Source organism: Nannobrachium achirus (assembly GCF_963921795.1).
Source record: "Nannobrachium achirus genome assembly, chromosome: 3".
NCBI classification, from domain to species: domain Eukaryota; kingdom Metazoa; phylum Chordata; class Actinopteri; order Myctophiformes; family Myctophidae; genus Nannobrachium; species Nannobrachium achirus.
Window position 1 is genome coordinate 41,907,387 of NC_137812.1, and position 72,089 is coordinate 41,979,475.

At 40.5% G+C, this 72,089-nt stretch overlaps 5 protein-coding genes across 5 annotated transcripts in view; 3 read left to right on the forward strand and 2 right to left on the reverse strand.

Moving 5' to 3' along the window:
- Positions 1 to 4,893: 4,893 nt before the first annotated feature.
- Positions 4,894 to 6,676, reverse strand: helt (helt bHLH transcription factor; the record flags this gene model as incomplete). The annotated part of the gene is made up of 4 exons (XM_080721339.1): positions 4,894 to 5,378; positions 5,621 to 5,717; positions 5,826 to 5,930; positions 6,650 to 6,676. 4 exons carry the CDS (start codon positions 6,674 to 6,676, stop codon positions 4,894 to 4,896), a joined length of 714 nt encoding a protein of 237 aa, XP_080577465.1.
- Positions 6,677 to 11,267: 4,591 nt separating this feature from the next.
- On the forward strand, positions 11,268 to 43,021 carry acsl1a (acyl-CoA synthetase long chain family member 1a). The gene is made up of 21 exons (XM_080721083.1): positions 11,268 to 11,297; positions 20,356 to 20,562; positions 31,602 to 31,716; positions 32,918 to 32,982; positions 33,568 to 33,669; positions 34,367 to 34,466; positions 34,609 to 34,784; positions 34,933 to 34,965; positions 35,325 to 35,376; positions 35,673 to 35,746; positions 36,445 to 36,522; positions 37,830 to 37,964; positions 38,164 to 38,298; positions 38,623 to 38,718; positions 38,814 to 38,886; positions 39,065 to 39,153; positions 39,591 to 39,707; positions 39,820 to 39,963; positions 40,133 to 40,234; positions 40,332 to 40,403; positions 41,148 to 43,021. Exons 2-21 carry the CDS (start codon positions 20,368 to 20,370, stop codon positions 41,286 to 41,288), a joined length of 2,094 nt encoding a protein of 697 aa, XP_080577209.1. The 5' UTR covers positions 11,268 to 11,297; positions 20,356 to 20,367; the 3' UTR covers positions 41,289 to 43,021.
- Positions 43,022 to 43,333: 312 nt separating this feature from the next.
- primpol (primase and polymerase (DNA-directed)) lies at positions 43,334 to 49,167 on the reverse strand (the record flags this gene model as incomplete). Its single annotated transcript, XM_080722599.1, has 14 exons — positions 49,091 to 49,167; positions 47,619 to 47,854; positions 47,312 to 47,406; positions 47,082 to 47,220; positions 46,813 to 46,960; positions 46,051 to 46,153; positions 45,518 to 45,648; positions 45,248 to 45,410; positions 44,909 to 45,003; positions 44,727 to 44,813; positions 44,527 to 44,635; positions 44,362 to 44,438; positions 43,738 to 43,784; positions 43,334 to 43,573 (listed from the first exon to the last, which is right to left on the reverse strand). Exons 2-14 carry the CDS (start codon positions 47,805 to 47,807, stop codon positions 43,334 to 43,336), a joined length of 1,623 nt encoding a protein of 540 aa, XP_080578725.1. The 5' UTR covers positions 47,808 to 47,854; positions 49,091 to 49,167.
- Positions 49,168 to 53,229: 4,062 nt separating this feature from the next.
- LOC308281405 (ecto-ADP-ribosyltransferase 5) lies at positions 53,230 to 58,873 on the forward strand. The gene is made up of 4 exons (XM_080721574.1): positions 53,230 to 53,313; positions 54,247 to 54,336; positions 54,991 to 55,712; positions 55,968 to 58,873. Exons 2-4 carry the CDS (start codon positions 54,280 to 54,282, stop codon positions 56,086 to 56,088), a joined length of 900 nt encoding a protein of 299 aa, XP_080577700.1. The 5' UTR covers positions 53,230 to 53,313; positions 54,247 to 54,279; the 3' UTR covers positions 56,089 to 58,873.
- Positions 58,874 to 68,292: 9,419 nt separating this feature from the next.
- The window catches only part of LOC308281615 (N-acyl-aromatic-L-amino acid amidohydrolase (carboxylate-forming) B-like), a 4,414-nt gene continuing 617 nt past the window's right edge, over positions 68,293 to 72,089 (forward strand). Inside the window, exons 1-6 of the mRNA XM_080721844.1 lie at positions 68,293 to 68,426; positions 70,259 to 70,485; positions 70,677 to 70,869; positions 71,237 to 71,330; positions 71,647 to 71,754; positions 71,856 to 71,968. Coding sequence (XP_080577970.1) covers positions 70,259 to 70,485; positions 70,677 to 70,869; positions 71,237 to 71,330; positions 71,647 to 71,754; positions 71,856 to 71,968 — 735 coding nt within the window. The 5' untranslated portion in view covers positions 68,293 to 68,426. The remainder of the gene's footprint in view (positions 68,427 to 70,258; positions 70,486 to 70,676; positions 70,870 to 71,236; positions 71,331 to 71,646; positions 71,755 to 71,855; positions 71,969 to 72,089) is intronic.

Consider the following 72,089-nt stretch of genomic DNA (forward strand, 5'->3'; position numbering starts at 1 on the left):
CTCTTTTTTTTTGGGAAGTTCCCATGCTGTGGCCTGCTCCCTTTTGGCTCCATGTCTCTGCCAAAGGAGAGTGGCAGTGCCCAGTTAGGGTAGCAAGAATTGCATAACATATTGTAAATGGAGGGCATGGCTGAAATTCAGTGCCACAGTGGGACATTTATGTACAGTATTCATTATGTGTGCATTTATATCTGAGATGTGTTTGACCCTTCTCTATGTATTCTTTATAACAGTACCTCTTTTATCTCTCCATTCATTTTTGGCTCAAATATCTTGGTCGCTGCTCTAAATAGAGGTTAGTGTTGAATAGGACATCTCCATGAATTTGCATAATCTGGTGGCACTGGGGTTGGATTGCTGGTGAGCACATAGTGGGTTGTGCCAACTGCAAAAAGGTAAAGCCCTCATCCCTTGGCAGGGGGTGGGTGCTTTGAGAATCTTAGTCCAACAAGTTAGTAGGAAAACTTTAAAGCTGATTTGTTTTACATGAATGTATATTGTGTGCAATGTCACAAAACAATATATCAAATCAATATTGTATTTTTTGTATTTGTCGAAATAGAACATAATTATTCTTCTCTCTGCATTGGCAGCTCATGAGCAATTATTTGACATGTTTAAATCGAGTCTTATTTATAAATATATCTACTGCATTTACAGAACGTATTTGGGGTGTTATGTGTGATTATAGTAATGCGCTTTCACATTAAGAATTCTCATATAGTTTAAAGGCATTCATATGCATTGTTTTCCTTTAAGGTTTCTACAGACACTATTCATGTCTGCTATCTTCGTACAGTGCCCCTTATTCAGCTCTGGTGCCAAGGCACTGGGATGGCTGCTTCTCCCTGATGGGAAACTGTTGCTTTATGTGTTGGGTTGGTTGCCAAGTTTTGGCATTGTTATCTGTGAGGGGAGGGGGCTGCAGAAAGGGGGCCCTTTAAACCCTGTGAGATAGTGGTATCTGTTGTGGGAATGATCTCCATCCCTTTCGGCCCTTTCTCTCACTCTCTCCATCTTACTCACCCTCCTCTCCCATTCCTTCCCCCGCGTCTCCCTTTTCCCTCACCCTCTCTCTGTCTCTATCTTTTCATGCCCCAGATCAGACAGCCATCCTGAGGTGAGCCGGTGGAGATCTGATGCCATTGAGGCACTTTGATTACAGACCAGCGCTGACTGTTGGATTTCTCACAGCTTGTGAGCTACTTTGGCTTGGCTCCCAAATCCTGTGCGTTTCCCCAACGACTAAACACCACCACCCCCATCCCTACAGCCCCGACCCTGACCCCATCCCCAAACACCACACCCCATCCCATGAACAAGAAAACAAAATATTCTCTTGTATTCTCAGAAGCATAAAGTCTATTTTGTCATGCTACAACCAACCAACTTGCCGACATTTCTTTTCTGTTTTGTTTGCCTGTCTTTTCTGGTGGGGCACTGTTGAATTTAATATGATGTAAAATGTAAAGAAATAAAATAAAATACGTCTGACTTTTTTATTTGTTTGTTTGTTTTCCTTTTTCAAATTTTACATTTCTGAGTTACAGTATGAGTGGGAGATCCATGCGGGAAGATAAAAAACAGTACAGATACAGTATATCCCACAGCATTGTGTTTTTATTTAAATGTTTAAAATATTTTGAACCACTGGAATCAAGTTTTAACACAATATTGTGAAGACATGTGGCTTGAACATTGAACTAATGTTTTCATTCTGTCTTTTCCCCTTCAAATATAAAGATATTGCTGAAAATGTAAATGTTGGCACACTGCCAGTAAATGTCTTTGTTTATTGTATTTTATTTATTTGTACTTATTGACTAAGAAAATGACAATGATGTCTCTTATCTACAGTATAGAATATTATTTACATTCTCTAAGCACTGCAAAATATGTATATTCTGTTGGCTTTTCCTACTAAACTGAATCGAATTCAGTCAACAAGAACTTAGATTTCATGTCTACATATAACCTCACACATGATTATCTTTCTCTTCTATATTGTGACGAAGGGAGTGGATTGTGAATATTCAGTGTGTGATATTAATGTTGAAGATAAACATTTTCAAACTAAGGCTTTGCCATTGAGGCATTATGGTTTGCACTCAGTTTTCTTCTTGCTCAATGTATTATTATTCATGCGATGTGCTGTGGCAAATCTGTCTCATCTGGCCGAGCATGAGTCTCTTTCTCTGCTAAACTCTGTGTTTAGAGTCGGGATTTAAACCAATATTGGGGCTGTGTAGGGATCCAAGTGTTCCTTCAAAGCCCTTGCCTTTTATCATTGTCAGTTTTCCATCTGTATGGCACTTTCATTTCTTTCTTTTGCACAATTGTTGCTTGTCTTTTGGTCAGGGGCTGGTTAATGTGGGTTTATCCAACCACCCAGGCGATTAATGTGGATTTATCCATCCATCCATCCATCCATCCATCCATCCATCCATCCATATATGATACAGCCATACATACCAAATTATGGGCCCTGGGTACAAGGATTCACTGCGGGCCCCCCATGAATGTTAACTATTGAAAAATAGCAGATATACAAGCTCAAAGCGCGGCACCGAGTGCTGCGCTGCGAGCTTGTAGATCTGCTATTTTTGAAAAATCATGAAAATGTGTGCAAGAAACTTATGTTTCCATGTCAGTGGTGCTCAAACTTTTTCATGTCAAGGACCCCCAAGATGATATGTATTTGGCCACGGACCCCCATCTCAAAATATTTAGTTCCATTTTCACGACTTTTCAAAAATAGCAGATCTACAAGCTCGCAGCACGGCACTCGGTGCCGCGCTGTGAGCTTGTATATCTGCTATTTTTCAATAGCTAAAGTTACTCGGGCCCCTCCACCTTGGGCCCTAGTAACTCAGTCCCACTCCCCCCCCCCTTGTGACGCCCCTGCATACATAGCCTATACATCCATCCATCAATACATAAAGCACCTGCATGTCCCATGTGTCCCATATAGTTTTCAACCAACACCCATGGGACTGAAGATTATGCCAAGGTACATTTAACTAATTTGACGGACAAGTTCTGTTTCTACCATAAGCCTGCATGAGTGAAGCATTTCTTCAGCCTTCTCCTCAAAAAGAAAACTATGATTTCATGGTGCTGATTATGTTTCTTCGCAATCACTCAAGGATGAAGCCCCAAGGATCTTGATATTTTCTTCCTTTCAGATGCAGGACAATAGACTTTCCAAATAAATAAATAAAAAGGAGTTCCACCCTTCATGGCAACCCTTTCTTAATTTAACTCTCTCTGCTCTCTCTTTTTTTTTGGTGCTTGCATAATGCTTGGAACCCAAAATAATACAACTTACTCAAAGACGAGACAGGAGATTAGTTCAGTTACTGAGACGGGGCTGGTATATCACACATAACCCAGACTAAAAACAACTCTTTTTTGATTAATATGACTCTTGGCATACTTGAAATGCCCAGTCAAATCCTGATCCATTAGGGTCCATTTGGTTAAATCAGACTTAAATGTATAAATCAACACTGGCTTTTCCAGTGTGATTTCTATCAACATGGCACAGATGTTTTGAGAGAACATGAGATACAATTTCTTCCATAATTCCATTTAAGAAGCACAGATTTCAATGCACATCCACTTTTCTTTTGAATATCCCCATGGTTTGAGCTGTTTATATTCTCTGGGTGTAGCTATCTTTCAATGATAATAATAAAAAGGATTATTGATAATCCATAGCATGGTTGAGAATATACGGTATGCACATAAAGAATACAAACTCTAACCATATTCATATATTTTTTCCGCACTGACCTTTTTTCTATACCATTCATAATATTTCACATACTAAGACATCTTTGCATCCAAATTAATAAGAGAATCCTGTTTCCTTCAGTTAGGGTTGAATTGTGGATTGTTTAAGTGTGTTAAGTTGGTACAGTATGTGAAAAATGCTGCTTCGCTGAGTGCCCTTGGAACAAACTGTTTCCTTCATGCTTCTAGCGCTGTGGTTCTCAAACTTGGGGTCAGGAGACTCAGGACCCCAAGTGGGATCCCCAAATTATTTTGTGGGGTCCCCAGATGATTAGCTTAATCTAAAAATAAATTCTCACTCAACGGTAAACAAGCCTATACATAAGTGTATACAGGGTATCTGCACATTTATAAAGTGACAATTTAAGGACTTTCAAGACCGTTTTACCAAACTGGCCAAACTGTCAAATATGAAGTAAGCAAGAGGCCAACATTGTGAAAATAGCAATATTTATCTGTGGAACCGAGTCACATTAAATGTAATATCTACAATTATAAGTGCTTGGAGTGGGGGTCCGTTCATATATGTTTATTTTATGGGTCACAACCTAAAAAATGTTTGAGAACCCTTGCTCTAGGCTAATATGCTGCTCTCAGTGAACCAGACTATTAAAAAAGGGGAAAAAATGCAGTAATTTGAATATAGGTGCATGAGCACTATAGAATATAAAGGTAAGGACCTTTATATTTATACTTTTATGGAAGCTTGATCTTTCAATAAACATATCTCCTCAGTTTGACATAGGCCTATTCAGAATACATTTTACTGCAGAGACTGATTCTCAATAGGTCAATAGCTTAACTTTAAAACACAGACTATGGTATAATCAAGTATGAACTCCATTTGTGTTTTCAAGAGGTCACTTTTGGACTGATTGGAAGTTTAATACATTTGTGATGTTAGGATACTTGTTTAATATGCCCATTATATTCCAATTCAGTATAGGTTAAATCCTCATAAATCCTGTTCAATCAAGACAAACATAATGGTATTTAAAGAAATATTTATTCCATTCAGTATTCACAATCTATATCCATTTTTTAAAACCCCCACACACACAATATATAAATAAAGACAACATAAAACCGAGAAAATATTTACATGGCATGCTGTGCACTGTGCAGACTAAACGCGTTTGCGTGCGTATGGCCAATGAAATTGAAATAATGGTGATCGAGTCCCTGTACTGGCGACAGATATCCACCATGATGATGCTGTTGCGTGGGCGCGGAGAGTGGTACTGTTGGATAGGTGATGGTGGGACTGCGCGCCGAGCTGTGCCAGGAGAAATGTCCCGTAGGAGGACTCTGCTGGTACATGGAGTCGGAGGGACTGTGGCTTTGGTGCTCCGGGGAAGAGTGCAGGTGGCCGAGGTAGTCGCTGGGCTCTGGCAGCGCGCCAACGGAACCGAACACAGGTTCAGTGACAGCCCGGGACTTGGACTGTAAAAAGGCCAGGATCCGTGCGTACTTGATGTCTTTGGTTTCGGCCCGATCCTCGGTGGTGAGGTAGTGCACCAGGTTCTTCATACACTCGTGATACCCGTAGTGAAAGTAGTTGGCAAACTCAGCCAGCAGCTCACCTATAGAATGAATTAACACAAGTTAGCCTTTTTAGTATGACTTAAGTGCGCGGTTCCTATACGTCTTTGGTAAAGAGGATGATCTCTGTATTCGCTTTCTTCACCTATAGGCCCCTACGTGTGTTTAATTGTTGGCACAATGGCACATAGGCCTATACAACGTACTCAAGCTGATGTGGAAATTAATCAAAAATATTGGACTATAGGCTATCATACAGGCACGGTTACATATAGTTACATACCCTTTTCTCGACCCCGCGGGAAATCCGCTGAGTGCAGTGCCCGTAGGTATTGAACAGTCATCTCCAAGATTTCTGCCTTCTCGAGTTTTCCAGAATTCTGTAATTCAAAATATAAATGGGTTAAGAAATAGATCAGCCACACTGATATAGGCAATGTATGATGTTAAAGGCATTTGTTCAATCTGATAAAGTTAAAGTGTCTCACCTGTTTAGCAAGTGCCATGGGCACTGTTTTCCCTAGTTCGTTCAGGCAGCGATTAATACGATCCCGTCGTCTTTTCTCAATGACTTTGTGGGAGATGGGAGTTCTCTGTCAAAAAGAGCAGGAAATGTGAAAGTTAAATACAATTCACAATTTGTTTATTAGCCATGATAGTTTGATAAGCCTATACACATCGAATAAACTAGAACAATATAGGCTAGTAAGGCTACCCACGAGTAGTTAGGGATATAAAAATGTATATACATAATAACAATAATAATGATAATAATATGTAATAATAATAATAATAATATAGGCCTATAGCTACTCAACTCGAATACGACAGAATGATAGAACATGTCCATTAGGCTGTAGCGCGCATTGTGGATTTGCGCCTTTGCGCTCTGGTGCAGTGCACCAGTGCGCAACAGTGACGGTGTGTGCTCCACAGCTATTTTCTATCATTCTGCCCTATTTGTGAATGAGGATGACATTATATTTAGCTAATTGTGTAATTTAAGTGTTGCCTTTGAAGTTTATTATAGTATTTATGCCGATTATGTTAAGCAGCTCAAGCTCAAGGAAACCCATCCAAGGCTATCCTCAGGACCAGGACGCACGGCCCATGCGTGGAGTCTGATGAATATCTCCTTACCCATGTAGCATGGATTTCCTTTAGGATCCCAATAATTATTTATTTTAACTATTGATGTAATACTGAAGTAGGAAAAAAATCCAATATGAAACCCAAACGTGTCCATATTATATCAAAGGCCGTGTTGTAATTCCCTCAGTCCTTAAATGCGGAGCGCGCCAATAGTGCTTACCTTTCGATCCTTCATCTTAGATGCCATCGGCGAATTTGTGACAGTCGTCTTATCCAACAGCTCAGTTGTGAAAGTAAGATGTTCCTCTGGTAGAAGATGGGACAGACTGAAGTTTTAGGGAAACCCAGGGCCTTATAAAGGGACCATCCATGAGACTCTGGCATTCATGATGCAAATTATTCCATGGGATTAAGAGGCAAGCTTTTGGTAAATGTGTGCGTTTAGGATCAGTTAAAGAAATAGTAAAAATCTCAAGCCATGGGCTGGCAGGGGGGCAAACCTGCTTTGTTAATCCACGTGGCTGTTCAAAAGACACGTGATTATTTTCGGAATATTATTTGCATAGTAACAACTCAGGCGGGAAATGAGAAGTGAGCGTTGGGTTCGCCTCATGCGACCGGGCGCACAGCGCGCACTGAAAACAAAGCCTTGGATAAAAAGGGCCCTCTTTCTTCCACTCGCGTTTCTCACACGATCGCCTGTTTACAAATCTCAGCGAGCGATCTTAACTCTCATCCAAGCTCAGTCTGAGGTTTAAGGCCTGTCCAGTGTCATTAGAGTAATTAAGTAAGCCTTTAATAGGCTGTTCCGCCAAGTTCAGGGGAGATCTTTTGGAGACGGAGTCCCCCGTTTGTTCTCAGTCCTTTCTCACACGACTTGGTGACACGTCCATCTTTTATGAGAGATGGCAAGCTTTTTGTTTACATTCTTTATTTTGTTGGAGTCCTCGGCAGGTGTGTGATTAGCCCTGGCACACGAGCGTCGTCTGCGTCAAGGCCGGCGTCTCCACCAGTCTCTGGCACACGAGGGTTACCCACCACTGGAGACTCTTTGGAGAGGCTCAATTTGTATCCTATTATCCTATAAGAAAATGTCTATTCAGTCGAATGAATAGTTTCATTGGCCTAAATTTTAATAATGCTGTGAAAGAAAGCGAGAAATAAAGAAGAATGCAGCTGGTGTGAACGTGCATTATTCCCCGTCACCTGCAAGATGGGTAGCCTGGAGACCCCTATTCATTTGCCTAATTTCGGTCAACTTAACAAACTTTGGAAGAAATTATACTGCCATTGTTATGAAGGGTGAAGCTTTCTGATCGAATTAACAGCATGTTTTGATCCGGTAAATGTCATTAGAAAGAAAGAAACAATCGCGTTTAAAGGGGCCTGGGTAATGCGCCAAGTGGAGACGCCAAAGCGCAAACTTCACAAAGGGGGCTAGTAAATGCCACAGGGGACTTTTGTACCCTCACATTGCTCAAGTTTTTTCCCCAACAAAGGGTATTATTTTATACTTGAATACATTTCATACAACAATTGCCTGTTTTCTTCAAACATATTTTCACAGCAAGGTTAACAACAGCTTTATTGTGTGCGCTCATTCTCACCAATTCAACTCGTTTCATGCGCCAAAACATTTCGCTTGGATACTTTTTTTCCATTGAGAACGTTTTAATCTTTAAAGTTCCACTGGGTTTTGATACATTTGATCCTGTAAGCAATGTTGAAGAATAAAGAGCAATAGAAATTGTTTAAATAAAAAAAGAAAGAAAAGAAAAGAAAGGCTCACAAGACATAAAGCGTTTGGAGAGTTTTATAGCGCCATGGAGCGAAAAGCGCAAGAGAGTAACGGGGGCATAAAATCCCATTACACGAGAAGTTTCTCTGTTGGCCTTTGAATATGAGGAAAATATTTTGCTTTTCATTAAGTTATATATTACCTTTTTTCTCCCAGATGTCATTAACCAATTAAACACTATAGCCTATTATTACCTCAGCGAATTAAACCGAATGACGCGTAATTATCCTATTCACAATTATTATGGGCTACTGTGATATCAAACCCCATATTTAAGTGCTAGTTAAGTACTAACGTTTTATACACACTTACACAAGACACTTTGTAATACTTTCATTAAATTAAAATTAGGTAATTTAAGCATAATCGTAAATTTAATTTACTTTGGGCACCAGCATACAGTAGACACTAGTATAGAACGTGTGAGGAATAACCTGCATGTGTAATTCTGTAAAAACTGTTATAGAGGGAGTTAACTAACACTTTTTCTCGGATTTGTTCATTTGACAAACTTTTAATTTAATAGATTTAGGAAATGCGCAGCCTATATGCCATGCGTATTTTAAGGGTTACCATTTTTAGTCTAGTGATTTAATTTATCCAGAAGGTCACGTGCATGCAGGCCGTGTAGGCTATACAGTAGGCCTACATTTCTGATTTAGTGTACTGGAATACACAACATAGGCTATAGCCATATATAGGCCTGTTCACATGCAGCTTTTCATAATGAACAGTGAACACATATCAAAGCAGACTGCTTCATTCAGGCCCAGTCAATCATTTAAAGTTTTCCCCATTCCTTAAACATCATTAAACCTTTGTGTATTTCAATTTGCACACATAAGAGTCAATGAGTGACAACACCAAATTGGGTTGGATTATCCAACCCATGAAGATGTTGATTTCTAACTTGGATAATATCAATCAACATCTTTATTTTGCTGCTTTGATTTAGACCTCATCATATGTTTGCTGCATGTCTGACCAGTTATTGCATGATTCATATGCTAATTTAGTGTAAAGATCTATATGGGATTAAAGGGGAAGAACCCAGACTAGCTTTTAAGATCAAGAAAATAATTATATAGCCTACATTATGTGTAGACCCAAATTAGTGAGAGACGTATTAGGCCTAATAGCACTGCTGCTCTGATGGTTACTATATAGCTGTCTTGTTTATAGAATAGCCTACACAAAATAAAACAAAATGTTAGTTTAGCCTAATATACTTATAGCCTATTCGTGATTGTTTGCCTGCAAACAATATTTTCAGATTAAACAGAGGATCAAATAATCATCTGGAATTTATGACTTGAAAACACAAAGTCCTATGTGTGCAAGTGTCAGCTATGTGACGCTGTGTTGTCAAGCGCTGCGCTCTGAACCGTGATGACCTTGGCGGGTCCCCGTGGTACAATCCTTTAGCTTGGCGCGCCACCCTCAGCCTGAGCTGCATCAGTTCACACGGCCCCCACTGAACTGATACAATTCTGACAGAGCTACACTGATTTAAATGCTAAGGATGTAGCAAACTATATAGAGGGTGCAGTGCATGCAGTAATAGGTTATTACTATTTTAAAAATCTAAAGTATTGATTAATAATCAACAGGCTAAACAAATAGTAAAAGATTAAGCTATTGTCAAACAATTAATTTAGGCTAGAAGTAGGCTACTGCATGAAATGCATTATGCAGATATGGGAAGCAGGACCACATGTTTTTTTACAATAAAATATCATACCCCAACCATACCCCATCATCAAGAAAAAAACAACATCTGTACAAAGAATTAAGTAGCATATATGACATATTTGCTAGTGAGATGATACTGTTGAGTAATGCTTTGGAAATAATGAAGGTTTCATAGTAATAGTTTGACATAATCATTTAAACTTGACTATGATATTCTTTGGGAATGGCAGTAGTTGTGATGTCAGGGTTTTGTGTATGTAGGCTCCCTCTTGTGGTAGGCGTGTGTATGTGTGAAGATTATAATTCTAACGTGTCATGTAGCCTAAACAGTATCATTTCATCCCTGCAGGAGACACAAACCACATCTGGGGTAACAGAAAACTAGTTCTACTTCAAGTCAATACACAATCATATATTCTATAGAGCATCTCAAGACCTAGAACTTAAACTCAATATAGATGCTAGCCTAGATTAGATTCTTCAGGGTCCTTTAACATTTTATTTTTTAGGCCTACTTAAAATGTATTTTGTTTTATTTTAATAGTAACACTTTTTGTTAATTGTATTTTATTTTGTGGCTGTGGCTATAATGATTATGTTATTTAAGAAAGTTGGGTCATTAAACATGACGTGGAAAAAAACATTAATGTGGCCTACTTTACACCAGATGGCACTGGCTAACCATAGTGATTGACTAATGGCAGTGGCACTATAAGTCTGCAGTGTGACTCAGAAGCTCTCATATTTTTGTGGGAAGGGGGGCGTTAACCTTTTGGACATAAAAAGTCTGTGCATTAGAAAAAGGTGGTCATAGTTATTTATTTATTTTCAGCAAAACAATCATGGGCTTATTTTCTCTACGTGCTCAACTCAACTAACACTAACACGTTTCTCTGTAACTTATAATTGCTGCCCCGTAATTATTTTATAAGTAGGCTATGCTGTAATTAAAAATAGTTATTTCGAGATAAGCTCATCATTAAAAATATTTGTTTCCTTCACATAGTTATTGTTTAGTTCCTCATTAACTAGGCCTACAATATTCCCCGTGAATAATAATGTATTAAAGGGATTATTTTATAAGCAGCCTATCCTAGCCTGACTACAAAATAATTACACCACAATTAGCAGACAGTTATCCGTTAACAAGCACTCTCTCGGTGTATCGGTTATTCGAAAAAATATTCACAACCGACATCGATGGCCACAAAACACTGTCCAATGACAACAGGCCTCTCAAACGCAACAGGAAAACACACTTGAGACCATCCCTGATTGGCTAAGCGTTCTACAAACGGAATACAATGCAGCCTGACGCGCTCCAGCCCCCTTAAAGATTTGGTGTGGTTCGAGCCCTTGGAACTGCCTCGCATCACAGGTTTGTTTGTTGCTCATTTTGCCGTTTCGCAGGTCTAATTGTTGTGCTCTTTCTTTTCCACGTAGTCTACGTGTTTGCGCGGAGTAGTAGGCCTGTTGCAAATGTACAGTGATTCGTGCTATTGCGCTCTACACATTAATCGGGGCTGCTTCTGTTCTGACGTTGTTGACAACCTATGATCAAGCCATGATGATGATGTATATAAATCAGACTTTTCCATCAGTCGCATCTATATAAGCTACGATAATAACGCCACAGCATGGGCCGTTAACCTAAACACTGAAAGTGCCATGAAGTTGATGCGCTGTGAATCAACACGTAGGCCTATATGTGATGTCCATCGTGCTCATTTACTGACAAACCCCCGCCAGTTGCGCACAAAGTTTCTCGTTAGCAGTGGTGGGAAAAAAGTACTCACATCTTGTACTTAAGTAAAAGTACCAATACTGCAATGTAGAAATACTCCGTTACAAGTAGACAAGTCCGGAATTCAAAATGTACTTGAGTAAAAGTACAAACGTATTGTATTGGCAGCAAAATATACTAGGCCTACTTTAAGCACCAAAAAGTGAAAGTTCAAAATGTTTGAAAATAGCCGATTTACAAGCTCACAGCGCGTCGCGACTGTGAGCTTATAGATCTGCTATTTTCAAATTAAATATCCTATGTATAAAATAGGGCTAAAAGTCGTTCATGTATGTTTTATAACATAATTGATATCTGTAGGCTATAGTAGCCTAACTAACGTTTCCAAAAAAAATACAGTATTTGCCTCTGTTTGGGATGTATAGTGGAGTAGAAGTAAAAGTAGTGGACATTGGAAATACTCAAGTAAAGTACAAATGCCTCAAAATCGTACTTAAGTACAGTACTTAAGTAAATGTACTTAGTTACTTCCCACTATACTGCTCGTTAATGCAAGGAGGTGGAAGACATGGCTGTGCATTAAAGCAGAGTTTGTGTGACATTCAGCTCTGTTTAGAAGGCGCTGGAAGTGGAAGTGTGTGTGCTACCACTTGGTATGCGTGTAATAGGCGACGGTTGATGCCTGCATTTAACTCCATATTGAATTAAAAGAAAACAACGAAACCATTGACAAATCAATGTATGTTGCGAAGGCGCCAGTCTCTGATAAACTTAAAGGTGTCTTGTTTTTGTTGCCAGCTTATCGATTATTATAAGTGTTATCACTGTTATGTTAATGTTTGTTTGTTTAGTTTGTATGCCATGTTTTCCGTTCTATTTTGGATTAAGTGGGTAGTTTCCAAAACTCTAGATTTTGGACGGAAGGGTGGTTTGAAGACCAAAGGCAGTACGAAGAGACACCACCATGTCATATTTGTGTGGCGTCTCAATGAGATTAAGAAAGTTGGCAGCTATGAAACAGAAACACCCCAAAGGAACTGTTGAATATGTGCTTATTTTACCTGTGTGACTGAAACACAAGTGACTGATAAATAATCATGGCGGGTTTTGGCACTGGATGTGCTGAATTCTTGTGTAAAGTGTAATAATACCTCCTGTCTGTGTATATAGGTCTATATTATATTTTGTTTTAATAAACGGACTATATAATATAAAGTTGTATAATGAAGTTCAAGCAGGAAGTGTGTTGTGTTCATGTTTAGACATGCCTAGCTATAGGATGGGTGGAACGAGATGGAGCAAAAGTAGGTCAGATGTGCACGTTTTATGGCAAAGATCCCATGACAGGAATCTGAGGAATGTAGCTTGAGTCTTAAGTTTTTGTTTGCCCCTCTAAAACATTTTTGGTTTTGAGTTATGCCTATAACTAAACTGTCTTCATTTTTGTTGGCTTGAGATCACTGCCTGTTTGCGCACCCCAAAACATTTTGTTCACATCCACAACAACTGCTACAGTAAATAGGTTTGTCCTTGTTTGTACTGATCCAGTGATTGTAAGCATCAATATGTAGCCTAATTGACATACTGTACCTTTATGGCAGATGCGTGAAGAATAGAATGTTCCTTTCAGTGTGGCTTCCCTTTCAGTGTGGCTTCCCAAGTGTATCTACACATTATACTTGCATGGTCCGGCTGAAATTTGAGCTATGTCATTTTTTTCCTGCATGAAAATCTATTGTGTGCATCATTACAATAGCCTTTGTTCTTTCTATACAGTAGCATGCTGTAGGCTCTATTCTTTATCCATCTTATTCGTGGGTGTCATGTATTGCACAATGGAGCTGTAATCTATATTAAACTCCATGAAAAACAAAAACGATGTAATACGTGTGATGATGATAATATTAATAAGCATGAACCCTATATATGATATGATTTGTATAGTTGCCAGATAATCCAGTAATGGTTTTCATCAGAAGGAACTACTCTTTAAAGTATTACTAGACAGTTTTCCTGTCAAGAAAAACACAGTCTGTGTGAGGCTGTGTCATGATGTTGTGACGCTGCAGCCAGTCTGTGTGTCTGTCTTGGGGTTACTAACGGACGAAAGCCTCAGGCCAGCGCATGTAAGCCTGCCATTATTTACACAACACTTCCTAGTCAACTGTGTCTTTGACCTGCCAGCCACTGTGAAAAAGGAAGTTGGCTCGCGTGTGTAAGATTAAGAAAGGAAAAGTATTTGCTTGGAGTATTCGTCGTAATGTATATATTTTATTGTTAAATGTTTTCATTTTCTGGTGCTTGCTTGCCAGCTACTAATTCAGTGCCTTTGTAATTCAAAGAATTATTGTATCGCTCTTTGAAAATAACCGATTTTCAAGAGAAAAATTACATGTTTGTAGTTTTGCATAAGTGCAAGTAAAAGTGTGTGCTAGCAAACCTTACTCATATGCTTAGTAAACTCTAATGATATTGGTCTTTAAAAAAAGAGAGAGAGAGATTCATGACACTCATCACCTGAAAAAGCAGAATGAAAATTCCAAATTTCTATTTCTAATTAAAAATGTATTTGCAATCCTGTGTTTATTCAATTTATTTGGACAACAACAATAGGAAAAACCTTAATTTAAGGCTACTGCCTCAATGTTAATGCTCGTAAGGGTGTGCAGATGGGAGTATGTTTGAATTCTCACTCATTTCAACGCTTGCATTTTGCACAGTGGTATATAAATGGCACTCGTCGTATAGAAATGACACCAGCAGTCAAGTGTCATTCTTGAGGTCATTTCAACACTTGCACTGTGTGTAGCAGATGATGAATGACCTTTGCTCCACTTTAGAGATCCCACACTCCACCCATCCCCATACACGACTCAGTCTGCACTCATGTGACCAACAGTGCAGGTCTCTCGTCTCTGTTTGGACACAGTCTTGCCAAGCAAGGTCATCCTTTGTGTCCAAAGCAAAGATGGAATTGGGGGTGGGGTGGAACGAGTTGTGCATTGAGCTAGGGCTGTCACGATATGACATTTTACATGACGATTAATTGTCACTCAAATAATTGGCGATTAACGATTTAATTGTGTTTTTTGTCGTTGATAATTACATTTCTGTTTGGCTTTTAGGCTTTGAAGTTGTACATGGTAGATATGACACATAACCTACATATACAAAGACATTACTGACATATTTGACAACTTACTACTTAAAAAATAACTTTGATAGTGGAAATAGCCGATCTACAAGCTCACAACGTGCCGCGATGCGACGCGTTGTGAGCTTGTAGATCTGCTATTTCCACTATTTCGGACATTTTTCAACATTCACGATTATGACGATTATGACAAAATAATTGCGATAATGTCAAATAATCACGATTAGACGATTATGTAATAATTGTGACAGCCCTACATTGAGCCCAGATTTTCATCTGGAAAAACGTGATGTTGAAGAGGTGCAAACCCCATAGCCTGGGGCCAGCCTAGATACTAATGCATCTAGCTAACTAACTGCAGTACCTACCTTGTTTTAACATGGCTGGGATGTCTAGCTCCAGCTAGGCTACAAACCCCAAATCAATGAGCAATTATTCAAATGTTGACCTACCCTTCTTCTTGGAGCGTGCTGTGCTATTTGTAGGACTGTTGAATTATCAATGAGATATTGGCAACCGAACTCTCAACAGGATCTTGTTAGATCTGCTGATTGATTTATGATATATGGATGTCATATATGGATGTCTAAATGTAAACCAAGGGTTGTTATTCCCAGTTCCACATTAGACCAAATCACAACTTAATAATGTTACATTCAGTGCAGTTAATAATTGCTCTTTGTTTTTAGGACCATAACATTTTAGCATGATATGTGGGTCCTTGTCATAGACTGAGTTCCTTTTTTCTTTACTCTTTTATTCTTTATTATTTTATAATTATACTTGTGAATTGATGCTGCCGGTAACGGTTGCATAACCTTTTCCAATGTGTAGAAAATAATATGTTTTATGGGAATGTGTTCTTAATTGTCTATGACAATACAGTAAGCATGATATGCATTTTAGGTGTAGCCGAACTGGACTGAGAAGAAAGAGTTGATGAGATTATGATGGGTAATTTAGTTGGCGAATTCGCTGATCCTGGAGAGGTTGGGATTAAGTTAAGTATGTTTAAGGACCCTAGTGCTAATCCCCCATTCGGCAGGCAGTAATAACAAGCTTCAGTGGATCAGAAGGCTTTTAAATTGACTCTCAACACCCTAGTTGACAATCTCTATAATCTCAGGAACAGGCCCTACTTAACTCAGATTTTCAGATGTACAGTAGCCGATTTAGTTTTTCCTGTCCTTCTCGCAAACATTATTTGCAAGTCTCCTTAGCTAGTATGCAGTAGTTTACACTGTATAATATAGGTGGATTTACAAGCCTTGTTATAGATAACATAATTGTTTTATGATTGCATTTAGGCCATCATTTATCAGCTACAGTCTGACCCTCGTTTGAGTGTCTGATTTTGTAACTTCCCCTCTTGGGATTGTGGTGACTGACTGTTGAGCAAAGTGTGCTTCCATCCTTAACTGCTGGCTGATCTGTATTCTTGATGTTCTGCTTTGTGTCAAACCGATCAGCTTGGTTTCTCCCCTTCTCTCTCCCCCCCCCCCCCCCCCCCCCCTTTCCACAGTCTTGTGTTTGCTGTCGAGTGGGGTGACTGGCAGGCTAGCACTGCCATTGGCTTGTCACCCTCCCAGGCCAAGTATGGAGAGTGGTGGTGGTGGTGTTGGGGGAGGGCTGCGAGGGTTACCTTTCGCCTCAAACCACTCACACTGCTGACCATGTGACACCCATGGCATGTCCCCACTCTTGGCCAGCTGACAGAAACACATGAGCACACACAAGTGTGCTTGTGTGTACACATTACAAGTGTATATATTGCATACAATCTGTTTGTAGGGTGGTTCTTCATACATAGGTGATTGCACTCGATATTGCACGTAATATTAGTTACTTCAAGAATTAATGCCTCTTCAGTATTTAGTGCATATTACTGGTGTTTATATTCCACATGTTATTGATAAAGTTGTCTCAGATATTTTATGGCTACATTTGCGTAGCAGCATTCCAAGGAGTTTTATTATTTGGGAAATTACAATTTTGTTATCACTCAACTCTATGAACAAGCTTTATTTAGTATCATGGACTTCCTGGTGTCTGCACAGTTGATAAATAATCCCTCAGTATAACTAACCCTTTTTACATGCATAAAGAGAGTAGAAACATTGGCATGGAAGCAGAAGGATAGAGGCATCAGCAAATGCTGCATTTCCTAAATTCACTAGAGTTGAAAAAACTCAAAACTTGAAAGGATCCTGACTATTGGTTATACGATGATATGATTTATGTTGTAACTTAATACCCAGTTCAGTCGATTCATTGATGTCCTGTGGGTTTGGATTACATTGTGGGATTGAATGAACATACTCTCTGAATTGTGCTCTAGTGACTGGCTTAGTGTTGCTGTCTTATGCACCTGTATTTTTGTTTGGAAGGGGGTGTGTTCTGCTATTCATAGTGTGAGAAAATCAGAGGTCTATTAGAGGTTAGTTCAAGACCCTTCTATGAACTGCTGCTACACAGAGCCTTAAAGACACCTATTCTTCTTTCCTTTCTCCTTTGGCTAGATTTTTAATTCTCAGTATCAGCTTTACTGTATTATTATATACCATATGTAAGTATATTTTTGATTCACTTCTAAATTTGGATGCATGATATATACAGTAGTAGGACCTACTAAATCAATATTCAAGTTGCATCGCTTTACGCCTTTTGTCTTATACTGTAACAGACCGATAATTGGAACGCTCATCATTTCATCAGTGTTGACACCTGAAGCTTATATTGTGAAACTTTTACACAGGTTTGGCCTGAGTGATATGGTGACATGATAACCTATTTATTTATTTACTTTTATTTGACTTTAACAATTTCCAAATTGTCTCATTGACATAATCTCATTGTTTTGCTTATCTATTTATAAAATCAGTGCAAGTTTAGAAATGTTTCCCAGGCCATTTGCCACATTTTCTACAGAATTTGGTTGTAGTTGGTGCGAAGCCCATCTGCCGTAGTCTTGGTGATAATAATAGAAGTGGGTCGTTTTTGAGGTTGTGCACTACTGTTACCTTTCACACTTGAGTTCAAATGAGGTGATAATTACGCAATACTGCTCACGCACGCACGCACGCACGCACGCACGCACGCACGCACGCACGCACACACACACACACACACACTGCATTTGTGTGTGTGTCACACACACACACACACACACACACACACACACACACACACACACACACACACACACACACACACACACACACACACACACACACACACACACACACACTCTGCATTTGTGTGTGTGTGTGTGTCCACAATATTGAACATTCTTTCATGGGCACTGCAGGATTGGAATGAGGACAGGTGTTTTATAACATAAAGATGGACCTCCTTCAGGCATCTGAAATGCCTGTAGAAGGTCTATTGACCGAAACCTTGCCTAAAGTTGTCCTACTTGAAAGTTGTGTTCAAGTATAGACGGTGTGCTAGACGGTCCCTGCCTACGCACCCATCTCTGAGCTGATCAGTTGGGCATAAGACCGTGCTTTTTCCAGTATTGTCAAATCTAACACATACTCGGTAAATCCTCCGTGTTCATTTAATTCTGAGATTGTTCAAATGGAACCAAAATGCACTGTGCAAATGAAGAAACAACCTCATATAACTGGTCCTCGACTCCTCGTGAATGTTCAATATGGTAATATTTTTGTCTACTTGCCTGGTCTGTGTCTGAGGAGGGCTGTGGGCAGTTCACACACCCAACCTAGCAGTGACATCATCGAAGGGGAATCCAAGCTAATAGAAACCGCAGGCTTTCTGTTCCTGGAAAGTTGGCACGCTATAATAGATGCCATTGTTCTCTTTTCTCATTAATAAAAAAAAAGTTTGAATTATTTTTTAAATAACCCAACCCGCCTACCGATGATGTCACTGGTAGGTGAGTTTGAACTGCCCACATCCCTCCTCTGAGACACCGACAAAGTAGACAAAACTTTGACCGTATTAAACATCAGTGAGGACCAGTTACAGTATATGAAGACAGATTGAAAATGGGCGAAGTCCTCCTTTAAAATAAGTAATGGTGAATCCTGTAAACCTTTACACAATGTGCTGCTCTACTAACTTTAGAGTAGAACGGAGCCCTGAGGCTTCCATATGCACCGTAAAAACAGGAGATTCCAGTGAGCTCATTTTCAAAGCATTCCAAGCAGGAAGTCTCACTTCCCTGAATCCCCACAAAAGACAGATGTGGCTTTGGTTCCTGGTGTCCTGATAGCGCCATGGAGATTTGTGTCTTGAACTTCAGTCGGTAATGATTTAGTCTCATATTTCCTTCCCCAGTCAAATTTCAAGTGCAGGGCTGTTGACTAGCACGACACTATTGTCTTTTTGAAGAAATGGAAACCAGTAAGACTCCCTAATCGGGAGATAAGCGACTGTCATGTCGCATACACAAACTTTAGAAGGCAATCGTAGGCAATCAGGAGGGAATATGGGAAATGGGACAGGTCCATGTTGATGAGATGACTTTAGAGATACTGTGTACCGCTTTGCGTGATTTTAGGGCAAAATCTGTAGGAGCAGTGTCTAAAAATGTGTTTTGCAAAAATCAGCCTGATGGTGGCGCTAGAAGAGGGGCATGTGAGAAATCAGGGCTGGAGGTTGTGATTTGACAGCCAAGGAGTGTGTGTGCAATGTTTGGCATGGATTGAGGCAACGACGGTGGAGGAGATAAGAGTAGGGCCTCCGCGTCATCAGTGCCCACACCCTAGGTGGGGTTGGCGATAGGGCCTTTCTGTGTGGAGTTTGCATGTTCTCCCCGTGTCTCCTAGGGTTGATACCCTCACAAAAACATGCACGTAATCCTGGTCTCAATAATGCCTCCCCCTGGCCAGCCGGGGCGCCTGATGGAGGGGAAAGGAACTGGTTGGAATAACGTGTTCCTTCCACGCGCTACGTCCAAACCAGGGAAATCTCCACTGTCAGGTGAATAGAAGCAACTTGGACTCCTCATGCATAGAAGGAAGCATGGGGTCAGTCCGTTGTCTCCCCAGGCACGGCAGAGGGAGAGCAGAGCCCAGGATTACATAGGCAATTAGCACTGGGTGAAAAAATGGGTTACAAAATTGTGGGATAAAAATTATAAAAAAAGAGTAGGGCCAAAGGTGTGACATGAAGTGACGGACAGAGGGACAGCCGGTGGCGCTTTTCATAGTAACTTGTGACCTGACAGTCGCAATCAAATGTATGATCAACATGACGACATGATGGTATACATTCCAGACACTAGACACAGTTGGTTCTTGTAGGTGTTTCTTAGAAATTGTTCTCTGTAATTGAAACATCATATCTGTCTAAATGTTAAAGGACAGGCAGCGCTGCTCTAAATGGGTCATATTGTGTGATGGAACACGTTTCTGTCACTGCCAATGCCATGCTTCTTGACTTTCTATGCAGCAAGGCTGCAGCTGTGGAAATTATGGCGAGGAAAAAAGAAACTGCAGCTGACGGCTTTTTACCTTGAGCGGCCCCTCATCTTCTCCTCCCTCTCCTATCTTCTCCTCCCTCTTCCAACAGCACAGAGAAGCCATGCAGGCTCAGGAAGTCCTGAGGCAGCTGCGGATTCCCGAGCTGGACGACTTTCGGAACTATGTGCGGAACTTGCCCACCAATGCCTTAATGGGCATGGGCGCCTTCGCTGCCATCACCACCTACTGGTACGCCACCCGGCCCAAAGCCCTCAAACCACCTTGTGACTTGACGATGCAGTCCGTGGAAGTGCAGGTAAGATGTTCTCTTCTGTTGCACAACATGCAAAACATTCTACGTTTGTGTTCAATCCTATTGCCACACCTTTAAAACTGGGGCAATGTTTAAAGGTAGGGTAATTGATTTTCTTTGGTTAAAATAAGTGTTAAATAGCTCTATATTCTGTTAGTACCCAGTAGCAGGAGTCTCCATGTCTCTCCAGCTCTATGTTAAACAGAAAATGCATTTTCAGGTTGGGATACCAATGTTATCCATTCAGGATAGAGAACTCAGTCAGGATACAGATTAAACAATTGAATTGGATGGGTACTCTCTCCTGATTGGCTAGAGGTTTGTCACCTATATGAAAATGTATTTTCTGGTTATTTAAGAGCTGAAGAGACAAGGAGATCCCTTTGACTGAACAAACACACTATGGCAAGGATTACCATAAGAATATAGTGTTTTAACCCTAAACTATCACTTACCCTACCTTTTAAACATGCATGTTTTGGTAAGCCATCAGTTGCTAATATTCCTAGTTTCCTGATGTCTGTATTCCCAAGGTTTCTCTTTAGCAGTTGGTAACACTATTGCATACATCTTGCTTACGTCTTAAATTTTTTCAGACGTTATGAGTCACATTTTTATTTACTTTTAGTTTTTTAGTTTCTATTAGGCTAAATGTAAAAACGTGGTAAACTTGACTCACTGTCTCCATTCCTGGTATCTTATACTGTGTTCTCTCCGTGTGTAGGAGTATACAGTACATGTGTGAGTACTTATGTGTTTACTTCTAAAAGCACTTGCACGCAGAGCACATTCCTTTCAGCCATCATGGTTTTAATCACCGTAACTAGCCTACTTAAAAACTATGAACACGTAAGCCCACTGGCACCAAGTAATAGACGCTGTGAAACGGAACTACAACTTTTGCAGTTCATGCTATGCTTTGTTCACTATTTTCACAAAAAACATCTGTTTTAGTCAAATTCCAAGTCATGTGCGGTTCAAACTATGTCACACCGTTCGCTTGCCAAGACTTGTCTAGTCTGTGCAATGTGCTTTGCTGCCTGCTGGCCTGTTGTTTCCCTGAGAACAGTGCTATAGTTACACTGGTACACATTTTGTTTTAAAAGTCAAATTTTGAAAATCTTCAGAAAGTGCTATTCAAATCTGCACATGCTAAAGAACCGAACACGCCATACGTTATGTGCATTGAAGAAAAGGATCTGCTGAAAAAAGAAGGGTTTTTCTTTTTCATATATGTGTTTTGGACCCAAATCCGAATTCTATCTTCTATTGTATTCTGATCAAGGAGAACTGACCATTAAGCCCCTTGCACACACAATCAGTTTTATTAACACAACCTCCACCAAGCTCACAACGTGTCAAGGTGCAACACGTTGTGAGCTTGTAGATCAGCTATTTCTGTTACTTCTGGGTGACACAAAGTAGGGCATTGATTTCCGACATATGGCGATACAAGGTTTCTGTCCGACCGTGGTGATAAAGTACATAGAAGCAATGAACTGACCCCGAATACGATAAGAGTCTCTTATCAGCTGTCAAATGGCCAGAGTATTGCCTACTGGTTATACAGAGGTCATTTAGGTCATATTGTAGACCAGACCAGACCAGTACATCAGCACGTGTGCGTGATCATTGGATCGTTGTCTCAATAACAAGCAGGTGGTCAGACTGGTCACAAGTCAAGACGACCTGCCTTACCTTAAAAAATGGCTAGTGGCTAAAAAAAGTCGATGCAGAATGCTTGGTTTTCAACACAAATTGGACTGCTAAGTATTTTTCTACCACTTGTTGTGGTCACATGTTCAGATACTGGATTCTGATTGGCTTAAAACAGTGGTAAATCAGTCAACAACCTTGAGTTGGCTCATGGACCCCGCCCACTGAAACAATTAATGATTGTAACTAAATAACCTTGCAAGTTACAACTGTGTTTTCTTTCATTTATATGGTAGACGTGGTAGAAAAGCAATTTACCATTCGAGGGTCGTTCACCTCTTGCCACAACCCTGAAACGGTGGTAAATCAGCCAACAACCCACTCCCTCTCATGGTAAATGGCCTACATTTAAGTCGGAGGTAAATCTGTGTGTTTAGTTTGCAGGGAGCACATCTTGCGGGGAGCACTGCCTTTTGGCCCGGGCCCTCCACAATATTTTCTGTTGTTCATGTGGCCCCATGGAAAAGTTACATTGGTTACATGTTTAGTGCATTTCCTTTAATGGACAGTAGTATCCTTCTTGATACTACAAAGGGCAAATCAATGTATTTTAGTGTTTTAGAGTTTAATTCCATAGGTATTTTAATTTGATTGTTGTTGCTAATGGTAATACCGCCACAATCCCTGCATGAAACATTCCATTTCCATACTAGAACGAAAAAAAACAACATTACATGGCCCAAGGTCACAGGGGTTTCGCAACATCATACCCCTTGCTCAGGTGACCCAGCCGGGGTGATCACGTCCCGAATTTACGTCCCTGTAGCAGTGTAGCTATCCACGATCTAGCCTCGGGATCCAGGCATTTCATTCAAGAAAGAAAAAGCCTGGGCAAAGCCCCCAGTAACTGTGGCTCAGCCAATCACAAGCCGCGGTCATCAAGGCATCGCCTACTGACACTATAGTGTTGGTGTCTGTAGTGCAGAGGGGCTCACATGAAAATGTATTTTAATGTATTTTAATTGTAATTTTGCGTAAATAAAATATATATATATCCGTTCGGATATCTTATTTTACGTCAATACCGTTCATGTGAACTGGTTTGTTTATGCTCATTCATTGTAATTATCAAAATTGCTATCTAGTTTTCCACCGCGGCACCGAATTTTCAATGCGAGCAGAGCAGAACAGCTGACGGAGGGGAGCAGACAGAGGGGGGTGGGAGAGGGGACGCGGACACAGAGATCGGTGAACAAATGCTATTGGCCGGATTGATACTCCGGGCTGTATCCCCACCCTTCTGAACCATGAACTGCTTGCGCTCAATCAGGGTACCCACGATCAGTCCCTTTAGGGAAAGACAGGGCCACACACTCCGCTGCTCCGGAACTACTCTGCCGAGACTGGGAGGGGCAATCTGGCGCGTGGAAGGACCAGACTCTGTGGGTTGACTCCTGGCCGGGCTCCTCCTACGTCTCACCAGGTCCACTCCTGCTCTCACCAGGTCTAGGACCTGTGCGTAGCACCAGACTCTCAGTACCAAACATTTAATTCAGGAGCAGTGGGTTCCTGAGCCGCTAGCAGCTAGACTGGCCCTCCAAAAGGCCTCACTGTGGGTTTGTTGGGCCTCTTCCTCACAGAAGACCCAGGCTGGGGCACCAACCCATACTGCTCCCGGGTGCCGTCTACATTCCGGCTGTCACCCGTCTCTCCGGTGGCCACCAGACTATTTCTGGTTGTCATGTAGTCTATTCCTATATAAATAGAATAACTAGAAAAAAAAATGTTGCATGGATGCACCTAGGACGTATCCTCAGTGATGTAGCCAAGGTCATTGGGGTTTCGGGTCTCGCAACATCATACCCTTCGCTCAGGTGACCCAGCTGGGGCGATCCAAGTCCCGACTTGACGTCCCAGTAGCTACCCACGATCAGTCCCATTAGGGGAAGACGGGGCCACACACTCCGCTGCTCCAGAACTACTCTGCTGAGACTGGGAGGGGCTACAGTATACACTGTTTTTGTTACTGTAACTATTTAAGTTATGTATTGTGGATCTTAAGTAATATCCAGCAAATCTTTGCACCTCTGTAATGGCATTTTTTAATAAACCTGATCACTCACAAAGGTGGGATTTCCCACCACAAGTATGACATACAGTATAGTATGCAAAATAACCACTGTGTGTGTGCACATGGTCCTATTGCTTGAATAGATCATTGGTAAAAATGCTTGAGGAGCACAGTTGAAACCACCCTGCCCTGAGGCGTCTTTTTTGATAATGAGTGAGCATGCAGGTCACAGTGCCTCTCCATTTGTGTTCAATGTGTCTGGTTTGTGACAGTCCGGTTTAATTACAGGCAGAGAGAGACAAGCACTATGGAAAAGACCTTCAGGTGCTGTTAATTTATTGGCACAGGTAGCAAACGGAACAACACACAGTCTTCCGAAGCATTATACAGTGCAAAACGGAAACAGATGTGCCTCTTATAGAGACCATGTGTGAGACATCTTAAGCGTAAACACAGTAATTAAAAGACACAAGTTACAAGAAAGGAAGTTCTACCACAAATCATATTACATGTTACATACAATAAAATGTATTCTGGAAAAGAAAGTAAAATCATATGAAAAATATAAAATCATAACAGAGAAATGTATCTCCACACTATCCAAAATGTGCACAACACAACTACAAAGCAATTGCATGTTACAGTGACAAATAGAACCTGCAGATGGACAAGTACAGTGGGCATATATCCAGCCTCTCTTGGAGAGAGGACAACACATTCCTTCAGCTGTAAAATCTGGCCCAAGCTGTTCAGTTTAACCCTCTGGCGTCTGGCATTTTGTTTTAAAATAAAAATGACTATTCCTTTTCCTGGTAAGGCCGACTTTAAGGATGTACTCAAACAAATGTTCGTTCCGACATAGTAACACTACATCTCACTAGCTCATTTTAGTGTTTTCAAACGCATACCTGTTGCTACATTCAGTGCATTGCCACCTGTCATGCACAGTTGCATACTACACTTTAAAAATGTCACCACTTTAGTGTGGGCTGGCAGGAATGGAGACCTTTTGAAAATGGATGATGCAGGCACCCAAATTTGTTGAATATCAGTGGTTAACTCAACGTTGACAACTAATTACAGACATTACTGATCTTGTTGTCTACTATTGAAGCTGTTGTGTACAAGCTACATGTTACAATGCTACTACTGCCTACATGCACAGGAGGCACCCTATTGGACTACATCTGCATGTGGGTAGGAGCAACAACAGAAATGAGGGCATCTGTGGTGGATGTAGCCTACTTAATTTCATGAATGACTTGGTTGTTACAGAATACAGACAGTGCCTGAATTGGGTAGAGTACCAGTTCTGCTCACTTTTGCCCCCCTGAACAGCCTTATTACATATAATTATACGTATAATTATGTACAGTACCACCACAATCTAGTTACTCATGTTGGAATTCATTGCCAATTCCACATTGCCCCAGTGCACATAGCAGGATAGGATGTCACCTTAAAGTGTAGGCTAGAACGTTTTCCACAAGCATAATGACATTCGTGTATCATCTGAATTTGTTCTTTGGTATGAGGAAAATGAAAACGAGGGAACTGGGAAGTTGATCATGATGATCAAACGGGACAACAGCCAAAACACATCTCCAACAGCACACATCTTAACACCGCTACATTAATGACGGCATGCGATGCATCACTGCAGTGCAATGCAGTGCCAGTACTAGTTATGTTCTGTAGTAAACTTTAGGCAGCAGCACAGCATATTAGATTCATTACTCACCTGCTAAAGTAAGGAGGACAACGAAATAGAAGGTTTTGTTCCATATGACTACATTGTCTTGGTTTCAGAGAGCATGCTAAATATTAACTTTTGTCCCAAAGTCTTGTGTTTATATTCCATTGATTTAGCTTGAGTGGAGGAAGACAAGTTGTCAATGGGCCCGACCAATAGAACTCTGTTTCCTCTCTAAACGGTGGGCATTTCAAAACGTTTTATTTTTTTTTATATATACCGTATATAATGCGATCATTCAATCAACACAAGTTTTATTTTGAAATCGTAGCCTACTACTGGAAATAGAAGCAACAGCCACCGGGCTACTTCAATATTTTCTCTACTGCCTTTGCATATCTGCCGCCTGCTGTTTTTTCCTTCTTCCTTCATCAATAGGCCCCCTGCGCGTCTGGGCCCCGGTGCAGCACACCGGCTGCGATAATTACGCCTGTGTACAAATAATATACAGAACACACACACACTCATGTTTATTCCTAGACTTGAAATCATCAGTAGCCTATTATGTTACCCATCATGTGTCTTTCAGCACAGATGCTGCACGCACAGGCATATCTACTGTGACCACTGAAAGGGGAATCATTCAGTTTGAATGTACAAGCGCTGTGTGACTACAAGTACTGTTTCATGGATGGTGTTGTCAAATGGCTGTCAAGTGTGATATGCCCGGCATGCGCATGCCCAGTCTATGCGAATGATCATGTGACATCCGTTTTCAGGCTTGGTGTTGAGGCTGGGGGATATGACTTCAAATCAATATCCTAATTATTTCAAAATTTTGCCTCAATTACAATGAAATGATGACTTTGCCGTTGGGCAGATCTTTATGCCCATACATGGTGTTCTGTTCCCTGTCCAGGCCAGTCTGTGATGTCAGTACTATGACGTCAGAGTAGCATGCAGACAGACGGTTTCCATGGCGGTGAAACTGTGGTATCAGTGATGTCGGCATGCAGATGGTCAGACGGATGGATAGACATTCACTAAGTTAATAGATAGTACTTGTCCGACTGGCTTTCTTTCTTTCCGGATAAACTATATTTTGCTGCTCTACTCCTCCCACAGTTAGACCAGCTTCATCGAGACTCGTCTGCTTGCATTTTGCTAAGAGATACGTGACATTTCTCAATTGAAGAGCCACGTCCTCAACCACCACAGTTGTGTTATATTGTATCAATAGGAGTCGGGAATCAGAAGGTCCCTGGTTCACCGCCTACACCTACAGTCTACATCAGTTGAGCAAATTGTGGTCATAGACCACATGAGACTGACACATCATGTCCATATATGGGCATTCCAAGATATGGGTTTAATATTGATGACATGGATCTCCATATATGGGCATAAAACGGAATGGTTAGCACCGCTCAAATAGGGACAAGGACTGACAGATACAGAGATGTCCATATATGGGCACGAATGATAATACAGAATACATTTCCCAGCGGAATCCTTGTGACTCTGGTCAGGGCAACCACACTTTGCATTTCCCCAAATTTTCTAGTTCTGTAGTGTACACCACCATTGTACAACAACGGTTAAGTGGCCAATTTGACTAGTTGATTGTAAAAAGAAATCTATTTCATGTTTATACTGTATATTAGAGTTCTCAAATTCTGCCCGAACCCGACCATACCCGAACCCGACCCGACCCGACATTTAGGGTAGGGTAGGGCCTAAAATGTATGCTAATTAGTCGGGCCGGGTAGGGCCTCGGGCCGACCCAGTTAGGGCCCAGTTAGGGCCGGGCCTTAATTTTCAGGCCCGTTGAGAACTCTACTGTATATAAGTAATAAAGAAGACTGCTTCTCCATTACTTAATTACCCTAAAAGTGTGGACAGAGACTATTTTCCTTTTTAATACTCTAGATATAGCCTATGTACCAAAATACTTAACTAAAATAGACCTGTGTTCAGGTTGGCAAATGAATTACAGTATATGAAGCATTTCCAGTAGGCTCTTCTGATAAACCTTTAGGGTGTTAATTTTGTAAGGTATCCATCCAAAATATTCTTTATAGAAATGCTCCATCTCTGTCACCACCTCTTTTTAACCAGTTAAGCCCTACTGTATACCTTCTCATACAAAGAATAGCCAATCAACAAGCTCATAACGTGTCGCAATGCAATGAATGAGTTTTGAGCCCGTAGATTGGTTATAATGAGGGACTCCGGGTTGAAAGTGGTTAAAGGATGTACGGTTTAGTTTCTACCCTCTCAAGGAACATGTCATGACCTATAGTAATATAACATGATTATTGTTTATGATGAGCATGCAAAATTACATTCCAGGATCCATGCCAGTAATACATTTAACTTGAGGGTTGAGGATTATTCTATATGTTTTATATGGTTTAAAATGAATAAATACAAATGTTTATTTCACAAAACACGTCAAACTGAGGGTTCACAGCAGACATGGCCTTCATGTCCAATGCCATGGCCTTCCTGTCCAATGCCATTTTCACCTATTTACAACAATTTACACAAACCTCAAGGTAGTTTGTGATCTTTTAATAAATACATAATAGTTATTGTGATACACAAAGAAGTCCTCCAATTAACCATGAATAAAGCCACGTTTTCACAGAGCCATTTTTGTTCCTTCTTTTTGTTAAAGTACTTCATGATCTAGATAAAAATGAGTTATTTCAAGGATCACTCTCTCTTTTCTAAGAGGTATGACAATGGGCTAAAGCCTTTTTGTAAAGAATACTGGTCTGTACACTGTACAGTATAAGCTAGTGACATCCATAGTGCATAATATGTCAGTGTCTTATAGCAAAATGGCTGCCATGTGCACATGGTTCTATTGCATGAATAGACTGTTGGTAAAAAGGGTTGAGGAGCACAGTTGAAACCACCCTGCCCTGAGGCAGCTCTGTGTTGTAATGAGTGAGAATGCAGGTCACAGTGCCTCTGGCTCTCCATTTGTGTTGTCTGTGTCTGGTTTTTGACAGTCCTGCCAGGTTTATTAAGCTTTTGTATGATGCTGAACCTGGCTGATTTTAAAGCTGTAATCAGAACTTTTTGTTTTATTTTACAGTTCAGTCCCACTAAAATGTAAAACTATTAGTAGTTAAGTATTCTCTCAAGCCAGTCAACTGTTTGAATGCTACAGTGCAGAGGGTACAGTATGTAACTCCACCTGCGACAGGAAATTATACTTTGGTTTCCAGTAGGTATTATTATGTACGTGACTTCAAAGGTGAAACAGAAGTGGAGGAAGGTGGGACATCTGCTTTATTGTCTACCAGGGACGTGCTGGCCATTGGGAAAAAATTAAAAATAAAATGTCGGCCTTTGTTCCATTTTGGGGGCTGGGCGGCCAACAAAGTAAATCGTCACTGTCGGGCAGAAACCTTGTATCTCCAAGTTTCAAATGTGTAAATTATTTCGCAAAGCAAAGCCCTGCTTCATCATACAAGGCCGTCGCACAAAAGTAGTGAAAACAGCGTCTGTTTTCACTAGTTTAATTAATTTTTTAAATGATAAATACAAAACAAACGGTTTTGGACATACAAGGTTTCCACCCGGCAACGACGAAATATAACTCATGTAATTGTCCCACTGGCTTGTCACTTGTCATGATCTGAAATGGCAAATCTTTGAGTAGCAGCAGCGCTATGGAGAGAGATCTCTCTCTATAGCGCGCAACGAGGGCCTCTCCAACTCTTTTTCCCGGGCTAAATCAGGGGCCCAGCCATGTTGTCTACTCATTTGGAGCAACAGACTGCAAGGCTGTTAGGCAGAAGCATTAGATAATCGTGAGCTAACGGTCTGTCTGGAGAGACGAGGGGTTAAGGGTCTTGCCCAGGGACACTTTCACACCTATTGTAGACCACTGGTTCCTAAACAGTGGGTCAGTACCCCTCTGTGGGTCACAGACACATTTTTATGGGTCCCTTATTTTTTTGCTTCTCACATTTTGTTTTTACTTAGCCTTTTTTATCATGAAGAAAGCAAAGAAAGAAATTACATAAATTACAAAACGAGAAGTATTGAAAATCGTGCCGCATTGTGATCTTGTAGATCTGCTGTTTTCAAAAGCTTGGGTACCGGGCCAAAGTCTTAACTCATTTGCTGCCCCCTCCCGAGTTTCCCGAGTTATTCCCGTACCCCGCCCCTGCCACGCCCGAGTTTCCCAATTTTTGGTCTGTTTTTGCAACAAAAAAAAAATATGGAAGAAAATGGAAGTCTATGGAGACTGGGGGCATCCTGGCACTTCAAAAAGATTTTTAAAATGCAGCGAATGAGTTAATCTATCTTTTTGGTCACAAGCTAAAATGTTTGGGAACCACTGCTGTGTAGGTAGACTGTGTAGGTAGGTGGTGAACCAGGGACCTTCTGATTCCCGACTCCTATGTTAATACAATATAATAACACAACTGTGGTGGTTGAGGACTCCTATGTTAATACAATATAACACAACTGTGGTGGTTGAGGACGTGGCTCTTCAATAGGCTCTATGCATATACGCCATTTTGTTCTACTTCCGGGTGTCTTTCGACTTCCTTCACAGGTGTTACTGATGATATTAATGAAGGCTCTGTTTGATTTATTGTACAGTGGTTCTTTAATTTCAAGGACACCCATAACTCTATACAAATGGAATCAACAAATGGAAGCACACGGGTCCATTTGATTTTTGACATTTGTACACTGTCAGAGTTACACACCTGTATGGGGACATTTGGAACCCACTCAAGGACACTTTGAGACCCACTGGTGTAACAGAGTGTTTCCAGTGAGCCAACATGCACGATATCAGCACCCTGACTCTGTTTGACCAGAATGGAACAGACCCTTCATTAGTATCATCGGTAACACATGTGAAGAAAGTCGAAAGACACCCGGAAGTAGAACAAAATGGCGTACCGGTATATGCATATAGCCTATTGAGAAATGTAGACACTGTAGGCAGGACAAGGGGTTGACAAGAGGTATTGCATGAAGCTCAAAGCACAATATCTCCTCTGCCAAAGCTTAGCTGTAGAAATGTTAGCCCTTGTGCGGGAGACCCATGTTTGAATCCCAGGTAGGATGTTAATCTGGATTGTAACTTTACAATCTCATCTGAAGAGTCTAGACAGTGAACATATCATTTTGGTTAATGGGAGGTACTATTCAATAGGTTTAAAAAACAACAAGGAAGACTCATGCATGCAAGAGTTGGGTCATCATAACTGATGATGATGCATAACTGATGATAAGTGGTGCACAGTTGCACACTATCTCATATTTCCCCAACAGACAACCTGAGCTCAGGTTAAGGATATGGCTCTGTACGGTGTACCTTGAAGCTGACATTCATGTTTCAATTGGCAAAGTCTGGACTTTTGACAAACTGTCCCATACTTGATACGTACAGCAACATTTCAAATGTATTTTTTTTTACCTATGCATGGAATGTAAATGTGGATAACATACACTTTAAAGGAAAAAATGAAATGGATATATGTGCAGAAATGGTCTGAAATGTTTAATGTGTTTTGTTTTTTGAATACTTATTTTAAGCGAGTAAGTGGGTGTACCATTTTTAACTATTTATTTTCCTCGCAGGGTGGAGAATATGCACGAAGATCCCTTTTGATTGACAGCGACAAACCCATGGTTTACTACTATAGTGATGCACAGACCATGTATGAGGTCTTTCTACGAGGGATACGGGTGTCAAGTAAGAACAAGATCATATCCATTAAATGAATAACTTCATAATGTAAACATTTATTAATTATTAAGTTAAGTTAACTTTCAGCCTGGTGTCCTTATTTTTTACATATTAAAAGATAATAATTCAACACTGTGGTGTAAATAACTAAGTACTTTTACTTAAGTACTGTACTTAAGTACACTTTTGAGGTATTTGTACTTGAGTATTTCCAATACTTTTACTTCTACATCTCGGATCCAAATATTGTACTTTTACTCCACTACAATTATTTGAAAAGTTTAGTTATTAGTTACTTTGCAGATGTAAATTATAATATTACCAGTAAGACTCCCTAATCGGGAGATAAGCGACCGTCAGGTCACAGTATACACAAAGAGGCCTGTAAGTGGCATTGGTTCCACCCACAAGTTGGTACGACAAACGGTTGATGATTAAAGCCAAATAAAGTTTTGGCCAATCAGAGGAGGGGGCGGGGCAAAGTTAAACCAATTAAGGTGAAGGACTCTTAATGAAGTTAATTGACACCACCCACAATTGTGTACGACAAACAGTTAATGAGTAAAGCCAAGTAAAGTTTGGGCCAATCAGAGGAGGGGACGGGGCTAAGTTAAGGAGTGCAAGGAGTGTGTGTGGAAAATTTCACATGGATAGGGGCAACGATGGCGGAGATATGAGTAGGGCAAAAGTGTGACGTGACGTGACTGACGGACTGACGGAGGGACGGACGGACAGACAGCCGGTGGAGGTTTTGATATTAACACTTTAGCCCTATTTTATACCGTGGCTATTTGAAAATAGCCGATCTACAAGCTCACAACACGTCGCATCGACGTGTTGTGAGCTTGTAGATAACTATAGGTTAGGCCTAAATGGGTTAAGTACATTTTGATGCCAATACTTTTGTTCTTTTACTCAAGTACATTTTGAAATCAGAACTTTTACTTGTAATGGAGTATTTCTATGTTGCAGTATTGATACTTTTACTTAAGTAAGAAATGAGAGTACTTTTTACGCCACTGATTCAACATGGCAAAAATAGCAGATCTACAAACTAGCAAGCTCCCAATGCATTGCACTGGGACGAATTGTGAGCTTGTAGATTGTTTTCCCTATTTGTCATACAATGATGTATAAAGGGCTTACAGTAAGTGGTTAATGTTATAACTTTATGATAATTCATTCAGTGCAATTTCTTGCCACACAGACAATGGACCTTGCCTAGGATCAAGAAAACCCAACCAGCCTTATGAGTGGTTATCATACAGAGAGGTGAGCTACTATCAAGGGATACTAACGGATTGTTACCATGAGAAAAGGGTATCTGATTAATATGTACTGCAAGTGGGGTAATAATTTGAAAAGGTATTTAGTTCAAATCAATATCACGGTTATTTCAAACTTTTGCCTTGATTTCAATATTGATTAACTATTCTTTTAAAGCAGATCTTCAAGTCCACAAGGCGTTGTGATGCGACACGTTCTAAGCTTTTTAGATGGCTATGTTTACACGCTACCATTGTACAACCAAGTATAATACAGGACTTGGAATGGTTAACCAGTCTAATCGATTTAGGCGATTATACTTGTTTGTTGTGGGTGTGGGTGTGGGTGTACAGTATAGATATAGATAGATAGATATATATAGATAGATACTGTAGAACTGTACTAATACACCTTACGGTGATAGTTGGACACGTCATCAGTGAAGTAGATAGATGGATAGATAGATTGATTGATTTTTTACTTCTCGATTATTCGATTATGCTTTTGATTATGGTTTGGATATTTGTGGATAATTAACTCAATCCTACCATACATGATGGAAAATTAAGTTATTTCATCTCTTTTGTCAAGGTGGCTGACAGAGCAGAGAATATTGGATCTGCTCTACTGCACAGAGGCCACTCTAAAGCGGGAGACAAATATATTGGCATTTTTGGCCAGAATAGGCCAGAGGTAAGATTACTACAAATAAAAGGAGCTTTGTTGAATTTTTACTTTTCAACTCTCCTCCCTTCCTAAACTCTTGCTTTTCTCATTTCTGTGGGCCACTTGCATCAGCTGAAAAGAAATATTGGGTCAAATGGAAAAAGACAAACTTTTAGGAATATTTATTTGTGACTGTCTGTACAGCAGGAACAACATCCTGAACTACAAATCGTCACTGTCGGCAGAAACCTTGTATCTCCCACAAAACTAGTGAAAATAGCTGATCTACAAGCACACAACGCCTTGCACCACAAGGCGATGTGTGCTTGTAGATCTGCTATTTTCACTATTATGAATCATTTTTAAAATGATAAATACAAAAGGAACGGTTTTGGATATACCAGGTTTCCACCCAACGATAACAAAATGTTCCCGAAAGCTTGTGACCATAAGCATCTTAATAACACACGAACCTCCTTGTATATCATGGAATGTTGGTGTGTGTCATGTCTGCATTAATAGCTCTTCAATTCTTGCTAAATTGTTATTGATATGTCATTGCTGCAACTCATTGTTCCATTCTACTGGATATATTGGTCAAGATGTTGTTACCTTTTCAAGTGCAGAGATGCCGATAGCTTTTTTTGTGTAGCCACAGAGTATCTATCTTAGATTGATACTTAATGTGACTGATCCATGTTGTTGTTGTTGTTTGTTTTTTCAGTGGACCATTTCAGAGCTGGCCTGTTACACATACTCCCTTGTGGCAGTTCCACTGTATGACACACTAGGCACAGAAGCCATTGGCTATATTATTGACAAAGGTACGTTTAGAGGTCACCTTGAAACATTCCATCGCAAAGCACCACACCATCTACAGTCTGATCACATATTACCCTGTCTTCTATTATTGTTGAGCTTTCCTTTTGCTCAAGATCAATTCAATATGGTACCTTGTGATTCCAGCTACCATCTCTACTGTGATCTGTGATGTACCAGACAAGGCTAGGTTAATTTTTGAATGCGTCGGTGGAAAGCAGCACACAGTAACAGCCATTGTCCTCATGGAGGCCTTTGATAGTGAACTGGTGACTCAGGGGCAGAAATGTGGCATTGAGGTTCTTAGTCTGAACGCATTTGAGGTGAGAGCAACAAGACATTTACTGAATTGATTGCAGGACTTTGTTATTGTTACTTTTTATTCATTTGTTTTGTTGCATGTATTCTTAATTAATGATGTAAAAGATGTTGGACTGAGTCATATTTGTCAAAACATGTTTGTCTTCACAGGCGATTGGTGAAGCCAACCATCAGAATCCAGAGGTATGTTGGACTGTCTGACACACTTAAAACCTAAAGTCCTGCACATTGTTTTCGAATGCAAAAAAATGTTTTGCTTCCCATTTAAAAAATGTTGTTTCTCATTTTTAAATGCATTTGAAAACAGTGTGCAGGGTTTCTTTCTTCTGTTAATTGCTTCTGTTAAAGCCTACATTTTAATGTGATCTACTGTACTGCGTCACATATGAAGATAGTATGTTTATGGTTTAGATTGATTGAACTAGACTTCAGCACTTGTCAAATGGCTTAGTAAAGTGCTTAAATGAATTACTGTTCTACTGTATGTCATTGTTATGGGTTAAATGGTTTCATGTTCTGATTTGTTTGTTATCTGTTTGCAGCCCCCTATCCCAGAAGACCTTGCATTAGTCTGCTTTACCAGTGGAACCACAGGTACGGAGTTTATATTTACATGCAGTATAGTAAATTAACCACTTAAACCCCATTTACTGTATACAGTACTTTGTTGACTGGGAACTCTCAGGGGTCTATCTTTGGCCGCCTCATTTTCTCCCTCTACAGCAATCTCTTTGTCAAAAATAGACGATCTACTATACATCATTCACAACACATTGCATTGCAATGTGTTATGAGCGTGTAGATCTGCTACTGTATTATGACATATAATTATAAGTAATAGTCAGTTAATCAATATCATCAATACGATTTAACTGCCGTTTTCTTCACAGGAAACCCAAAGGGTGCTTTGCTGACCCATGGAAATGTCATCTCCAACACTGCAGCTTTCATTAGAATAACAGAGGTAAGCAAAGACATGAGATAAACTGTCTGACTGTACCATCTAATTTTGGAATTTGATCAATGGACTGATCCAAAGTATTGAATAATGTTTTTTTTATCTTTAGTCGTATAAATGATGTTGGGACATTTACACTATTCAGAATCTTACCGTGGGTTTCAGATCCTGTACTCGGACTCAGCCCAAATACATTTTTCAAATGCTAACCACTTAAGCCACATATAATTTGTCGTACGATGAATAGAGAAAATAGCTGATCTACAAGCTGCGACACATTGTGAACTTGTAGATGAGCTATTTCTGCTATTTTTGAACGTCTTTGACAACTTTTGTTTTAACAATATAATGACATGCCCAAAATTGGGCATGTCCTGAGATTTTCAGTAATTATCATTAGAAGTAGCAGTATTACATTGCTGAATGCATGCTGAGATAAATAATAAATATATTTCCAATTGTACTTCATCCAAGTCAGTTGTTAGTTGTCATTTTCCCCTGTCTTTTCTTCTCTTTTCTGTCAATCCATGTGTCTTACCTGTGTGTGTGTGTGTGATCCAGGGCATTCTCGAGCCCAGTAATACAGATTGTCTCATCTCCTTCCTACCTTTGGCCCATATGTTTGAGAGGGTTGTAGAGGTATGCCTTGCTTGACCTGTGTGCGTGTGCGGTGTGTGCATGTGGTTTTTTTTTCTCTTCCACAGGTGCACTGCATGCTGGATGTACATGATATTCATATGTCATATCTCCCTCTAGCACACATGTTTGAGCGGGTTGTGGAGGTATGTTTTTTATCAGTTTTTGCCCTGAAATTTCAAGGGGATGATGTGTGTGTGTGTGTGTTTACATGCAAACTCACAGTGTTTACATGATGGCCGGTACGGGCCGTACGGCATGTTGTAACATAAACATACAGCTGTTTTCAGCTTAGAGTTACTGTACTAGCGACGTGTTAGTTTGGTCTGTGCTCCCACTGTCTTGTGTTTTAAACCTATGGAATAAGATATATTATCAGATGCACAGATCTATTAATAGTTGTGATTCAAGATAACTTAATTATCTGTCAGTAGTAACTGAAAACATTCAGGCTCAGCACTGGCAGTTCACATTTAAAACGCATAAGATGCACAGATTCTTTGCATAACAGTGCCCTCTTGTGGCCAAATATGTCTGCACTCTTAGGAGTGATAGAACAGTGGTTCTCAACCTTTTCAGGCCGTGACCCCCGAGATAATATTATTTTAACTTGGCACCCCCCACCCTGACGAGCAAAAAGAGTTACATCTTGTACTGTAAAACAAGGTTCTATTATGAAAATAGCAGATCTACATGCTCACAACGCCTCACATTGCAAGGCGTTGTGAGCATGTAGATTGGCTATTTTGATCAATATTTTGCCAATGCTTTGTCATTTTAGAGGTATTATAAAGTTCCTTAAATTGTCACTTTAGAAATGTGCAGATGCCCTCTATATCCACTTAAACTTTATGTTGATTTGTTTACTGTTGAGTGAGGAAACAATGTTGCACATTAAGTTAACTCACCCACTGCATATGTCGAGTTTGACGAGCTATAGTTATGGGTCCACTCTGCTTATGACGAATATGACGAGTTATCAATTAGCTTTAATAACTATAAAACAAAAGTATGATCGCCGATTCGCCGTCCATAGCGCTCTATGGAAGCGCCCTATTCACAAAAAACGGATCTGGATGTTCCAGAACGGAAATGGGGGGGCGGGACAACGACGCCTGTATCCTGTCTGCCGAAATGTCATCCGGTTCAATGTTGTGCAACACCAGCGTGGCGCTCCGTCGGTTTCGCTTTGAGCGATGGAAGGCTGTAGTGCTTTGTTGCTTACCGTGCCTGGATCGTATTGTGAATGCAATCGGTGAACCATCGCGCAATGGATTCGCGCGCGCGCCCACGTTAAAGGTAGGCAAAATCCTGGCGGTGTGGACCATTAGAAGGGTCTTAAAAATAGCGGTGGGTGAGTTAATCATCTGGGGACCCCCCGAAATAATTTGGGTCCCGACCCACAGGTTGAGAACCACTGTGATAGACTAACACTGTTAACCATTTAAACCAGGGTGTCATCCTGATCCATGGTGGAAGGATCGGCTACTTCCAGGGGGACATCCGTCTGCTGATGGACGACTTAAAGGCCCTGCAGCCAACAGTCTTCCCTGTTGTCCCTCGTCTTCTCAACCGCATGTTTGATAAGGTCAGACAAAAATCCATGTTTCCTCATCAGAATTAATTCATCTCAGAGGGACTACAAATGTAAACAGTTGTACCTGTGAGGGTCTCTCTCGGAGGTACAGGTGGATAAATGAACACTGAGGATTTACCGTGAACGATTCACTTGAACCTTTACTTGATTCCCGCAAGCCTAAAATGGGAGGTTGTTGACTTCTTTCCAGATTTTTGGTCAGGCCAACACGCCGCTCAAACGATGGTTGCTAGACTTTGCCACCCGGAGGAAGGAAGCGGAGCTTAGAAGTGGCATAGTCAGAAAGGACAGCATGTGGGATAAACTCATCTTTCAAAAAGTTCAGGTACATTTTTACCACCTCATGGATATTCTTTGAATGTATTACGAGTCACGTTTCCCATTTACAGTATGTGATTGAAAGCATACTGTACATCTAGACTGTTAGCTCCACCATGTCACTTGACAAGAATTGCTTATTTTCTCCAAAAAAAAACTAAACACTCGAGAAGCTTTTAATGTTCAATCCACTCCAAAAGTTGCATAAAAATGATTACCGTCACACTTTCTGTTTATAAATGAGAACCAGTGTCTCGATTCATGAAATTGAAATTCCTGATTTTAGACTTTCGATTATCTTACATTGTTCTTGTTTGGTTGCTCTTATCAGGCTAGCCTGGGTGGCCGTGTGAGGCTCATGATTACAGGAGCTGCCCCAGTGTCCCCAACCGTCCTTACTTTCCTAAGGGCTGCTCTCGGCTGTCAGGTTAGCATGTCTGCCTGTTCCTTGGTTACTCCTTTTCATAGATGACTGTGATTGTGTCTAAATGTAACTTCAGAACATGTCCAACTTCATCCCAGTTTTATGAAGGTTATGGCCAGACTGAATGTACAGCAGGATGCTCCATGTCAATGCCTGGGGACTGGACAGCAGGTAATTAAATCAATATTGTCAATTTGTCACAAGTTAAGAGATATTGCTGCAGATGAGCACAATTATACAGTATATGCACTAGTTGGAAACTCAAATGGTAGTTTCTGGTGGTGTTGCCGAGCCAAGTTGTGTTAATTGATGCCATTGTCTTGACTGATGTAATTTTTATATTTTTCAGGTCATGTTGGGCCTCCTCTACCCTGCAATTCTATCAAGCTGGTGGATGTGGCTGAAATGAACTACCTGGCAGCCAATGGGGAGGGAGAGGTGAGGATGGCTGGTTTAGTTAGCCATCAAGTAAATGAATATGGGAAGTCACTTATCACAAGACAAGCACACTTTCACATACTCCCTCTCACCCTTGTACAACAATGAACATTCAGAGATGGGGTCAAGGCCACAAACTGAGTTAGATTTATTGAAATCACAAATGAAAATCCAACAGAAAAACAAATAACAGACTTTAGCCAGATTGGAATGGCAACAAAGGTGATCGTATAATGTAAGAAAAATCACTGCTCTTAACTTTTTACTTGTTTATATAAGAAATCACTGCTCTTAACTTTTTACTTGTTTATATAAGAAATCACTGCTCTTAACTTTTTACTTGTTTATATTACAGCTAAACTGGAACACTGCTTCTCCAGCAGGTCATGTACTGTACATATTACATGTAATTTTCACAATATATTTTTCCTTGCTAGGTGTGTATTAAAGGACCAAACGTATTCCAAGGGTACCTACAAGACCCAGAGAAAACTGCTGAGGCGATTGACCAGGATGGTTGGCTGCACACGGGAGACATTGGGAAGTGGCTACCTGTAAGTATCTCTATGAAAGCGGAGGAGACTGAATTGTCATACTGAATCCATTGTCAACACAACTTATTATTTCAATGACCCCCCCCCCCCCCCCCGCCACACTATTTTGCAGAATGGCACATTGAAGATCATTGATAGAAAGAAGCACATTTTTAAGCTGGCCCAAGGAGAATACATTGCCCCTGAGAAAATTGAAAATATCTACAATCGTAGTGATCCAGTGGCTCAAGTGTTTGTCCACGGTGACAGCCTGCAGGTGAGTGATCTTGTGATATATAATATATATATACAGTATATTATTATGGCTGTAATTTTGCCTACTATACAAATATGCTGCAAACATTAAGACGTTATAATTTGGCTACTAATACATCTGGGCAGGTTAATGCAGATTGTAATCTAGTGTATAATGTCACTGTTTTAAGGCATGCTTGGTGGGCATAGTGGTACCTGATCCTGACTTTTTACCTGGTTGGGCCAAGAAGAGAGGGATTGAGGGATCCTACGCTGAACTCTGCAAAAACAAGGTTATATTTATCATCATTACTGATCCAAATGCACTTGGTAAGCATTGTTACATGTTGTTACATGTTTTGATCTGACTTTTTGCCATGACTATTTTAGGATATAAAGCAGGCCATTATGGAGGACATTCTGATGTTGGGGAAAGAAGGGGGACTTAAGTCTTTTGAACAGGTAATTATTGTGTGTTTACTTTAGTAAACTACTCACTTATGCGTAATATGACAATGTATTTATTTACATCGTGGCTTCTTTCTAGTTCTTTACAATCTGTCTGCTCTAACCCATTTAGGCCTAAAATTATTGGATGCTTTAACTATTAAAAAATAGCAGATATACAAGCTCACAGCGCGGCACCGAGTGCCGTGCTGCGAGCTTGTAGATCTGCTATTTTTGAAAAAGTCGTAAAAATGTGTGCAAATCTTTGAATATTATGAATTGTCAAAGCGAACGTTTGTAACTCAAAATTTGCTTCTGGGGGGTCCCTGGAACTAAATATTTTGAGATGGGGGTCCGTGGCCAAATAAATATCATTTTGGGGGTCCTTCACATGAAAGAAGTTTGAGAACCACTGACATAGTAGTCTCTCAGGAACAGACTAACTGAGCTCCAGTTAAGTGAAAAGGACCTTTTCTTTGACGATGGCTGGCCAGATTGCTGACATAGAAACACAGGTTTTTCAAAAAACCTTAGAAGGATTCAAAAGACACTTATAGAATCTGGTCAAAATTCTAATTTTCAGGATTTTTCAAAAATAGATCTACAAGCTCGCAGCACGGCACTCGGTGCGCTGTGAGCTTGTATATCTGCTATTTTTCGATAGTTAAAGCATAAAATAATGATACACAATAATGTTTACCCGTTCTAAATGGGCTAATTAAACATTGGGCATCATCCGTGTGTCCATCTTCTCTGCAGGTGAGGGACATTGTTCTGCAAACAGAGATGTTTTCTGTGCAGAATGGTCTGCTGACGCCCACCCTGAAGGCCAAGAGGACTGAGATTCGCAGCCACTTTAGAGAGCAGATTGATGCTCTCTATGCCAAGATTAAGATGTGAGTCCTGACGATGGATTAGGGAATGATGACAATCATTTGGAACCTAAATCCTGAATCAGATATTCCTTATTCACCTGTAAGTAACCGGTTATGTCTCACAACTTGGAATCCCAGGTTAACCTGCTTTATCCCCGTCTCGTTTTCTTTGGGGAACAACAATATCCTCCATGTCCCTTGCTGTAAATGGCTTGTCAAGTACGAGTATGTCCCAGTCTCCAGAAACGTGGTAATACCACAAGTAACTCGGAGAAGAGGTATAGCAAACAAGGAGAAATGTGCCTCATTGATGCCTTAACTGCAGTCTGACCACAGTACATAGATCGTTATGATGCCTGGTCAGAAAGTGCCAGTCAATTTACCCTTTTTAAAATGAGCCTTTTTTGTTTTTACTCTTGGATTTTTGTTTAGAACTACAAAGCTGTTACAAAGTAAACTTAACTTTTTTCCCCCCCAACAAAGACAAACATTGGCTATTTATATACAATTTTATTTAATATTTTGGATTTCTATTTAAGTTTATATTTAATGTCATCATTGAACCTGTAAATAGTATATCTGGAGAGAAAATCTATTTGTATAATGGTCGATAATGCATTAGACATTTCCTGCATTCCCATGGTTCCTAATGCTGTACACAGTAAAATCCTCTTATGTATAAATGTATACATGCTCAGTGTTAATTTAACACTGAGGATTTTAATATGTAGGCAAGAGGTGCCATTTATTATCTAGCCATTTCAATGTAGTCAATCGCAGAATTGTTTATTTAGCAGGATTTAATAGGATTTCTTGTGAGATGTTGTTACAAGTCAAGTTGGACTGAAACAAGACATTTCTTATGGTATTGTTGTCGTCTATACTTTATGGTCTGTCCCTCCTTTTTAAAAGGGCCACTGTACTGTAATAGAATTGAATACTGTGACCGCGATCTCAATGTAAATGTTCTCAGAGCCAGTGATGATTCAAATGTCTTTCACCATCAAATGTTTGATGTATTTATGCATAACAATTTGGTGTTGCAGTCAGTTTAATTACTTACTGGTAGGTGAGCAACATCACTATGTATTTTTATAGGCATTGGTCTCACATTTCAACATTTTTAGAGCCCGACCGATGCCAGATTTTTGGAGTCCTAGACCACCGATAACCTATGTTTTGACCAATATTTTGTAATAAATTGTACAATGCGTTGTGAGCTTGTAAATCTGCTATTTTTGAACAGCTCTGAAAATGTTCAGATGTATGATTGGGATACATCGGCTACAAAATTGCTGATACTGATGTCATCCAAAAAGCGATACATCGGCCGGGCTCTAAACAATGACCCTTTTCTGTAGCAGTTCATTTATTTGCTGGTTTTGTTTAACAGGGTTTTACATTTGTAGAATCAAAACTGTTACAAACTGCCCTGGACGAGAAGAAACTATTTTCTTGAGAAAAACAGAACTATTTGTGAACTCATCACTGTGCATATACTGTATATTGATTAATGGTCTTTTCTGTGCATCATTAAAAGGGTTTTATCTCTCATAGAGGCCATGTAATGTTTCAAGGTATTGTAATTGATTGTTCAAGCCATCCTTACTTGACAGTTTATCTCCCAACAACTCATGACCTCCAGTGCAAGGATCTCACAATATTGAATGAAGCTGGGTGTAACACCACTGCAAGCTAATGCTATTTAACAAGAAAATAAAGGGTCCAAACTGTTAATTCTGGACAAGTGTTTTGTGCTTGGGCAAAAAAATAAATTAAAATATATCATTATACTCTACTGTACCAAAGAAACACTTCTAATGTCTTGTTTGTTTCCTTACAATATGATGGTAATTCTAGACAGTGACTTTCAAATATATTAAATACATATTTAGCTCTTTTTAAAATTATTGCCAAAACAAGTTCCTTAAGTTACAGTCTTAATAATTTAATAACACTTAACAATACCCCGTGACAAATGTAGCACTCAACACCTGCCATGCATTTTGTCAGAAGCTGATCTGCAAACTCTACTGCCATGCATTTAGGCAGAAGCTGATATGAGATCTGCTAACTGGACTCAAACTCCTCCATGCATTGGAGCAGAAGCTGGTCTGAGACCGTCCCTGTACAGTCTGTACTCCTCTCATAGTCCTCCATTGCTTCAAAATAGGCCTCGTCATCGGCTCCATCTTCCCAAACCTCAGCCACCTCTTCTAGTTGTGCTGTGCCTTGTGAGGCGTGGCCTGATGCCTGCCTGAGCTCAATGTTACCAACATCGTCCATCAGATATGCCTGGTGCTCCTCGTCCTGTCGTAAAAAGGACAATGACGATATTGTTTTCATTCACAAAGAACTGTACTTATTTGAGCATTTCAAACAAAGCTGCTAAAGATTCCCAGACACTTTGTCAAATTGAGTAACGCCATCTACTGGTGCTTTGTTGAATAAAAAGTGAAATGAAAGAAACAAACCTTTGTCATGAGGTGGCTAATGCAAATGTCCTGTGGTAGTGGGTAACCTGAGAGGGAACACGTTTTAGTAACATTGGTGCTTGTATCGCATAGGCAGATGATCAGAGCTATCCAACTACTATTGACACGTTTGAGGAGAGAAATTAAATTCAATGAACAGTATGAGTGAGACAGACATATCACTGTCCCAATATCAAGGACTGCCCTAAAGTCTTGTGGAATGCACAACCAATTTCTTTCTGAATAGTTGCCACCCAGTTTTGGCCCATTCACTGAATGTCACGTATCAATAGGAGGAGAACTGGCGCATACCACATACTAGGCTATGATGCCTGCTAGTGTCGCCGGTTCGATTCCCGATCCGGACGACCCTTTTCCTGTCAGTCTACTATCCTATGAAATAAAGGTATAAATAGCCCAAAAACAAATCTTAAAAACAAAAAAAAAAATATATATATAGAACTCTGATCGCATGTGTTTGAGACTGCATTCATGTACAGTATGCAGTGGAATAAACAGTATTTTGACAAAAAGTAACAAGCATTATAGCCACTCCTCTCCATGCATGAGGGTCTGAAATGCAGACTTTAACAAACAGTAACAACCCTTATAGCCACTCCATACTTGAGGATCTGAAACTCTTGCAAGCAGGATCGTGACACTTCTGGTACCAGACTTCCTCTTTGAGATCCACAAGAATCCTACAGAAAAGACAAAATAATTTACTATATATAGATAGGGCACTTGAAGGCAAAGCAAGCTCTTGTACATGACATGAATAAGACTCACATGATGTTGTTGCTTTTATGGAACCTGCCCACATTCTCACACCAGCGGTATTTCAGGATGTCATAGACCAGCAGTTGCTCAGAGACAAAGTAGTTCCATCGCCTTATGCCTATTAAGGGGGGGGGGGGGGGGGGAATGTGAAGTGTTGCTAGTGACTTATACTCTGATACATGTCTTTATATAGAAGGCAAAGCACATACTTCCTTGAATCGCATCCTTTTTAATCACAGTGAGAACAAAGGTGTCCACTTCTTGATAAGGAGAGAACTGGTAGCCACCCAATGTGCCTGTCAGTGAGGAATGAAAAGCAAGCATTGTAAATGCTACCCATCCATAGTAATGGTTAGTATTACTGAAAACTATATTCTCAATTTAATATTACATGAAATGCTTGTTGATCTTTGTTGACTAGGCATCTTTGTTATAGATTCCTCAGTGTCAGAGATGTCCCACGTTAGAATTCTCTGACCGGTGTACCTGATGACAAAAGGAATAGTGTCTAATGCAAGGCTCAGTTAACCAATTGAATCCTACCATCCGCATTAGGGTGAATTTTCTGTGAAAATAGTTACTGAGCTTGACTATTTTCACTTAAGATACTTTGTGTAGACTAAGCGAGCAGACCAAGCACAGAGGCAACCTCAGTCAAGTATTAGTATACTGTTTAAGTGGTTAAAACAACTGTATGAAACTGGATAAGTGTGATCACTGATCACTGTACCTCACATTGCAGACTAAGGAAGACAAGAATATGCGTTCTTCTGCAGAAATGTTCCTTTCAGGCTTGGCAATAAATGTATTGTCCTCTGCAACACTGAACGCAGCATTCTTTCCAACCTTTGATGATTTGTAGAGGCGAAAGTTTCTGTTCTTGGTATATACACCTGTTTATGTAAATGGTCACAGATTCAAAAAGTACATTCTGGCAGGTTTTACACAATAAGATTGCATCAAGAATATATATATATATTTTGTGTCAAGTATCTTTTACCAAGATCTACAAAGAGACATTCTTGCCCATCTTTGTTTTTCACCACAAGGAAGCTGAGATCTCTTTCATTTGGTTTCCACCTCTTGGCCTGTGGATTCGCCATCATCTCCGTGGGATCAGGTTTTCCTCCACTGTCAATAAACAAACTTCCTGAGTTATAGCCATGGTCTTACTGTATAAACTTGTTCTCAAACCTTTACATATCAAGGACCCCCAAATTAATTATGTATTAGGCTGTCGACCCCAACCAGAAAATAATTTGTGGCAGGGGCCTCCTACATTACAAGATGTGTTCTTAAAATGTTTTCACTTTTTTTCAAACTTTTTAGATGTTCACACTGCATCGCTTTGCGCCCAAGTACATAGAGGTTTAAAGTGGTTCAATTGATTGTGATGCTAAATGTACTCCCCAGAACCCTTTGAGAACCACTGCTGTACATTATACCCTATTGCATATACATTATACATGTGTACCGGTATATGAGTCATTACAACTGTTAAGTCCATTTAGATTTACAAACTTAAGTACATACTGTGTTCCATTGCCCTCTGCCATTGAATTCACACCAATGTCTGGCTGACTTCCTTTTTTAAAGGTAATCAGAACTGGTTGTAGAATGGCATGGATGAATCGACCTAAAGTGAATATCAGAGAGAAAAATACGTAAATCACAGAGTGAATGAAGGGTTTAACATCAACTGAATGGGCGGTCATACGGTAGCTGAATGGGTAGACCCTCTATTCTGGGAAATAGAGGGTCCCCGATTCAATGCCCCAGTGTCGAAGTATCCCTGAGCACGACACTTGACCCCTAACTGCTCTCTCATGAGTGAACACAACTATTTGAACAGCCATCAGCTGGATGAAGCTGAAATTGAATTCCCCTGCTGGAACAACAAAGATTTCCCCTTTCCCCCTAGTCTCGCGTAGCCAGACAACTATTCCACAATCTCCGAGTCTGGAACTACACATCCTGAAGGAAGGGAAAGGAATGATGACAACATCTGTTCGTCAAATATATTTTTAAATATCTTTACATTTTAATTCCCATTTCTGATAAGCAGCTAGCTATATTTGCTTTGATTATTTGGATTCATGTTAAGACAAATTTGAGCAACTGTAAAGGCGTCACATCCACTTTACCTCCGGATAATTTTCAGAGCTTCCGTGCTCCTGTGGGAGACAACAATTGGGCTTGCGAGAATACTCTCCCTCTGAATCAAACATTTACAGCCGTATTGAATTATACTTTTTTCTATAAGCCTGCTAGGCTACACTGTGTATAACAACATACCAGCATGTAGGTTGTCATTGAAAGCTGCATTTGGTAGGATGAAGATAAGATGACGGCTGAACTTGTCCTCTGTACTGGAGTCGAGATTCAGGACATCTTCTCCAGAGCATGCAATCCCATAGACCTCCAACAGCTTATCACAAACATACTGACAACACACAAAGCAGAGACTAGTGAATGCTCAACGTTTATCTGGTTCAGTATGTAGACAGAATATGTGGTGTTTGGCTACTGTACATTGTGGATAAAGGTTCTGGACTATAGCCTACCTGGATAAGAGAGGACACCATTGATTTCCCATCAAGCCCTTTATTGGAGGGCCTATGAAACTCCAGGTCAAAGTACAGCTTACAAACTGCCCCCTCTGGAATCACTTCATAGCAATGCATCAGGGACTGCTGGTAGGTCCTGATGAGAGTTGGTTAGATTGCCATGAATGCACTCCAGTTTTCATGGTTTTGTTCTGTAGTAATAATGCAGCAGTAATAATGTTACAAACCTGTAGTAATGCCAAAGCTCGGTGTAACTGGTGACTAAATACATCCTTTGACCCAAGGAGGTGTTTTCCTTTTCCAGTGCAAAAACATGCACATCCTGAGATAGAGGGCACAAAGTTACACATGCACCTTTTCTTGATCAACTAGAAACCGCTTTCACACAAGAATTGATGAAGTTTTCTGAGGTACAGAAAAGATAACAAAAACCACCAGCAAAACCTTTGCTACACACACTACAAAGTCATTTTATCCATTTGAAACTGAGAAGGTATACAAAGGTAACCAAATAGAATGTAAACCAAACATTACCTCTTTGCAGCTCTTAGCGAAGCTGATCGCCAGACACTGACGAGGGAACAGTCTCCATACAGAGGACGGCTGCCACGGCTGCAGTCTGGGTTTGTAGCGGGAGGGAAGAGGACTCTTCTGGAAAGACTGAGCCAGCAGCTCAACCTTCATCCGTCGCTCTTCACTCCTCTTCATTCTGGCTTCACTCATATTTTGTAGGTGTTTGGCCGTTGATCAACTTACAGAACAAGCTTCACCTACATAAAAAAGCAACCATGTTAGGGCCGATTCATACTCCACTTTTAGAACTGAATTTATTTCGGTTCGGTTCGGGGAGTCACAAAATCTCGGTGGCACCTGACCGAACAGCCGAATTAATGACGGTAGCCTACCCGCCCCCCGAACCTCTGAATGACGTCATATTGTAGTTTGGACAGAGCCGAACCAAAGTAAATTCGTCTCTAAAAGTGGAGAATGAATCGGCCCCTTAGAGGGGAAGGTGTTGGATAGAAGTTACCACAGTGATACAGTCATGACAACTTAGAAGAACATTTTAAGAAAACAGAAATTACTCGTTAAAGCTTTAAATCCATTAGGATTTGAACATGGTTCTCCCGCTTGAGACCAAATTAATGTCTAATCTCATGTACATAGCTGCTTGCTGTGAGGAGTCTGAGGACCAACTTTTAGTGCTACCACCTTTATGAGTTTGTGTCCAACCTTATGTCTAATATAGCTGGTACATACTGTATATAATGTGTATGTCTTGTGTTGCCTTGTATATCCTTGACATGTTTATCTGTTTTTCTTTCTCTCCCTGCTCTCTGTGCCCACCCCCTCTTCCTTTTCTTCCTGAAAACAACAAAAACGAATTTCACCCATTTTTATCTTAGTTATTTACACGTGTGCAAAACCTGCTGTGGCAAAAGGTGCTTCTGATGCGGAGCTTCAGACACTGCAGTATTACTTGTCATCCAGCAGATGTCCTAGCTAGCCACCCCTCCCACACCACGTCAAAGAGTAGCCACCTCCAACCACAGAATAGAGACGTTTTATTTTGGATACTAAACAGCAGGTACGTCACGTACTGTACATGTATGCTTCTATAAGGTACCCAAAACACACTTGTTGGAGTCTAAACCGAGGAAAATAAAATATTCAAAGAGGAATTATTCCCCAAGAAATATGTGCTATATTAGTTTGTAGTTTTGTTGACATTCTCTGTCTCGCAGATTGGTTTCATAACTTTTATAAAGTTTCGGGTTTGTTTGCAGACCTTTAACCCAGATGCTCGTAAATAAAGAACAATGTAAGCAGAAAACAGCAGTGACTCTAATGGCTGTTCCTGAGATGTATAATAAAATGTAACAACACAACAACAACTGTACCACATCTGCCTCCTGATTGTCCTGAATGCTGTCGCCTTTTTTGAGGCAACAACATGGATTAACGTGTAAACATGATGAGCAAAACCTAGAAGAGTAAACACTTACCAATCAATATGTCAGCTCACTGCTGTTGTGAAGCATGTGCTCCACGAGAATAGCTCTTATTATGACATGGATACTAGACGTTCTATGGACCTTGTTGCTGCAGACTCGCGCACTCGTTCAAAACGAAAACATTACATGATGTCATGACCCAACCTACTGGCGCGCGGGAAGCCCAGGAAAGTACAGTAGCCATATCCGGTCCTGATCCGGTCTAGAATCCGCCTACCGCATCCGCATACCGTATGACGTATCCGCTCTAGACCGGATATGCACACAATGGGTAGGAACGCCGTTTCCTTCTGCAATAAAAAGAAAAATAACCATCATGAAAAAAAAAAAAGGAAATGAAAATATAATTTGGGTCTCAAGCATAGACGGTCTCAAGCTAATAAAGTTTAGGAACCACTGGTTGATTGATTGATTGATTGATTGATTGATTGATTGATTGATTGATTGACTGACAGAACACTAAGTTTGCATAATAGTTAAAAGGACAGGCTTGTTTCAATTGGGGTCCCTTTTTACAACTCATACTCATACAACATTAAACCAGTAAGACTCCCTAATCGGGAGATAAGCGACCGTAGGTGGCTTATCTCCACAAATAGGGCTAAAATTTGTTTTTCCAAAATCTTCCTGATCCATGTTGATGACATGAGTGTAGACATGCTGTGTAGTGATATTCGTGATTTTAGGGCAAAAACTGTAGGAGCAGTGTCCAAAAATGTGTTTTAAAAATCGGCCTGAAGGTGGCGCTAGAATAGGGCCATGTGAGAAATGAGGGGTGGGGTCTCCGCGTTGCCTTGGCGGACGAATAGGTACCGGCCCCGGCTCTCCCAGACGCTCCTAGCCCGAGTTACGGCATTTTATGTGCGCTGCAGTGGCAGGGGGTCCTCCACTGGGGGCGCCACCACTTTTGCATCCGTTCTGGAGCACCAGGAGTCGGTTGTCCCCGGGAATTCCCCGTGAGCAGCCCCGTTGGGGTGGTCATTTGGTCATTTTTGCACATTTGGTCATTTTTTACATCTGGGGGTCCCCCGGGGACCTGGGGGTCCCTGGGGCTCCGGGGGTCCTTGGAGGTTGTAGTTTGGCAGGCAAGGAGTGTGTGTGTAAAATCTGGCATGGATCGGGTCAACGGGTGCGGAGATATAAGCAGGGAAAAAATGTGACGTGTGACGTGTGAGCACATTTGGTCATTTTTTACATCTGGGGGTCCCCCCAGGGACCTGGGGGTCCCTGGGGCTCCGGGGGTCCTTGGAGGTTGTAGTTTGGCAGTCAAGGAGTGTGTGTGCAAAATTTGGCATGGATGGGGGCAACGGTTGTGGAGATATGAGCAGGGCAAAAGTGTGACGGACTCACTCACTGACAGACAGACAGCCGGTGGAGGTTTTGGTAGTAAATGCGACCTACGGTCGCAATGACAGACAAATAAAATATCATCATGAGACAGTCGAAAAAATGAAATAAATGGTATATTTATAGTAGCCGGGTGAGGGGGAGGTGAGGATAGGCTTTGTCTTTTTACCAGCTTCAAGTTGCAGCCACCTGTAAGTGACCTTTCAGAGCGGTTTTAAAGGAAGTTTGGTGTGGATTATGTAAGGTTAACAATGATGTAAGGTTAACATGGTAGACTTCATCACATTGTTTGGCGGATTGTGCTGTGTGATTGTAGGGCAGCAGTTCCGTTGTTTTCTATCCATTTTTATGGATTAGCCTACTGTAAACTACAATGAAATATAGGCCTACTCAAGTAAAAATACCAGTAAGACTCCCTAATCGGGAGATAAGCGACCGTAGGTCACATGTATACACAAAGAGTAGGGAGCAGTGTCCCCAAAAAATGTGGACGGATCCATGTTGATGACATGAGTGTAGACATACTGTGTACCGAGTTGAGTGATTTTAGGGCAAAAATTGGAGGAGCAGTGTCCAAAAATGTGTTTTGCAAGAATCGGCCTCATGGTGGCGCTAGAAGAGGGCCATGTGAGAAATGAGGGGTGGGGTCTCCACGCCGCCGAGGCGGACGAATAGGTACCGGCCCCGGCTCTCCCGGTGGCTCCTAGGCCAAGTTAGGGCATTTTATGTGCGCTGCAGTGGCAGGGGGTCCTCCACTGGGGGCGCCACCACTTTTGCATCCGTTCTGGAGCACAAGGAGTCGGTGGTCCCCGGGAATTCCCCGTGAGCAGCCCCGTTGGGGTGGTCATTTGGTCATTTTTGCACATTTGGTCATTTTTTACATCTGGGGGTCCCCCAAGGACCTGGGGGTCCCTGGAGCTCCGGGGGTCCTTGGAGGTTGTAGTTTGGCAGGCAAGGAGTGTGTGTGCAAAATCTGGCATGGATCGGGGCAACGGTTGCGGAGATATGAGCAGGGCAAAAGTGTGACGTGTGACGGACTGACTGACGCACGGACACCTGGTGGAGCTTTCTGTAGTAAGTGCGACCTACGGTCGCAACAAAAGACACACTCCTTTGGACCACTGAGTAAGAGTTGGTAGTTGGTCACTAGAGGCCTACTGTGGAATTCTGAACAATGAGGGCCAAACCAACCATGCAATCCCACTCCACTGTCTGCTCATTAAAAGAAAGGTAGGCCTACAGTAAGTGCAAAACAACTTGAAAAGCTAGTCTATTTGGGTACAATGATTTATAAGAAATGTATATATTTTTGTATATACTGCAGTGTATATTGTATGCCGCAATCTTATTTATTGTGTGCGTGTGCGAGTGCGCGCATGGAGCAAAAGTCTCAGCTATACAGCTAGCTAACTTAAATAAAAGAGGCAGGCCTGTGTATTGTCAGGGGAAAAAAATCTTCATTGTCAATTTTCTTAGGCTACTTGTTGTTGTGGTAAGCAAAACTGTACAACCAAAACTGTATGTGTGCATTGAGGTTTGAGGAGACTCTGCAACAGGCATGTGAACACATAGACATCAAAGGGGGCTTGAGCCTCTGTCCTTTTATCCGTCTGTAAAAAGTGCCCTCTCCAGACCATGAATGCAGTTTTACTGTGGTGAAAGAAATGCAAATGCCCCTCTTTCCATGCCATACCTGAAGGCGGCATTCAAGAGAATTTCCTTGTCCAAACTCTCCTGAACTTGAATGCCGCATAATTATCATGTTCCCTCTCTGTGTAGAAATCCATGCCGTTACACCACATCTCCAGTATTGACTTGATTATGCTTAGTTGTGTGGTATCAAGGACTGAAAATAGCTGACTTCCAAGCTCACTATTTTTGATATTTCCACCAAGAGGCCCCTTTAGAAGTTTCGGCCCCTGCCTCTCTAACATTCTCTGCACGTCCCCGCTCTGGAATGGAAATGATGTTTCACAATCAAAGAGAGATGAGGAATACGTTCAGGAATGTGGGAGAGACGTGGGAGAGCATGCAATAAATCTGCTGAAAACCAAATGCTGACTTAAAAAAAGAAAAGAATGGAAAATGCTTCCTAATATAGCAGGGGAAGGCTTTTAAAGGGATAATACCGTAGTACATAGACGTAATTCAGAAGGGGATCTCTGATTGTGACCCTCCAGCTATTGTCCTCCTCAGGTATGCCAACCTTACTTATAAAGAGTGTGGACTGAGAGCTAATTATTGTAGGCCTATTTTATATACATGTCATGTGTTGATGTTTAGACAGATTCAGAGAACATTGTAGCCTTTTGTTTTTTACCCCACTTAAGGGAAGTCTTAGTAAGACTTCCCTTTTTTCTTAGAACATTAACCTCTGCCTGTCTGATGGAAAGTATTTAGCTGCATATAATGCATATGAAAATCCCCTAAAACCTTCACTGGAAAGCCAATGGCTTTATCCAATTCTACACCCGCCAATGCACTGGAAAAAAAATGGAACGCTTACAGGCATTGTGTACTGTTTCCTTGGTCAGTGAATAATAAAACTTGGGTACAGATTCAAGTGTGGTAAAAAAATGTCTGCACTGTTTGTGTGGTTACTGTGGTATGGGTAATGCCGGGCATAACTGTACAGCTCCAGCCAATAACGAGCTGTGCCAATGGGAGAAGAAAACACACAAGACCCCAGGGCCAAATGCCAATTGTTACTTCCTTTTCCTGGGAAGGAAAAGGAGTTGCTGACGATAGATAGTAAGTGGCCTCCTCCCATAAGAGAATCACAACGGGGCAGTCTATTGTGCTAAGACTTGTCGTTTCAACTTTCCTCCCATGTTTGGCTCTCTAAAAGGAATTATCTAAAAGAAAAGGTATGTGCTCCTGATGTCAAATTGATTTACTGTTCTTTTTGTTTGGGCTGTTTGTGTTTATGTGATTCAGTGGAGGTGGGGGGTCTGTATTATGTCATGGAAATGCTGCAGATTGGCTTCAGCCACACAATGGACCTTCTGATGTTCAAACCCATTTGTGTGTACTGCGGTGCAGGGTTATTTTGATTTTAGTTAACTAAAACCAGTGGTGTAAAGTAACTAAGTACATAAATTACTGACATACTGTATTTCTAAGTACATTTTTTAGGTATTTACTGGAGTATTTCCAATTTTCAGTACTTTTACTTCTACTCCACTACATCTCAAAGGGAAATATTGTACTTTTAGGCTGCACCCACACCAAAGTACCTATGAGAGTGGATTCCACCTTCCGCCAAGGCATGAAACCACTCCATTCTCATTGAAAGAAATGCATTGGCACCCTCATAGGTACTTTGGTGTGGGTGCAACCTTACACCTCTACAATTATATGAAAACCTTAGTTACCAGTTACTTTGTAGATTTTGATTATTATTACAAAACACACTAACCACTTCAGCAGTATATAGGCCTATATTTTGTCCATTTGAAAATAGCAGATCTTAGTTCACAATGCAACACGATGAGACGAATTGTGAGCTTGTAGATCGTCTATTTTCTAAAGATTTTCGTATACATTTTGAACTTCTGAAATGGCATATTCTGCACAATGAGTACTTTTACCTTCGGTACTTTAAGTATATTTTTGATGCCGATACCTTTTACTGCAGTATTGATACATTTCATGTGAGTACTTTTTCCATCACTGACTAAAGCTATGTTTTGGCTGTTTTTCTGAACGATTTGAATCTAGACAACTATTTGGGCATGATGTCAAATGAATGTGTCATCACAGAACATGTTCCCACAATGTTTTAATGTGATCTACTGCAGTGACTTCAATAACGTACGAGGGCAACACCCAAAATGGGGCACATGAGAGGAAGTCTCCTTGCTGTGGTTATTACAGCTATTTATTACGAGGTAAGTTTCTATTACGCATGTATGTTTCAAATGTATGTGTGTGTGTGTGTGTGTGTGTGTGTGTGTGTGTGTGTGTGTGTGTGTGTGTGTGTGTGTGTGTGTGTGTGTGTGTGTGTGTGTGTGTGTGTGTGTGTGTGTGTGTGTACTGCCTGTGCTTTATTTAACAGTTCCCTAGTGCAGTGGTTCTCAACCTGTGGGTCGGGTATTGTGAGTGGTCCCCAGATGATTAACTTAGTGTGAAACATTGTTTTCTCTCTCAACAGTAAACAAGCCAACATAACGTTTACTTGTATTGAGGATATCACATTTCTAAAGTGACAATTTAAGGACTTTTTAATACCTCTAAAATGACAAGTTAAACATTGGCCAAATTGTCAAATATTAAAGAGAGAAATTGTGAAAATAGCCGATCTACATGCTCACAACGCCTCGCAACGTGAGGCGTTGTGAGCATGTAGATCTGCTATTTTCACAATAGAACCGTGTTATACAAAGATGTTATGCCTCAACCTTTAGTGCTCGTCAGGGTGGGGGGGTCCCAAATTAAAATATGATTATTTGGGGGGTCACTGCCTGAAAAGGTTGAGAACCACTGCCCTAGTGGTCAACAGGGGACTGGCTAATTAAAATTAAAAATGCAACAATGAATTACAGATGGCTGTAGTGACTGGACTAAAAGTGCTGGACATGGCTCCAGATGCAGTGGATGACCAGTACGATGGGTGCCGTGACCAGGTCCTAGAGAAGGTCAAGTCGGGTTTATTGGAGGAGGAGCTGCTTAGCAGTGAAAGATTCAAGGCAGCCTGGAATGCAAACAAGAAATGTACAACACTGATCCCTGGGGGAGTAATGGAGCACACTACTGCAATCTTGGCATATCAAAATGGGGCTAACGATTTCCGCAAAGAATTTAATGCTGCTGTTGAATCTCTGGGTGGGAACACTAGTGTCTACGACAGCGAGTTTCAATTCAAGTCCCTCCACTTCCTACTTATGGATTCCATGAAGCTGCTGAATAAAGGGAACTGTCAGAATAAGACTGTGTACCTTTTAGCAGACAAAGGCAAATACAAAGTGCAACCAGACACAGAGATTAGGTTTGGGATGTTCCTCGAAGTTGTACCTGATACAGATTCACTTGAAGAGTTCGATGATCAAGTCTTATTTAGTATAACCTCCTGCTTGATTCTCAACCTGAAGGACACCAAATGTGATCAAGGAAATTGGGAGCTTGAGATGCTCTTATCCCCCGTTGAAGTGTTTAAGGTGGAGGCGGTAAAGGAAATCAAAAAGGATGATGAGGCGTACACAAACATAATTCTGAAACATTCAAGCTTTTCCAGCAACAACAACTGCTATCTATTCCCTGGGACTGGGTAAGGCATACAGAGCATTGCTTTTTAAAATCCAGTGTTATGCTCAATTACTCTAGGCCTACTGTATTACTTAACCTTTTTTTTAAATGTTATACACATATGAATTACAGTATGAATAATGCATCTTTTGCGGTGTGTCTCTCTCTGTCTCTGTCTGTCTGTCTGTCTGTCTGTCTGTCTGTCTGTCTGTCTGTCTGTCTGTCTGTCTGTCTGTCTGTCTGTCTGTCTGTCACCCACATGTCTTTGTGTCTATAGGTCTCCTGATGCCTCGACCGCTAAAGCTGATCCCTCCACTCTAGCTGGCATCTCCACCCAGTATCTGGGCAGTGTTGTGATGGTGCTTATGTCAGTTTCTCTTCTTTTGTTTGCCTGCTGAAGATCAATAATCAACTCTCGTCAACTCTCTAATTGTTATCACCCATTTTAAAACCTCATCTTCATATATTTGGTCCTCACTAATGCACATTACCTGTAAGACGCCCTAAGGGTGAGGTCACACTGAAACAACAGAGACTGACACAACATGTTCATATATCAAATCAAATCAAATCAAATCAAACTTTATTTATATAGCACGTTTATAAACAGTCGAGCTGAACCAAAGTCTACAGGTAAAAACACAAACAATACAAGCAGAGAGAAAGAAAAAAAAAAGAAAGCCAAGCAATTCATCAAATAAAACCGTTCAAATCAAAGACAGCAAAGCAAGGGAACAACAGCAGGCAGCTAATACAAACATACCGGTATGCTGAATTTAAGCAATTAGGTGCCATTACACGCTAAAGAAAAAAATAAATATATGGGCATTCCCAGATATGGGCTTAATATTGATGACATCAGGGATCTCAATATCAAGGGCTTGGAGTGCAAAGGGAGTAAGTGACATTGTCAAAATATTTACAGCGCAGCTTTTCATTGATTGTAATAATTTAATTAAAAACAACATTTAAAAAGTAAATTTTAAAATACATTAATTGAAACCTATCTGTATAAAAGTATAGATTGCTTAAAAAATGTTTTTAATTAAATAATTAAAATCAATGGAAAGCTGTCCTGTATGGGCATAAAAGGGTCCGGGACATGAATGGAATTCATTTTCAAGTGTGACTCGCGTCGCGGTTGGTTGTAAGTTGGACAAAATGTGCCTGGTTGTTGAGGGCCTTGTACCAGTATGTGGCGATAAGTATCTCTCTATTCACTCTGCATCAGGGACATGCTGGGCCCCTGATTCAGCCCAGGAAAAAGAGTTGGAGAGGCCCTCATTGTGTGCTATAGAGAGAGATCTCTCTCTATAGCTCTGCTGTTACTCAAAGATTTGTGACAAAGTGACAAGCCAGTGGGCCAATTACATGAGTTATATTTCGTCGTTGTCGGGTCGGATGTCCAAAATCGTTTGTTTTGTATTTATCATTTTAAAAATGATTTAAAAACTAGTGAAAACAGCCGATCTACAAGCACACAACGCCTCGCACCTCACTACTTTTGTGCGACGGCCTTGTATGATGAAGCAGGGCTTTACTTTTTTCAATTTACAAATTTGAAACTTGGAGATACAAGGATACTGCCCAACAGTGACGATTGACTTTGTTGGCCGCCCAACCCCCAAAATGGAACAAAGGCCGACATTTTATTTGTATTTTTTTCCTAATGGCCAGCCTGGACCGGCCGGGAATGAACCAGCCGTTCGGGAGTTGTCCTGCTTTTCCCAATGGCCAGCACGTCCCTGCTCTGCATCTCAGACTAGGACTGTGGAAAGTTTAGAATCCTGCATACCAATGACATCATCGGTATAGGCAGGTTTGATTATTCAAACAACATTTCAATATTGCTGTTTTTCTTTTCTTCTTTTTTTATGCATACTAATATTCCAGGGAGAGAAAAACTGTAGTTTATATTGACTTGAAATCCCCATTGATGATTTCATTGGTACTTAATAACTGACAGAATTTTGTGCCTTCAACCATATGAAGTAGTTATAATCTCCAAACCAACTGAAATGCAGTTAATATTTTCTCCCCAATTTGTATTAAACTTAGCTCATATTTTATACATACTGTATGCTGGTGTTAATAACAATCACAATACTTCAAGTTCATACTTTGTCATCTAAAAAGTCCCATACTATGATATAAAAAAACATATAGGTCTGTACTGTGTCACAAAATAAAAGGATCTAACTGTAATACTGTATATCATAAAACAGGCTTATTATACAAAAAATAATAATAATAATAATCCTAAAACATCATAAAAATACTGTTATACGATTGATGACAGTAAAATATGTCATTTCCCCTCACTATGGGAACTGCCACGGCACACAGGAGCACTGTTTGAAAGACACAGGCATCTAAGTTCAATCTCCAGAACTTCCTGCAGGATGTGCCTTGGCTTTTGTACATCACAGTTTTTATACCAAAGAAGAAAAAAGAAACTCCTTGGAAAGTTTTTTGTTGAAAGTAGTGGGAGGGACCTCGCATTGTTAACATTGCTAAGGAAGAGAATTGAATGCAGGGCAACTGGGAGTCCTCAAATGAATGGCACAAGATTACATGTTTTATTGTCTTCACATTTTCATATTTGATTGCTGTTAATGTTTAGCTGTTTATGTTGACTTATGACTATGTAGGCTGGCCTATACGAGGCACAGTACTTCTGATTATGAATTGGCAAAATGTGAAAACATATTCACACACTCACAAAAGTGACAAATATTCAGATATTGACCTCCTTGGCTTTTACTGGCAGCGTGCAAGAATTGTGGTGCAGTGTAGTGTAATGATTTTTGAGATTAGCTGACAGGTGGATGGACGGACACACATAATTTTAGGGACACATACATATACACATATATGCATGACATGTATCCTGTATTTATGTACGTGTGTACATTCAGACAGACCGTCCTATAGATGGCTGATCCCTTTGGTGTCAGATCCAGCAGCATACCATGAAAAAATATAATAAAACAGCTAAAAACAATAGTTCACATTTTAATTCATATATCAATCTGTAGACCTCGAGGGAAATTGTAGGAAAACTGTCTGTCTTGCTTAGAATAGTGTTGATTATGGAATGTGAACATTTAAAATGTGAGCTTTTTTATTGTTATGCTTTAGCTTTTTGCTTGTGCTTTTTTATATTTTCAGTTGTATGTGGATTGTGATGATTCATGAGTGTATCTTTACTGTATTTGCATAGCCTTCGGAGGCTCAGGTGAGTGTGTAATAAAGACTTCAGATTAGTCCAATTGTGAAATAAATTTAAAAAAGCTCACTTTGAGATTAATCAGTGTTTTTACAAGTTTTCTGCTTAACTGTAAACTTCAGAATCATATACCAATGAGTGTGTCTTTAAATTATTTGAGTATTTCATCGATGAACTATTACCATAATTGATTGAATTGACGATTAACATTTTGATCATTTTCAATAGACGTGTCAAGTCCATGCATTTTATGGAGGGCCAGAGAGTGCCATATTGAAAAATAAATAAAGGAATAAATGTAGAAATAAAAATGCAGGCTAATTTGAAAAGAAATGCCCCTGGCACCACAAATGGTTATCCCTGCCTGTACCATTCTCTCTTAGTGTACCCCTATAGATGCACTCGCCCACTTGTGAAGAATATAAAAGAAGACTCAACTGACCATATTATTTCCATATCACTTACGCTGGTTACACCTACTGACCATGACATCATGTTAGTATCATATCATGTTAGTATCATGGTCAATATCATGTTACTATCAGAATATGTTAATGTGTAAGACAAGCAACATTACATCTCCCCTCAAAATGTGTGCATACCGAAGAGTTCCTGTGGTCATATACTGTAGAAAGCTTAGAAAGGACTCTGAAGCTATGCCACACGGGGGCAGTACGGACACACCATGCTTGCCCATCTTTTCTTTTACATGGTCTCCCTCAGGATTCACATATCTGGGTATTTCCATTATACTCCCAATGTTAACAAAATGTTGTATGTTCCATTCAGATATTTAATGAAAGACAAAATACACCCACACACTGTTTGCACCCTTACAAATATATATATATATATATATATATATATATATATATATATATATATAGAGAGAGAGAGAGAGAGAGAGATATTATTATTATTTTTGTGACATTTCCACCTTAACATGTCTTCATCAGGATTCAATAAATGTTTTTATATCTTTCTGTACATTGTCTATCTGTGCCAAGCATCTGGGACACTTGATTTACTGTGATATATACACTTGGTTTCGGAATATCACCCACCAATTTGGGGATACTCCAAAGGTTCCCCTCTGCTGCCTTTGAAGCAGCCTGTATGAAAAGGAAGACATCAGGAGGAGGGGAAGAATGAAGACAAATCAATGATGGTCAAACATTTTGCGTGGTGTATGTATGATGCATGTGATCACCAACATGACAGAGTCTTTCACAGGTTGAGGCCAAGCCACAAAGCAGACGGTGATGTGGTAGCAGAGAGGGAAGGTCAGCACTACGGCCACTCTCCAGATACACACAATTCCACCTTGGTGGCTGTTGAGGCTTCAGGACAATGACCAAAGATTCATATTACACTTAAAATGCATAGATATAACACTGTCAGCTGCATGATTAATGCTGTTTGGTTTTGTTATGTTGCATATTGGCAGAATCTGCTTTCAGTGTGTTTATTAACATCATTTCAGTGTGTTCATTTGGATTGACTTTCATTGAGGAAACACGCATGCACACACACATCTTAGTGGGCCATTTCACAAACACATCAGTATCATGTCAGTATCATGGTCACTTCATGTCAGTGGTCAGATATGGGCTTAATATTGATGACATCAGGGATCTCCATATATGGGCATAAAAGGGCCATATGGAGCGTGACATGAGGCATGAGTGACTGACACGTGTGCGGGTTTCCCAACTGGTCTGAACACAATGGTGGGGGCGTGGGTGGGTGCTCTGTGAGATTTAGAGCGCTGGTTTTCGGTGGAGACAACGGAGGCCCGCCCTGCCATCTCAAGCGGACTTGAGCCACGGGAGACACTGCCGAGTGAGCTGATGCGAGCGAGTCGTCGTGTCGAGCGTGAGAAGTCCGCTTGAGTCTACTCAGCGCCGTCCGAGTTATGTACCAATATAGGGACAGAATCGTAAATCGGGGGAACGGCCTTCCCACACTTCTCTCACCCCCCCCAAAAAATACTTTTTGTTTTACATTTAAAAACAACAAATTTGTAACAATAGCATAATATTGCGTAGTGCGACTTCAAGAGCTAATCTATCTATTTGTTGTGAACTCGTGATGTCAATGCGCAGCTACAGTGAATGCTTTATAAGGACTACAAAGAATGTAGAGGAAGATGCGTTCCACGCGCACTTGTGCCACTAGTTAACTGTAATGCTCATCCCATGCAGCAGCTCGGCAGAATACGTGCACAGCGTGCACGGTGTTATGACTAAACAGGGGAACTTAATCCAATCTTTTTCATTTAATTTCATTTAAGAATTAATGTGCTATCCAAAACATGCGTTTACCAGTTCACTGTCTGTTACTGTATATAATGCATTAATGATTGATGATAGAATATTGACTACATTGATTACATTTCTTCTGTCCAAATAAAAATCACAACATCATGTGAGACTCTTTAATTAAGCTTGATGAGCTATGTTGTGTTTTTGCACATGCACGCGCATTGACACGTGTGCATGTGTGTGGGGCGTCCCCCCACTTCCAAATTTAGCACTACAACACTGGGGGCTCTATTATGATCCAGGTCTTATGCCTTATGCCTTAACTTCTTTGCCTTTTTTTTACTATTTTGAAAAACATTTTTAAATACTTCAAATCTGCACGTTGTGAGCTTGCAGATCAGCTATTTGAAATATTAAAAAAATATGTCTATATAGTAAAAAAAGGCAAAGAGTTAAGGCATAATGCGTAAGACCTGGATCATAATAGAGCCCTGAGTGTGGTATGTGGCCAATGTGGCCTCCATATATGGGCATTCCCATATGAAGTCCTGTTAGATGGGCTTAATATTGATGACATCAGGGAACTCCATAAATGGGCATAAAAGGGATTCTGTTTGTGTGACATCACAGTGAAGCCAGAGCGTGATGTCAGAGCGGCAAACCCATTCTGTTGAGTGGTTCCCCTGACATCACAGTGACGACAAACCCATAGAACCACAGTGTCAGGCGTTATAGACAGAGATACATACGGTACATACAGAAAAGCTGTGACCATTCACATACTAAACTTGCAACCTATGGTCACAACTAACGGCTATACCTACGGTCGCAACAAACACATTTACATGATTGACTTTGAGACAATGTAGATCTAGAAATGAGGGAGCACAGCTCCCTTGCGTCCTCCAGCCCCTCTATAAGATTAGCCTCGTTACAAGACTTAAGAGTCGTTCCCACCAGGTAAGATAAAGATAAAGATAAAAATCAAACCAAGTTCGAAGTGAGCGGTGGTGCGTGTGTGTGTGTGTGTGCGTGGCCGTGTGTGTAGCAGTTAATTTCAGGGTCCCGTGTGTTTGTGTGTTTGTGTGTGTGTGTGTGCGTGCGTGCGTGCGTGCGTGCGTGCGTGCGTGCGTGCGTGCGTGCGTGCGTGCGTGCGCGTGCGTGTGCGTGTGTGTGTGTGTGTGTATTTAAGTGGACGCTCCAGTCCCATCCACTTCAATTGAGAACGATACGTTTTATCTTTATCTTTATCTGACTTACCAGTAGGCCTATAAGTCATCTACGAAGAGAAAAAAAAGATAAGAATAAAGACAATTATTGACTGTCAAGTTATCTTAAAATAGTTACCATTTGAATTCCATCTGAATTTATTTCATTTCTGGAAATGGAAACCTTGATATAAGGAGTGTGTTATCTCGTTGGCCTGTGAGACGATTGAACGTTTGCCTGCATTTTTGAAAGTTGAATGTGTGTCGCTGTTCATTCTATGTGGTGCTGAAATGTGGGTGTTTGGCGCGCGCAAAAGGGTTGGAAAATTATAGGCCACTATGTCTCCAATATACAGAGACAGAGAGACAGCAGCTCATGCTGTCATTAGCTTATATGCCGTCATTATGAGGAAAAATATAAATGTCCCATAGCCGCTCAGTGAGTAGGCTACTAGGCACTAGTAGTCAATAGTGCACCTGCAAGTGCACATCGTAGTCATCAGAAATGGATTTCATCATTTAATTTACAACAGTGAAAGTGAAAAGTTTAAAATAATTAAATTGTCTTCGGTTTTGCTTAAGAGCTAGCCTACTTCACCCTAGTTGTATTAAGATGTCTATCCGATTATAATGACCTGACCATGCAGTGCACAGTCTGCCAACATAATGAACTGTGTGAGCTCTTAAGCCCAAACCACAATGCAACTTCTTTCAACTGCCATTGGGGAAAATGGTTGCAAGCAGTTGCAAGGAGTTGCATGTGTGGACTGGCCTTAAAACTGTTTTGTTGCAAGGAGTTGCAAGCGAGTTGCATTGGTGGACTGGCCTTAACACTGTAAGTAGCCTACTGTACTGGGTCATGCTCGCATATTACTAGGTTGGCTATTACACATGCTGAATAAACATACATAATTTAAGTGGCATATAATAATAATAATAATACAAATCCTTCTGCATCATAATGTTTCTTTTGAGATTTTGAAGTAATCATTTAGCCTACCAGTAATCATTTAACCAGATCAAAGGAAAAAATTAAGATGAAAATGTGTTGTTTTAAGAAGCCATTGTTCTTGCATTAATAATAATAAGAAACAAATGTTGAAAAGTCCAAACCTAAAGTGGTAAAGGAAAAATATATATTTTATTTATACTGTTGCTTACAAACAGGCTACAACATCAAGTGGAAGTGAGTCGTGAGAGAGTGTGAGCCATTACTCCAGAAATGTGCAAGGTTAATGTGTATACACAGTCTTGGTGAATGAAAGATCTATCTCTATAACTGATCAATTGTTGAGATGAAATATTTACTTGAAAGGTTTATGAGAAACTATATAAAACAACAGAAACTTCTAAGTAAAAATCAACTTGTGTCAGCTGTTATTGCCCCAAACCACCAAAGTTCAGCATGCCATGTGCCAAGGGTGCTTAAGTGAGGCCAGACAAATACACAATTTAGTGTCTTTCGCTCTTTTAGCTTGGATTGTACCCGGTGAGCTCGATTTAATGAGCTGCATTGTACAAGTACAAATGGGTTAATTTTAATTCTCAGAGTTAAATTAAGATTCTGTGCTGAAAGGTCAATCACAGATCTCCAGACAAGAAGAGACATTGTTTTGCTGTAAAGATATATTTGTTCCGATGCAGGAAGGCCTGGTATCCTACATATATGGGTTCTGTTTTTCCTGACAATTTATTACAACACCTGCACTCATTCACATGCTGGGAAATACCTCCATAAGGTCAAAAAGTCTGTTACCTCTCAGCATGGTCTAATTATCAACCAGTAAGACTCCCTAATCGGGAGATAAGCGACCGTCAGGTCGCATACACAAACTTTAGAAGTCAATTGTAGCCAATCAGGAAGGAATATGGGAAATGGGACAGATCCGTGTTGATGACATGACTTTAGTGTGATTTTAGGGCAAAATCTGTAGGAGCAGTGTCCAAAAATGTGTTTTGCAAGAATCTGCCTCATGGTGGCGCTAGAAGAGGGCCATGTGAGAAATGAGGGGTGGAGGTTGTGGTTTGGCAGCCAAGGAGTGTGTGTGCAAAGTTTGGCATGGATAGGGGCAACGGTGGCGGAGATATGAGTAGGGCAAAAGTGTGACGTGACAGACAGACTCCCTGTCTGTGAAATGTCACAGCTGAAAGAGGTCACAAACTGCTACCTGTATAAAGATGTTTTTCTAACAATGTTCCCATGAATTATTCACATTCAGACATCATCTAATCACAAGGGGAGTACTGGTATTCTACTTGAAATGCCCTCTCCATGTCTCTGTCCTCTCACACCTTTGACATAAGGGAAACAAGAAACAGTGTTTGTCGTTTGTCTGATTGAGCCATGTGTGCGATTGGATCTATAATGTGGCCACTGATGAAAACATGTTATGCTGTAGAACATTAAATTGGCTGGCAAAATAGTGTCTCAAGATAGACTGTTTGGTTAACACAATACAATATGTAGGCTACAGTAGAGATGTTGTGGAATAGCTGTGTGGCTTCATAGACTAATGGTTAAGGGACTCTGATAGCTTAGCCATTATGTGTTAACATTCCAGCACTGATTAAAATAAAATAAAAATAAAATAATGTGTGTGTGTGTGTCAGCTGTTATTGCCCCAAACCACCAAAGTTCAGCATGCCATGTGCCAAGGGTGCTTAAGTGAGGCCAGACAAATACACAATTTAGTGTCTTTCGCTCTTTTAGCTTGGATTGTACCCGGTGAGCTCGATTTAATGAGCTGCATTGTACAAGTACAAATGGGTTAATTTTAATTCTCAGAGTTAAATTAAGATTCTGTGCTGAAAGGTCAATCACAGATCTCCAGACAAGAAGAGACATTGTTTTGCTGTAAAGATATATTTGTTCCGATGCAGGAAGGCCTGGTATCCTACATATATGGGTTCTGTTTTTCCTGACAATTTATTACAACACCTGCACTCATTCACATGCTGGGAAATACCTCCATAAGGTCAAAAAGTCTGTTACCTCTCAGCATGGTCTAATTATCAACCAGTAAGACTCCCTAATCGGGAGATAAGCGACCGTCAGGTCGCATACACAAACTTTAGAAGTCAATTGTAGCCAATCAGGAAGGAATATGGGAAATGGGACAGATCCGTGTTGATGACATGACTTTAGTGTGATTTTAGGGCAAAATCTGTAGGAGCAGTGTCCAAAAATGTGTTTTGCAAGAATCTGCCTCATGGTGGCGCTAGAAGAGGGCCATGTGAGAAATGAGGGGTGGAGGTTGTGGTTTGGCAGCCAAGGAGTGTGTGTGCAAAGTTTGGCATGGATAGGGGCAACGGTGGCGGAGATATGAGTAGGGCAAAAGTGTGACGTGACAGACAGACTCCCTGTCTGTGAAATGTCACAGCTGAAAGAGGTCACAAACTGCTACCTGTATAAAGATGTTTTTCTAACAATGTTCCCATGAATTATTCACATTCAGACATCATCTAATCACAAGGGGAGTACTGGTATTCTACTTGAAATGCCCTCTCCATGTCTCTGTCCTCTCACACCTTTGACATAAGGGAAACAAGAAACAGTGTTTGTCGTTTGTCTGATTGAGCCATGTGTGCGATTGGATCTATAATGTGGCCACTGATGAAAACATGTTATGCTGTAGAACATTAAATTGGCTGGCAAAATAGTGTCTCAAGATAGACTGTTTGGTTAACACAATACAATATGTAGGCTACAGTAGAGATGTTGTGGAATAGCTGTGTGGCTTCATAGACTAATGGTTAAGGGACTCTGATAGCTTAGCCATTATGTGTTAACATTCCAGCACTGATTAAAATAAAATAAAAATAAAATAATGTGTGTGTGTGTGTCAGCTGTTATTGCCCCAAACCACCAAAGTTCAGCATGCCATGTGCCAAGGGTGCTTAAGTGAGGCCAGACAAATACACAATTTAGTGTCTTTCGCTCTTTTAGCTTGGATTGTACCCGGTGAGCTCGATTTAATGAGCTGCATTGTACAAGTACAAATGGGTTAATTTTAATTCTCAGAGTTAAATTAAGATTCTGTGCTGAAAGGTCAATCACAGATCTCCAGACAAGAAGAGACATTGTTTTGCTGTAAAGATATATTTGTTCCGATGCAGGAAGGCCTGGTATCCTACATATATGGGTTCTGTTTTTCCTGACAATTTATTACAACACCTGCACTCATTCACATGCTGGGAAATACCTCCATAAGGTCAAAAAGTCTGTTACCTCTCAGCATGGTCTAATTATCAACCAGTAAGACTCCCTAATCGGGAGATAAGCGACCGTCAGGTCGCATACACAAACTTTAGAAGTCAATTGTAGCCAATCAGGAAGGAATATGGGAAATGGGACAGATCCGTGTTGATGACATGACTTTAGTGTGATTTTAGGGCAAAATCTGTAGGAGCAGTGTCCAAAAATGTGTTTTGCAAGAATCTGCCTCATGGTGGCGCTAGAAGAGGGCCATGTGAGAAATGAGGGGTGGAGGTTGTGGTTTGGCAGCCAAGGAGTGTGTGTGCAAAGTTTGGCATGGATAGGGGCAACGGTGGCGGAGATATGAGTAGGGCAAAAGTGTGACGTGACAGACAGACTCCCTGTCTGTGAAATGTCACAGCTGAAAGAGGTCACAAACTGCTACCTGTATAAAGATGTTTTTCTAACAATGTTCCCATGAATTATTCACATTCAGACATCATCTAATCACAAGGGGAGTACTGGTATTCTACTTGAAATGCCCTCTCCATGTCTCTGTCCTCTCACACCTTTGACATAAGGGAAACAAGAAACAGTGTTTGTCGTTTGTCTGATTGAGCCATGTGTGCGATTGGATCTATAATGTGGCCACTGATGAAAACATGTTATGCTGTAGAACATTAAATTGGCTGGCAAAATAGTGTCTCAAGATAGACTGTTTGGTTAACACAATACAATATGTAGGCTACAGTAGAGATGTTGTGGAATAGCTGTGTGGCTTCATAGACTAATGGTTAAGGGACTCTGATAGCTTAGCCATTATGTGTTAACATTCCAGCACTGATTAAAATAAAATAAAAATAAAATAATGTGTGTGTGTGTGTGTGTGTGTGTGTGCGTGCGTGCGTGCGTGCGTGCGTGCGTGCGTGCGTGCGTGCGTGCATGCATGCATGCATGCGCGTACCAGAAGTTATGGGAACAATGTAAAAAAAGTAACATGATTATCATCAGATAATCTGCATTGCAATACAAAATGAGAAGGAAAAGAAAGTCATAAAGTGTGTCCAAATTAAGAAAGATACACCAAACATTTAATAATATTTAGAAAGGTTCAAGGGTATATACATGTAATAGGCCAGAGATTCAATTTTTAATTGATGTTGATACAATTACAAATATTTGTATTGGTTTCACACAGCTCATTGCATCATGAGCTGCTGTTATATAGTAAGAGATTAGTATATCATTCAAATCTTGAATGGTGGAGACATTTGGAAATTGTGTGTGCCAATAGTCTGTCTTTTAAGATTGCTCTTCTACTTCTACTGTAGTCTTTTAATATTGTCTTTCTCAATTTATTGCACCTTTTTTCTTGTTCTTTTTCTAAGCCTTTATAACTATTTCACTTTTATTACCTTTATTTTTTTCCAGTCTGCTACAGTATATCACCCTAATGTCGGTGGAGTGACTCAGCATTTCATTTGCTGATTCAGCTGGGAAGAAATACTCTAAACATACACATGGGGAGGTACTGTATACCATAAGACCAGAACAAAAATAAATAAATGACAGACACAGGAATTTAAGAGTCAGTGTGTGGGTGTGGTCTATGACTTGTGGTTTCATTTTACACTGTCAAACACCAAGCCGGTTGTGTGTGTTTGTATGTTTCAGTGCTTCTGGCTTGATAGTTATCGGTGGAGTGCCTGATTAATTGTATTTACACAACTCTACATTTTAATGCATGGTTATTTTAAGTTAAGTTAAGTTCAAAGGTTGCTGAATGTTTTGCATGCTAGACATTCAGTAAAAGCTGATAAAGGAACTACTCAAAAAACAGGTAAGACAACTCCCTGACATCTAGCCTTAAATTGTTTTTTTTGAACTTTACCAGATGCTGTAGAAGGTAGGGAACTCACTTGTCCCTACATGCATGTATGTCCTGCATGTGTTCTCTACCATTGCAAATCTAGCTGCTCCAGTCCATGCAATATCTTGTAAAGCATCCTGCTATACTTCTTCTTTTAGTGCTATTTCAATGTGGTCAAACACTATGCAGCCTACCTTACCCCTCAGGCCATGTGCTGTTTGTTTTGTAATGTTGGAATGTAAGTTATGTAACTAAGTACATGTGTACTTAAGTCTTAAGTTCAACATGACATGTCATGATCTGCTATTCAAATGATCTTTATATATATTTTAGTACAAATGATGCTGTTACCTTTGTACTGTTACTGAAGTAAATTCTGAATACCAGACTTGTACTTGTTGTCACAGAGTATTTCTGCATTGCAGTAAAAAATTGGGGTAATTCTCCCACCACTGCTGTTTTGACATAATGCAACCAGATGTTTTGCAACTAGAGACTATAGCAGAGAGTGGAAGTGGGGGAGGTCAAAGATAATTGACCTGGACTGACAGGGCAGCTTTCTATGCCTGTATAAATGGAGTTTAACTTTAGCTGTGTGTGGTACTGGCCATGTGACAAGATGTTCAATGTCTGAAACATGTAAAGAAGTGAGTCTTTATGTCATGTTGACATGACAGATTCAAGCATCAATAAGATGTGTTAACGTCTACGTTCAGTGTGTCATCAAGCATGGCAATGGTTGATTGCCTAAAGATAATAGACATGGAGCCTGTCACATATCATTTATTCTTTCCACATTCAGTGACTATAGCTGGTGTTTTGCTACATAAATGCAGTCTGCTCTCACCAAAACAGTGTTTATTCGATGTAGAATTAATACATAAATAAATAAATATAGCATACAGTAGATGCCATCATAATAAAGTTTCAATAAGCTATAAAAGTAATTTAGAGTGCATCAGTTCTATGTTAGAGTGTATGCAATAGCAACAGGCCTCAGCTTGTTCAAAATCCCAAGAACTTGGGGAACAAGTGATCTCAGATATCTGTTTGATATATTCAGTCCTCCTAGGGAACATATTCCGCCTCCCTGGTGGCAGGACTCCACATGAAGAGGGTGTTGACTGTCAGCCAGAATGGCCTTTGCCCTCTGAACAGCTCTTGATAAACATGGCCAAGATTATTGAAGTTAACCCCCGAACCATGCTGAGGATGTCAAACCAATAAATCATTGACTCAACTGAGACATTACTAGTATACGTTGAAATAAGACAGTGAATAACTGTAGCAGCAACATGTTAGAGGCAGCTAAATTAAAAGCGAGGCCAGGCAGGGCATGGTATAAATACAATTGTGAGTGGTTAACATGGTAGCTACAGTATGAAAGAAGGTGTTAATTCTATAGGCTAAACTGATAGGATAGGTATCCATAATGCAGTGATGAAGACCAATGGGTTGGAGTTGTCTCCAATGTGTAAACTAACTGAGATGAGATGTAAATAAAGGTAATCCTCCTGACTGAATTTAGTTCCATTTTATGAGTAACCCTAGCTGCCACATACCAATGAATAGACAGCCGGCTACCATTACAGCTGAAGTGCTGAAATGTAAATCCCTCCTTGAATTCTACCCTACCATTTATGATTTCAATAAATCAAATCTATACTTGTTGATTGCTTCATCATATTGAGTCAAGCCTGGTTACCCATCCATTCATAACGTCTAAGAAATTTCTGAAAAAGTCTCTTTGTCTCTGTATAATTTAAACTAATCTGGCAGTCTTGTTTTTCTCTTGCCCACAGATGGAGCAAGTGTCCCTCCCTGCATTGTCTCGCATTGCCATTTGCGGTGGCACACATGGAAATGAGATGTCCGGTGTGTACCTAGTGAGAGAAATGCAGAGACAGCAGGTAGATCGAGCTGGATCAGTCTCTATAACCACAGTCATGGCAAACCCACGGGCTGTGGAAATTTGCAGAAGATACACAGAAACTGACCTCAACCGTTGTTTTACAGACGCCATACTCAGGTGAACAGAAAAGGGCTAATACCATAAAATGTAATTTAATGTTGCCCTGCCAAAAAGTAGGATTTTAGCTCAGTATTTGAGAGATTTAATTAATAACAGTAGCTACATTGTGCTGAGCAGTAAATACAAATACTTTGAAAAATACCTTTGAGAACTGTCCTGTATGAAATAATTTATCTTTTGTCCACCAGTGAACCTATAACAGATGCCACCCCTTATGAGGTCAGACGAGCGCAGGAACTGAATATTCAGCTTGGGCCCAAAGGCAGCCATGAAGCCATGGATCTGGTTTGTGATCTCCACAACACCACATCCAATATGGGCCTGACCATCATAGGCTACCCCTTTGATTGGATCTCCCTGCATATCTTTAAGTACATCCAGGTGAGAACTTTGTGGTGTCCAGCATTTCATACTCATACTCATGTTCTTAATCAAATAGCTTAAAGAGAAAAATCACCCATTTTCAATATTGAACTGGAGGACCGGGATGACATCACACCGGTGTACTTTACAATACAAACCCCAAAATCAATCCTCCAGTTCTAGGCAACACAGAAGGGGGGAACTTTAAAAAAAAAAAAATTCTACACAACTCCTCTAAGGTATATTAATGACATAGTTCAATATTGAAAATGGGTGATTTCCCCTTTAAAATAGCTTAAATAAAAGCTGTGTTTGTTATAAGATTTAAACATGTTGCATTAATACATCATGTTGGGGGTAAATATGTTCCTTGTGGTGTTTTCAGTGCAAGATAACCTCTGCACCCGTGAGGTTAATCGTTATGCAACTGTCCTCTTCTGAGGCTTATTCCCAAGATTCACTGGGCAGACATGGCCTCTGTAAGTGCTTGTGCGAGTCTACAGTATATCTCCAGTGTGTGCATGTTCATGTTGTTGTAGTGTGTGTGTGTGTTTGTGTGTGTGTGTGTGTGTGTGTGTGTGTGTGTGTGTGTGTGTGTGTGTGTGTGTGTGCGTGCGTGCGTGCGTGCGTGTGTGTGTGTGTGTGTGTGTGTGTGTGTGTGTGTGTGTGTGTGTGTGTGTGTGTGTGTGTGTGTGTGTGTGTGTGTGTGCGTGCGTGCATGCGTGTGTGTGCGTGTACCACTTCTGAATTTGTGACAAACATTGGTATAAGAATTGTGTCTCCTCTTCTCCACAGCAATAGAGATAGGACCACAACCCGTTGGAGTGGTCAGAGCAGATATCTTTAACTTAATGAAAGAGGCAGTTGATCAGATATTAATTTGGATTCAGAGTTTCAACTCAGGTAAAATTAACAACTCCCAGTCGCTGTCAAGATTAACATGTTTAACCCCAGAACTGTAGCCAATTTACTGGTCATGTATTATCTTTCCCATCATTCCACAGGTAGCACCTTTGAAGGTGGTGAAATCGAAGGGTACACTTTCGTGAAGAGCATAGATTACCCAAGAGACCCGGAGACACATGAAATGATTGCTGCCATACACCCCAGTCTACAGGTACAAGCTCATTTCAATCTGGTGTAGTACCGTATTTGAACTACAAGGTGAGATGCATACACTTGTTGGTAGACTATGTTCTGTAAGACTGTTAAAAAGTGTACCAGGGGGCACCTGGTGT

Coding starts and splice junctions, on each gene's coding strand:
- acsl1a (XM_080721083.1), top strand. CDS start 20,368: ATGCAGGCTCAGGAAGTCCTGAGGCAGCTGCGGATTCCCGAGCTGGAC. Junction 36,523..37,829: donor TGTTTGAGCGGGTTGTGGAG/GTATGTTTTTTA, acceptor CATTTAAACCAG/GGTGTCATCCTGATCCATGG. Junction 38,299..38,622: donor TCATCTTTCAAAAAGTTCAG/GTACATTTTTAC, acceptor TGCTCTTATCAG/GCTAGCCTGGGTGGCCGTGT.
- LOC308281405 (XM_080721574.1), top strand. CDS start 54,280: ATGGGGCACATGAGAGGAAGTCTCCTTGCTGTGGTTATTACAGCTATT. Junction 54,337..54,990: donor TTACAGCTATTTATTACGAG/GTAAGTTTCTAT, acceptor AATGAATTACAG/ATGGCTGTAGTGACTGGACT. Junction 55,713..55,967: donor TATCTATTCCCTGGGACTGG/GTAAGGCATACA, acceptor TTGTGTCTATAG/GTCTCCTGATGCCTCGACCG.